Source organism: Bos javanicus, chromosome 24 (assembly GCF_032452875.1).
Source record: "Bos javanicus breed banteng chromosome 24, ARS-OSU_banteng_1.0, whole genome shotgun sequence".
Lineage (NCBI taxonomy): Eukaryota > Metazoa > Chordata > Mammalia > Artiodactyla > Bovidae > Bos > Bos javanicus.
Genome location: NC_083891.1, coordinates 2,196,492 through 2,268,254, shown reverse-complemented (window position 1 = coordinate 2,268,254; position 71,763 = coordinate 2,196,492). Strand labels below are relative to the sequence as shown.

The 71,763-nt window shown below is 46.1% G+C and overlaps 1 protein-coding gene across 1 annotated transcript; it reads left to right on the top strand.

Moving 5' to 3' along the window:
- Positions 1–13,071: 13,071 nt before the first annotated feature.
- On the top strand, positions 13,072–47,571 carry GALR1 (galanin receptor 1). Its single transcript, XM_061399487.1, has 3 exons — positions 13,072–33,869; positions 38,342–38,407; positions 44,000–47,571. The coding sequence occupies exons 1-3, from the start codon at positions 33,204–33,206 to the stop codon at positions 44,315–44,317; spliced, it is 1,050 nt and encodes a 349-aa protein (XP_061255471.1). The 5' UTR covers positions 13,072–33,203; the 3' UTR covers positions 44,318–47,571.
- Positions 47,572–71,763: the final 24,192 nt, after the last annotated feature.

Here is a 71,763-nt window from a genome sequence, read left to right as displayed (position 1 = left end):
CACTGGACCTGAGTCTGGGATTGTAGAAAATGAAATGAAACCATTTCCTGGGGGCATTCTTCTAGCTCCACCCCTAAAGTAATTTTGTTACCCAGGTAACAGGTTTTGAGTTTCTGGTTTCTTGTACTCTGCTGGTTTCATGCTTTGCAGATTCGTGCTTCATGCTTTAGCTGCACATTTCCTTTACAGCATATGAGGGTGATCATTACCAGAAGAGTTTTCTGAAGTCAGAACCTAGATGTTTTGCTGACCTCTCCATTACCAGATTTCCCTCTTTCTGGCCAGAGCAAAACACTTTAGTTTGTTGCATTGAGACTCTTCACACTTCTCCAGGCATAGGATATCAGGACAACACAAAATTCCGTCCCTGATGGTGAAAGCATGTTTATTTCATCCTGCCTTCGCCTGATCTCTTAATCCTCCTTTCCCCGGGAGCCTGGGAACAGACTGACTGTGGGCTGCTAATCAGCTTTGCCTCATTTTGGCAGGGCTCCTGGGGAAACTCATGAACCCAGATCTCACCCTTTACCACGAGGCACTCATTTGAATTCACTTATGAAAGTTTAATATGCGTGTGGGACCAGAGAAGGCAGGAGGGACAGTCTGGCTCTGCAACTTCAGACTTCAGAAATAAGCTGAATGCTGGGTTCCACACCTCGGCCACTTCTGGTCATCTTGGGTTAAAGATCATGTATTATTTTGGATCTGCATTTCCAAAGTGACCCTTAAATTTGGAAAGTAAATGAAATAAAAGAAAAATCTACTTGAGTTCTTTGCTCTAAGGGCACAAAATCAGGAAGAACAGATTTACTAATTCTGTGTCAATCTCTTTGAAATAGCAGATGAAGCCTGCAATAAGCAAGAGAATGTAAAGGGTTCCGTTCCTTCTGTTATTGAGAAACAAAAGGAACTCAAAAATGCCTTCAAAATAAAGGATTGAGCCAACATTTGAAAAAGAAAAATCCAAGTCTTAGCTATTTCGTATCCTAGAATGAGTGTGGAAAGGCTCCCAGAAGGAGCTGCATTTCAAGCAGAGCCAGGAGGGGTGGTAGGGTCTGCTCAAGGGTCAGGCAGGGGCATCCCGGGCCAACAGTAGCTCAGCCAAGGGCTCCCGGGCATGAGAATGTAGATGCAGGGAAATGTAAGCTCCTGGGGCTCCCTGGTGCACAGTGGGTCTGCAGACACCCAGAGCCTGGCAACAGACACATCCTGAGGCGGCCGTGCACTCACTTATCTGTCCAGCCACCCACTTCTTCAACAGGTATTTACTGATCACTGCCGGGGTGGAAATCTGGCCAAGTGCTGAGCACAAAAGGTGACCATGAGAGTGCGTGCAAGCCTGGCATCCTTCTAGGTGGGGGTGTTGGGGGAGAAGCACTAGCAAAGGGCCTGTCAACAAATACAAAATTGTGATCATGTCAGGATGGACAGGGATTATAGCCCCTAAGGGATTGGACATGCCCATCAGAGGCACTAGGAACTGGTGGAGGGTTTTATGCCATGAAATACACTGGGGAGGGGGGTCTAGGAACATCTTTTTGGCTGCTGTGTATAGGCTGGGTAGGACTGGAGGCAAGGTGACCAGGTCAGATCATGACAATATCCCCCCACATCTGCAGGTGATACGTTCCAAGGCCCCAGTGGGTGCCTGAAACCGTGGATGTTACTGGACCTTGTATACACATTTTTTCCCCTGTCCTAAAGCATGTCTACAGTCTGGATTAGCTGCACAAAGAGATGATTCATGTCCTGGGCAAGACAGAGGGGGACAGCTGGAGATTTCGTCATGCTCTTCAGAATGGCTGGCAATTTAAAGCTTATGAGTTGTTTATTTCTGGAATTTTCTATTTGATACTTTCAGATCTTGGTTGATCAAGGGTAACTGAAACAGAGGAAAGGGAAACCGTGGATAAGGGGGTCAGGAGGGCGCTACAGTATAACGTACTGGGCAGTGCCTATGTGAACCTGTTATGCAGCCCAGCACACAAGTGGAGAGGAGCAAGAAGATGCAACTACGGGGATTTGAGAGCACCCACCAAGGGCAGAGAGGAGCCAGGTGAGAGGCTGCAGGGAACAGAGATCCAAGCTCTCTTGTGGGTGTCTTTGATTTTGTGATTGCAGAAGGTGACTTGGTACCTGCAAGATCACAGCTCCCTGGCCTGCCAAGTGTCCTGGGTCATCTCTGGATTCTTTCTGGGCCTTGTATTCTGTACCACCTGCTAGAAAACCCACCAAGCCTTATTACATGCATGCATTTACACATTCATCTCCTAGAGAACGGAGTCCTGACCTCATTGACTTTGCACCCCTAATAAAGAGTGATGCATAGTAGGCAAGGGATAAATATTTAATAAATTAACTACTTGCTTAACAAACCCCTTCTGGATGAACTTTTGATACATTTTTTAGTTCCTTAGAAAGCTATGAATTTCTTTACAGCATAATCTTTTTACTTTGATAAACAACACATTGTTAGAACTGGATTTTTTTAACCCACCCTGACAATCTGATTTAATTGGTATAACTTAATGTGATTATTAATATAGTTGGATTACTATCCACCAGGTTTGTAACTGCTTTTATTCATCGCATTTTTCTTCTTTTCCCTGTCTCTTTTTCTATTCTCCCTTGTTTTCAGTTCAGTTCAGTTGCTCACTCAAGTCCAACTCTTAGTGACCACATGGACTGCAGCACGCAAGGCCTCCCTGTCCATCATCAGCTCCCAGAGTCTACTCAAACTCATGTCCATTGAGTCTCAGTGATGCCATCCAACCTTCTCATCCTCTGTCGTCCCCTTCTCTTCCTGCCTTCAATCTTTCCCAGCATCAGGGTCTTTTCCAGTGAGTCAGCTCTTTTCATCAGGTGGCCAAAGTATTGGAGTTTCAGCTTCAACATCAATCCCTCCAATGAATATTCAGGACTGATTTTCTTTAGGATGAACTGGTGGGATCTCCTTGCAGTCCAAGGGACTCTCAAGAGTCTTCTCCAACACCACAGTTCAAATGCATCAATTCTTCAGTGCTCAGCTTTCTTCACAGTCCAACTCTCACATCCATACATGACTAGTGGAAAAACCATAGCCTTGACTAGATGGACTTTTGTTGGCAAAATAATATCTCTGCTTTTTAATATGCTGTCTAGGTTGGTCATAGATTTTCTTCCAAGGAACAAGCGTCTTTTAATTTCATGGCTGCCATCTCCATCTGCAGTGATTTTGGACCCCCCCCAAAATAAAGTCAGCCACTGTTTCCACTGTTTCCCATCTATTTGTCATAAAGTGATGGGACCAGATGCCATTATCTTAATTTTCTGAATGTTGAGTTTCAAGACAACTTTTTCACTCTCCTCTTTCACTTTTATCAAGAGGCTCTTTAGTTCCTCTTCACTTTCTGCCATAAGGGTGGTATCATCTGCATATCTGAGGTTAATGATATTTCTCCCCACAATCTTGATTCCAGCTTGTGTTTCATTCCTTCATTCTTCCAGTCTGTGCTTGTGCTTCACCTGGCATTTTGCATGATGTACTCTGCATATAAGTTAAATAAGCAAGGTAACAATATACAGCCTTGAAGTATATTTGGATTTGGAACCAGTCTGTTGTTCTATGTCCAGTTCTAACTGTTTCTTCTTGATCTGCATACAGATTTCTTAGGAGGCAGGTAAGGTGGTCTGGTATTCCCATCATTTGAAGAATTTCCCACAGTTTGTTTTGATCCACACAGTCAAAGGCTTTGGTTTAGTCAATAAAGCAGAAGTAGTTGTTTTTCTTGAATTCTCTTGCTTTTTCAATGGTCCAGCGGATGATGGCAATTTGATCTCTGGTTCCTCTTCCTTTTCTAAATCCAGCTTGAACATCTGGAGGGTCATGGTTCACGTACTATTGAAGCCTGGCTTGGAGAATTTTGAGCATTACTTTACTAGCTTGTGAGATGAGTGCAATTGTACGGTAGTTTGAACATTCTTTGGCATTGCCTCTCTTTGGGATTGGAATGAAAACTGACCTTTTCCAGTCCTGTGGCGGCTGCTGAGTTTCCCAAATTTGCTGGCATATTGAATGCAGCACTTTCACAGCATCATTTTTAGGATTTGAAATAGCTCAACTGGAATTTCTTCACCTTCACTAGCTTTGTTCGTAGTGATGCTTCCTAAGTCCCAATTGACTTCACATTCCAGGATGTCTGGCTCTAGGGGAGTGATCACACCATCATGATTATCTGGATCATGAAGATCTTTTTTGTATAGTTCTTCTGTGTATTCTTGCTACCTCTTCTTAACATCTTCTGCTTCTGTTAGGTCCATACCATTTCTGTCCTTTATTGTGCCCATCTTTGCATGAAATATTCCCTTGGTATCTCTAATTTTCTTGAAGAGATCTCTAGTCTTTCCCATTCTATTGTTTTCCTCTATATTTTTGCATTGATCACTGAGGAAGACTTTCTTATCTTTCCTTGCTATTCTTTGGAACTCTGCATTTAAATGGGTATATCTTTCATTTTCTCCTCTGCCTTTCACTTCTTTTCACAGCTATTTGTAAGGCCTCCTCAGACAACCATCTTGCCTTTTTGCATTTCTTTTTCTTGGGGATGGTCTTGATCCCTGCCTCCTGTACAATGTCACGAACCTCCATCCATAGTTCATCAGGCACTCTATCAGATCTAATCCTTTGAATCTATTTCTCACTTCCACTGTATAATCGTAAAGGATTTGATTTAGGCCATACCTGAATGATCTAGTGGTTTTCCCTACTTTCTTCAATTTCTTCTTCAATTTTCTGAAATTGAAGAGTTCATGATCTGAGTCACAGTCAGCTCTCAGTCTTGTTTCTGCTGACTGTATAGAGCTTCTCCACGTTTGGCTGCAAAGAATATAATCAATCTGATTTTGGTATTGACCATCTGGTGATGTCTCTGCGTAGAGTCTTCTCTCATGTTGTTGGAAGAAGGTGTTTGCTCTGACCAGTGTGGTCTCTTGGCAAAATTCTGTTAGCCTTTTCCCTGTTTCATTTTGTACTCCAAGGCCAAACTTGCCTGTTACTCCAGGTATCTCTTGACTTCCTACTTTTGTATTCCGGTCCCCTATAATGAAAAGGACATCTTTTTTGGGTGTTAGTTCTAGAAGGTTTCTTTTAGGTCTTCATAGAACTGTTCAACTTCAGCTTCTTCAGCATTACTAGTTGGGGCATAGACTTGGATTACTGTGATATTGAATGGTTTGCCTTGGAAACAAACTGAGATCATTCTGTCGTTTTTGAGATTGCACCCAAGTACTGCACTTTGGACTCTTTTATTGACTATGAGGGTTACTCCATTTCTTCTAAGGGATTCTTGCCCACAGTAGTAGATATAATGGTCATCTGAGTTAAATTCACCCATTTCAGTCCATCTTAGTTCACTGATTCCTAAAATGTTGATGTTCACTCTTGCCATCTCCTGTTTGACCACTTCCAATTTGCCTTGATTCATGGACCTGACATTCCAGGTTCCTATGCAATATTGCTCTTTACAGCATTGGACCTTGCTTCTATCACCAGTCACATCCACAGCTGGGTGTTGTTTTCCCTTTGGTTTCGTGTCTTCGTTTTTTTGTGGAGTTATTGCTCTATCTTCTCCAGCAGCATATTGGGCACCTACCGACCTGGGGAGTTCATCTTTTAGTGTCCTATCTTTTTTCCTTTTCACACTGTTCATGGGGTTCTCAAGGCAAGGATACTGAAGTATGCACGTCAAGTACATGCCTTTAAAATTTTTTCTTTTACAGCTACTATCCTAAAGCTTGCGGTAATTTTAACTGCTCTAAGTCTACCTTCTAATAACAAGTGTCGTGCGTACTCTTCATGTCGGAATATTCTCAACTCTTCCTTCCCATCCCTGTGACATTGCTGTTGTTTATTTCACTTATCTATATATGGTAATCGCCCAACACAATGTTACTTTTATTATTTTAAACCAGCATTTAGCTTTTAAATCAACTAAGAATAGGGAAAATAAAAGATTTTGTCTTTTATCTTTCTCTGAAGCTCCACTTTTTTGTTTTTGTTTTGGATGTGTGTGTGTGTGTGTGTGTGTGTATTTCTGATCCATATCAGCTTCCTCCACCTGCAGAACTTCTTTTAACATTTCTTGCAGGACAGGTCTGCTGAAAACATGTTCCCTCCATTTTTCTTTTTTTCATTTGTCTGAGAAAGTCCTTATTTCTCCTTCATTTTGGGAGGATGCTTTTTCTGGATATAGAATTCTAGGGTTTTTTTTTCCCTTAAAGATTTAAAATATCTTATTCCACTCTCTTCTTGCACAGTTTATGACAAGAATTCTGCCATAATCTTTGTATTTTTTTCCTCTGTGCGTAAGACAGTGTTTCCTCTGACATTTTCCCCAACATTATCTGCTTTAAATATGACATACCTTTGTAGGGCTTTGTGTGTGTGTGTGTGTGTGTGACACGTGGTATTCTCTGTGCTCCCTGGATATGTGCTTTGGTGCCTGTAATTAATTTGGGGAACTTCATAAATGTGGAGTTATGATTTGAACAACTGTTGCTAATGAGCTGGTGCCAGCTGTAGCAGTCCACGGCCCTGAAAGTCCTCAGTTCTCATCTGTTCTTCCCTCCAACTACCCTCCTCCAACCTTGGGAACCACTAACCTCTTTACTCTGTCCACATTTTGGCTTTTCTGGAATATCATGTAGTTGAAATCACGTCATACGGAGGCTTCTCAGACTGGCTTCTCCTACTGAGTGACGTGCAACTTAGTCTCCTCCATGTGTCTTCCTGGCTAGATAGCTCATTATTTTTATCTCTGGATAACAGTCCATTCTCTGGATGGACCCTGTTTGTGTGTTCATTCAACTACTGAAGGGCATCTTGGTTGCTTCCAGTTTGGGGTGATTATTAGTAAAGCAGATTAAACAACCATTTATATAGCACTTTACAAAGAACCCCCATTCTTATTACCTTAGTAGTTACAAATTTACATTAGAAACATTAACCATGTAACTTTATTTCAGGAAAAACGAGAGTAATGGGGAAAGCTTGGAATAAACCAGGTCTCTGATTCCCCCAACCAAATTATAAAAATATAAAACAAAATTTGGGAGTGGGGTTATGCATCCATGATTATGTAGACATGATTCACAAGCAGAAAGATGGCTTAACTGAGATATTACTCTATAACTTTTAGCAGTTGAATTAATTCAGAAGATTAATTCCCCCCAGTTTTTACTTTCATTCCTGAACCAAATTTCTAGTCATCGTTTTCATTTGAAAATGTTTATTTTATAACTTTTAGTTCCTGAAATTTGAATTTCTCATTATAGGATATATTTTATTTTGCTTGAGCCGCAATGTTGATGCTGTCAGCACTGAACTTTTAAAGAAATGAGCCAGAGAGTTCAAGAGCTGTACTTGAAGGGATTCTGCAGGCTCCACGGGACTTGGGAGCTCCTCTCACCCTTGTTTACTGACTAAGGTGTGGGGCTTTTTGTGGATGGGCTGGGGTGTGGGGACCCCAGCAGATGGTGGAAACACGTGGTCGTGGTGTGAGGGTGCCTCCAGGGATCGTCAGTCAGGCTGACGTGCCCCAGTTAGGAGCACATCTCAGCGCCGTAGATTCTCCAGCCTTCTCCCGCTCTCTGCCTGTTCCACCAAGGGGATATTTTAAAGCACCGAGTCTGTGTTGGCACGTCCAACTGTGTGTGCAGCTCATTAGTCTGTTCAGGGCTTTAGGTATTACTCACCCAGAAAAGGAAGCAGATCATGGAGAATTAGTCATGCCATCTTAGCCTTTGCCTTTAATATGATTCAGAAACTGACAAAAATACATAGTGTCCATGGGAACAGGGGAGCAGTGCTTCTCTTTCCCCTTTGTTCCCTTTCTGTGTCATGCTTTTTTTCAGCCCACATATTACAGACTTGGCTTGAAGATTGTAGGTTTCAACCAGGTCTTCTTAACTGCGACAGTATTGATATCCGGGCTGGCTAATCCTCCGTGGGGCTGCAGGCGGAGTCTGTGCCCTCTGGGATGTTTCGTGTCACCTTGACTCTAGACATGACATGCTGTTAGCAACCTTTCCTCCACAGTGTCCCGTGAAGGACAAAACCAATTCCACTGGGCTCACCAGTTCTCAACTGGTTCTCATCTGTGAGAACCACTGGTCTATATATCTTCCCAGCAGTTTTGAAAAGAAAAATTAATCATCAGTTCTTCCCAACTAGGGCTTCCCTGGTAGCTCAGTTGGTAAAGAATCTGCCTGCAATGCAGATTTGATTCCTGGGTTGGGAAGGTACCCTGGAGAAGGGCACGGCAACCCACTCCAGTGTTCTTGCCTGGAGAGTCCCGTGGACAGAGGAGCCTGGTGGGCTGCCGTCCACGAGGTCGCGAGAGCTGGACCCACTGAGCGACTCAACCACCACCACGTGTTTCTCAAGATCAAGACATTTGGAGTCTCAGTCATGGGGATCTATTTTCTGTGTCACTCTATAGCTGATGCCATTTCTGGCCTGGTTAAGGTTTTCCTCTGCTTAAATCTTCTGAAAAATCTATTTCCTATGTTTTGCAAAACAAGAGAAGTTATTACATGAATGTGTTAAGAGTGGGTGGGGACCTATCTCCACCCTGTGTCTTACCCAACCACCAACCACACTCAGAATTCTGAGTCTTCCAAGGGTGCCTCTCTGCAGACACCCAAGTCTTCTTTTCTTGGTTATCATTTCTGCGCCCATTGTCTATCTTCATATTTTGTGATTTGCAAGTGTGGATATTCCTAGTTTTGTTAAAAGTGGAGTTTGGGTTTATTTTCTCGTTTTTATTTTATTGGAAAAATTTCTGAAAAGTCAGAAATGCGTTATTCTGCCAAACTTAAACTGGAAGAGTGTACTACATTTTTCCTGACAAAATCAAAGAATCAAACATGTGAAAGGTAACACAAGAATTATCACAAAACATGATCCCTTGAACCCAGAGTGCCTTTCAGCCAGCTAAGTACTCAGGCTTGTGCTTCCAAAAGAAGTGCTTATAATTTTAAAATGGAAATCTCAGCTTTTAATTAGTTAAACTTAATTTTTGTTTTCTTTCTCAAGTGGAAATCATGTAGTGAAATTCTTAGAGCGGTAAATATTGTTTGTTATTTTAAATTAAGATAGAGCTGATTTCCTGGTGGAAGGCATGGCAGCCCACTCCAGTGCCCTTGCCTGGAGAATCCCCATGGTCAGAGGAGCCTGGCGGGCTACAGTCCATGGGGTCGCAGTCAGACGTGACTGAAATGGCTTAGCACGCACACACGCGTGTAGCTGATTTACAATATTATATAAACCTCTTGTGCACAACCTAGTGATTCGCATTTTCAAAAGTCGTACTCCATTTATTGTCATTATAAAGCATTGTCTCGGTTCCCTGCGCTGTACCGTGTAAACACTGTTTCTTGATACCATTTGTCTGAGTCACAGAATCACAGTGTCAGGGTTTATTATATCTGGAAGAAAGGGTTTCCTGGCTAGCTAATGTGAGTTTTATTTGTGCCTGCAAGGTGCGAAATGCCAGGTCTGGGGCAGGGCTGGTCCACGTGAAGGTGACATCCTAGGGACGAGTGACCCACAGCTGTGAGGTTTGCTCAAGGCCTCTTGCTCTCGCTTCTTAAAACCAGGCCTGGGACTGCTCCCCCATTTCTACTCCTTGCGGGGGGCATTATCAGCATCCTGCCTTGGGGGACGTGTGGTCCTTCTTTACTGGAGGGAAGATGAGCCGATGCGGGGGAAAGTGGAGTCCAGGTGTGGGAATTATCTCACACAGGCTCTGGGAGGAAGCTCCGGAGCCCCCACCACTGCTGCGTCAGAATCCCCCCAGGCTGGGTGCGTGGTGACGTTTATCCATTTTGTCGTTATTCAGTCTCGACCCCATGGACTGCAGCACTCCAGGCCTCCCTGTCCTTCACCATCTCCAGCCTCCATCTTCACCATGTCCTTCACCATCTCCAGCCTCCATCCCTGTCCTTCACCATCTCCAGCCTCCATCTTCACCATGCTCAGCCTCATGTCCATCAAGCTGGTGATGCCATCCAACCATCTCATCTTCTGTCATCCCCTTCTCCTGCCTTCAATTTTTCCCAGCATGAGGGTCTTTTCCAGTGAGCAGCTCAGGTGGCCCAAGTATTGGAGCTTCAGCTTCAGCATCAGTCTTTCCAGTGAATATTTAGAGTTGATTTCCTTTAGGATGGACTGGTTTGATCTCCTTACTGTCCAAGGGACTCTCCCGAGTCTTCTCCAGCAGCACAGTTTGAAAGCATCCGTTTTTTGGTGTTTAGCCTTCTTTATGGTCCACCTCTTACATTCGTACGTGACTGCTGGTTTTGACCATAGCTTTGACTAGAGGGACCTTTTACCCCTGCTGGGCCCCAAGTGTGTCCTGACAAGCTTGCAACCTGTGCTCCAGCTGGGGGGTCTCCCTCTGCAGTGGTAAGGAGACATTCTCCCTGGAACCTGAATGTCTTGGCATTGAACAAAAGGAAGTGCATGCGCTCTTACTCACTGTGGGCTTTCATCTCCACGTCAGCATTTTTGGACTCAGGCCTGTGGTCCTTGGTATCTGGTCCCGTAACTGTTGACATTAGAACAAAAGAGACGTCCTGAGCCTAGGGTGGCCCTCCTCTGTCCTTGATCGTGGCGTTAGTGGGAACGGGGTCTCTATTGCTGGCCTGTGGGGGTGACTGCAAGACACAGCTATGAAGCAAACACAAAATCCATCCATTTCAATCTCCAACACACATGTGGGGGGTTCTGAACCCTGCTGTTCATTTTCCTTACTTGTACTCTGTCTCACAATCTAAGGAGTAGAAAATGCCTGTGATGATTAATTTTAAATATCAACGTGGCTGAGCCAAGGCATGGATGCCCAGACATTGGTTAAGGATTATCTCTGTGAGTGTGTGTGAGAAAGACGGTGTATCTGGAGAGCTTAGCATCTGAAATAGTGGACTGGGCACAGCAGGTGGCCCTCCCAGCATAGGTGGGCCTCACCGGGTCACGGAAAGCCCACCTCGGACAAAAGGTCAGAGGAGGGGGAACCTGCTTGGCCCACCTGGCTGAACTGGGGTGCTGGTCTCCTCCTGTCCTCGGGTCTCCAATTCCAGGCAACAAGCTCTGCCACCCGCTGTCCTGGGCCTCCAGCTCACGTAACAGTGTGAGGTGATGCCTTAAAATAAGACCCTTCATAAATACAAACACACATCTATTGGTTGTTTCTTTGAAAAACTCTAATACGATGGATGGTTAAACATAAAAAGCTTTATCCTCAGGCTAGAGGACTCCCCTGAGGATGGACTGTCCCTCCTGCTCAGAGAGGTCACTGTTCTTGGCCACAGCTGCATCTTCAAGGCTCTGTTCTTCCTTCAAGATTCCGTATTAAAGCTAAGGAAGAGATCAATATCCTGGGTGGCATGGCCACCAGGAGAATCTCAAGGAAGGATAACTTGAACTTTTCCAATAGGAAACTGCTTCGATACACGTCATCCCCAATCCACTCACCATCAGGTCAGGAGAATGCTGTGTATTGCAAACGAATTTTGCAAATGACATTTCAAAGATATAAAATTTAACTTAATTTAAGCACATTCTGTTGTGATTTTCTACATATGGCTTGTGAATAAAAATTCAATTATGGCAGCTAGACAAATGAGAGTTTTTCTGGATGCAGCCAGCAGTCTTTTTCTTCCTGGCTTCTTGAGGAAGAAATACCAAAGAGTGTTGCTTGATCTTTTAGAAAGCAGAGGTCAATATGTGTGATCATTTTGGAGGGTTTGAAATAATTTTCCTGTCCCTGTGAATTTCTGTTGAACCGTGTCTTGAGCCAGGAAACCGCCTCGGTAACAGCCAATTTGGACGTTGCTGTGTCCCTAACTGCCCCATAGGTTAACTATGTTGCCATCAAGTGGTGACAAGGAGACATAGTTAATCCATCTGGATTATTTAATTGAGTAAGGTGCTGTATGTTGGTGGCCCAGCAGCAGAGAATCTGCCTGCAATGCAGAAGATCCCAGAGACACGGGTTCAGTCCTTGGGTCGGTAAGAGGCCCTGGAGGAGGAAGGGGCAACCTGTTCAAGTATTCTTACCTAAAAATTTCCATGGACAGAGGAGCCTGGTGGGCTACAGCCCATGGGGTCTCAGAGTCGGACGCAACTGAGTGACTGAGCACACAGCACAATTTATCAAGAAACTCACGTTTATTTAAAATTTGAGCTGGCTATGTCACATCTTTCACATGTCAAATAAGAAATCAAACAAGAATAAATAGTCCCCATTTCAAGCCCGTTGAATCTGTATAGAAATCTGGCAAAAGCTGCATCTCCTCTGCTCGGTCTCAAAGCATGTTGGCTTGGGCCGTGTCTTCTTCCCTCGGGGACTCTATTTCTTTGCTTCCGGGTGTGTGCTTGGACCCAGCTCATTAATCCTCTGGCTGAGTGTTTTGCCCTGCTTGGGGGACATCTGCCTTGTTTGTCAGTATCTGTTTTAATCAGATTGGTACATTTTGGGGGTGGGATGGGGGGAGAGAAACCAGAAGGGAAGGTGCCCAGAGCTCAGGTTTAATTTATGTCAAAGACAAGGAGGCTGTTCTGGTTTTTTTCCCGTCTGCTTAAAACAGCAATCCTGTTTCCTCCTTTTTTTTTTTTTTTTCTGAAGTCTTTATTGAATTTGTTACAATATTGCTTGTTTCATGTTTTGGGTTTTTGGCCGTGAGGCACGTGGGGTCTTAGCTCCCTGATCAGGGATCGAACCCACACCCCTGCATTGGTAGGGGGAGTCTTAACCACTGGACTGCCAGGGAAGTCCCATGTTTCCTCCTTTCTTAACCTACCCTTAACCTACCTTCCAGAGATTCAGCGATCTGCCTTCAGCCGTGGATCACAGACGTGTGGACACGGGCAGGGCGGGGGAGCGAGGAGAGGACCGCTGACACAGAGGCACGGCCGTGTGTGGAGCAGACAGCTGCTGGGAAGCCGCTGCATGACACACGGAGCTCAGCTCGGCGCTCTGTGCAGACCTAGAGGGCGGGACTGGGGGTGGGAGGAAGGCTGAGGGGGGGGAACAGATGCATGTGTACTTAGGGCTGATTCATGCTGTTGTCCAGCAGAAACTAACACAACTTCGTAAAGCAATTATACTCCAATAATAAAATCATAAAAAATGATCTGCCTTCAAGCGATTTTCAAATTTGCCCTTCAAACGAACTGGAATTAGCATTATTAAGACAGTAGAAAATCAGACTGAGTTCTTAAACACTTAAAAAGAAGTTTCTCTTCTCTATTTAAATATTACAGTGTGTTAGTCATTCAGTTGTGTCCGACTCTTTGTGACCCCATGGACTGTAGAGCCCGCCAGGCATCTCTGTCCATGGATTTCTCTAGGCAAGGGTACTGGAGTAGGTTGCCATTCCCTTCTCCAGAGGATCTTCCTGACCCAGGGGTCGAACCCACGTCTCCTGCATTGGCAGGCAGATTCTTTACCATTTGAGCCACCAGGGAAGCCCATTTAAATATTAAAGTGTTATAGAAATAATCATAGTCATCGTGGAGCAAAGACCAGAAGCTTAAAGGCAAGAATGAACATTTTTGCCTCCCCTCCAGCCATTCTGTGTATGTTTCAAACATCTCCAGTCATACACAAAGATATTTATGCAGAATTTCTTCTAACCTAAACCTTCTAAACCTTTAGAAGAATTTCTTCTTCTAAACCTCCTTTTTTAAAGCTAAGACATCATATTATGTGCTCTTTTCTGCAACTGACTTCTTACCATATTTCTTGGAAAACTTGGCAAGCTGTTATCATTCTACTTCTAGACGTACTTGTTGTAGATCAGTGGACCACAAATGTAACGGTTTTTTTCTGGACTCTTAATTCTATTCCATTGATCTGGCTATTCTCATGTCATCATCATTCAATATATATTGGAGATATTCACATACGGGAATGGTAAAGAGCTCATTTCTCTTCTGTTGCTGGATAGCATGACCTGCAATTTCCTGAATGAGTATGATTTTAACTTGGCCCATTGTTCTCACTGACAATAAATTGTTCACAATCTTTTTGCTGAAATGATTATACATGCACCTTTTAAATTGTGGATGTGCCCATACGCCTCTAACATTGTAAGTAGAGTTACTTATCTAAATTAACAAATAGATTTGGTTTTCTAGAGAGCTGGTGTGGGCCTGTATGCCATCGTGCGAATTTGTCTCCAAGTGAGCAGATGAAAAAAATTGACTCTTTACTTCTCATCAAAGGAAAACATTTCTTCCTGGTCCCTGTGCAGCTTTCATGGTGGGGGCAGGCTGTGTGTCCGATGATCTGCCTAAATCCAAGTTATGCCTAATTTTTTCCCCTGGGCTTCTCTTAACGGACTGAAATATGTCCTTTTCCAGGAACCTAATTTGCTTTTTTGTCCCATAAGTGAATGAATGAAGTCCCAGACATATGGAAACTCCCAGGATTCTCCTCCAGGCTTTAGCGATTCGCCTGTGAGACGCTCAGTGGGGCTTACACCTCGCAGGTGACCCTCCGTGTCACCACCTTCCCTCTCATCCTGACATGCTGAATGCCTGACATGGTTTCTCTCCCTAGTCTCCTAACCACCCTCTAATTTTGGTGCTCTTCCCATCGCCAGCATACAGATGAGGACACAAAGGCTTGGTGATGTTCTGAGTGTGTCGAGAAGGCAAACGGGCAGATCCAGTTTGTGGGCTCCCAGAGGGCACACGTGGGCCAGTGCACTCAGGCCGGGGCCCCGAGCTGCTCTGCACCCTGCCGGCCTCGCCGGGACCACGGTCAGCCCATGTCACCCGGGCTCTGGGCCCATCCAGGGTGCTGTCTCATCTCCTCCTTCCATCACTCTGCACACTCACCTTCTCCATCTGCCCATCAAAGCACCATTTGTGACTACTCTGCAAGTTAAGTTAATTTCTCTTGAGAGAAATCTTGAAAACTCAGTTCATCTCAAATGCATCTGTAAGTCTCAGGCCCCTTTAGGTGCTGTCGGCGCCTCATGCAGCGTGTGAATTCACCGCACCGGTGGGATGGTTTTCCTCCTTTCTGCTCCTGCTTATTACCTTCAGCTCATTAGCCTAAAATTCACCCCGGCAATGTGCTGGCAGGAAGCAAAGAAAGTAAATTCTAATCTTAGTTCCCTCTTAACTCCTGGTCGAATATTATAAACTTCTTAAAGGAGTTACAGAAACCTGAAAGAATATCCTTCTGATTGTAGGAATTGCGTGGTGCTTTTTGAAATATTTTTCTGATAGAGATCTTAAAAGGAACAGTATCATCCAAGTCTCTGTACAGAACAGGATCGTGAGCCAAGGTGTGAGATAGAATCTGACTGGGACAAACGATACTGTGTACACAGAGCGAAATAGGAGAGATTTTGATTTGAAATTTAATGTACAAGATTTCTGAAATACCAAATAGCCTTCTTAAACTGGTGGGAAGAACACAGGCAGCAAAGTCAGTTTTGAGAAAAGAAAGAATTCTTCCATGACGGGGACCGGGTATGATAAGACGGTGTGGATTTAAGGCAGAGCAGATCACTTGAAGGGCTTCCCAGGTGGCGCTAGTGGTAAGGAACCCACCTACCAATGCAGGAGACGCAGGTTGGGTCCCTGGGTGTGGAAGATTCCCTGGAGAAGGGAATGGCAACCCACTCCAGTATTCTTGCCTGGAGAATCCCATGGATGGAGGAGCCTGGTGGACTTTAGTCTGTGGGGTCGTAAAGAGTCCAACACAACTGAGCACACACACAGATCACTTGAAAGTGTGTTAATGAAATGCATATAATCTGTGAATTTCAAACATGAAAGTGCCAATATTCTACCACCTTTGAATGAAAAAAATTTGCACTTTTATGTGATTTCATCTAACACTTCTTTACTGTCTGGTCCAAAAAGAGCCACATTAAAAAAGTAGTTTCTTGAGCCCCGACGACTTCAGTGATCAGAATGTCCACGTGTTTTTGTCCGCGAAGCGTCATTTGACCCTTAACTCTGACCCCTGCGCGCTCCACGGCCCACAGGAGTTAGCTGTGCTCCCGGAGGCTTCTTCCAGAGCTGGGGGCTGAGTGACCTGCCCAGGGCTGGCTGTGGTGTGGACAGCCACGCCTCTGCTATGACCTGGGTGTTAGTCTGTGTGACGCTGCCCTGACCCCTGCCCAGGCTCGGGCAGGGCTCCCTGCTGGACGCCCAGGGCCAATGCACTTTCATTTGCGGGAATGGACACACTTGAGCCTCCTTCCTGTAGCACACCAGCCCTTGGTCTGGAGAGCCTCCGGCCACTCGGGAGCTAAAACCACAGAACGCTGGCCCCAGGTAGCTGAGGTGCGTCTCAAAGGACTGATCTCAGGGAGCCCAGGCTCTTGCATCTTCCCATACAAAGAAGAACACGAAGTTCCTTAACTTGGGATGTCTGGTTTGCTTTAATTTACAATAGTCTTTTGATGTTCAGACTACCTGCCCTTTGTTGCAAAACTTCTATAGAACCTGGCTCCTTCCTGCATCTCCTAGAGCAGTTCTCTTAGGGCTACTTGAGACGCTGCCTCCTGGGCTTGAAGTCATAAAAATTTATTCCTGCCGAATAAAACCTAACTCTCGAAATAATTTTTAAGTGCACAGATCAGAGACGGTATGAAGATAAAGAGCTCTGGGGGCCTCCTTAGGAGTTTGAACTTCACCCTGAGGACAAGAGGATTAAATGCAAAGAAGGTTTCATATTTTCGTTTACAGAAATTGTCTTTTAGGAAAATTCCTCTTACCTCAGGGGAGCCATTAGATATTTTTGAAAAGGGATAAAACTGAAGCAAACACAGAAGGTTAGAGGCGTGTTTGGAAACAATGAATCTGCATTTCTTTGAAAATGATTTTCACGTAGTATTATCCCCTGATTCACGCTGGTTGCATCAACTGTGAAAATTTACCACGGACCCTGCATGACAGAGCTGTACCTCAGTCTGTGTAATTGCTGAGGCCAAACTGGACAGCTTTACCAGACACTCAGGTGTGAAGCGGGTCGAAGTGTCTCCCAGAGGCGGTCCGTGCTGTTGACAACTGCCTCTGGGAGGGGAAGTCTGCACACCCTTGCAATTACTTCTGGGTGAGACCAGCACCATTAAATGTACTCATCTTAGACAAAAATTAATCGTGGGCAAATTCTGAAGAAACAAACCTTAATTTGTCAGAAGTAGAAATGAAGAGCAAAACCAGGAAATTCCTATTCAATACCAGTTTGTTTGTTTGTTTGCTTTCTGAAAGCTGTTGTGGAAGTTTTAACTCTTCACTGAGAAGGCGTGCTGTAAGCACAGCGGATGGGTGGCTGGGTCTGGACTCAGCTGGTCGCTCAGCAAGAGCAGATGGCTCAGGGACGCCAGAGCAGCCTGAGTGCAGGGCCAAGTGGGTTTGATATTAGGAATATCACTTATTTTTAAATATTTATTTTTTTTAATTAAAGGATAATTGCTTCACAGTATTGTGTTGGTTTCTGCCAACATCAGTATGAATTAGTCATTTGTCCCCTCCCTCCCCAAAAGACCCTGAAAAGTTAAAAAAAAAGTTATACATTTTGACCTATCCCAGTACAAAAATTGAAATGTTTTTTTGGAAAACATTACCCTTGGGGAAGTCTTAAAGTTATAGAGTCTTATAAATCAGAATTAATCATTAATAGGTCTGTAGTCCTTTTTAAGATTTTGTGATAGCTAGCTTTAACAAACCAACTCAACTGTGTAAGCTTTAGCCAGATAGTCAGGTAGAAAAGAATGAGAGGAAATTGGAAGTGTTAGTTGCTCAGTTGTGACTCTTTTTGACCCAATGGACTGTAGCCCACCAGGCTCCTCTGTCCACAAGATTGTCTAGGCGAGAATACTGGAGTGGGCTGCCATTTCCTACTCCAGGGGATCTTCCTGATTCAGGGATTGAACTCGTGTCTCCTGCATTGCCGGTGTATTCTTTACTGTCTGAGCCAACAGGGAAACCCGAGAAGAGATGAACTCTCTTTAAAAAATAGTGAGATGAAGCAGACCAGCAGATGCGGGGACCTCTGACTGTATCCCTGGCTGGGCAGCATCACTCTCACCTGCCTGGAAACACAGAAACCTGGGGCCTTGCCTGCAGGCTGCTGGGTCAGGAAACCAGGGGTGTGCCCAGCCTGCTGGGCGGGACAAGCCCTCCAGGGGGCGCTGGTGCCCACCCACGGCTGGGCTGAGAGGCTCTCCTCTGTGTTTTGCAATTTCCCATTCTGTGTGGCCAACCTTACCTTTCAACCACCAATACTTACTTTCAGGTTGGTGCTATTGAACGAAGGTCCCTGTTCAGGGAGGACTGTGAGCCACTTCAAGCAAAGGTTCTGTGTTAGTTAAAGCTGAGAGGCATCAAGGAGAAGCTTAGGGCTTCAGTAAGTAGAATTGCAAAAATATATCCATTATTTATAAAAAGTATATTCAAGACTTGACCTTGTATTCAGCTGAGCTCACTGCTTCGGCTTTATTTTGCTAGGGAATGACTCCCTGAAAGGAAGTGGTGATATGATTAAATCACCGTGTCATTTGGAAGAGTGGCCCAAGGATGGCCTGGAAGTCGAGTCCACGAATAGTTTGAGCAAAGCTGCTTGCCTGTCTCTAGAGATTTCTCCAGGATGAACTCTAGGGGGCGCCACAGAACCACCATCGAGAAAGAGCAAGCTGATGGTGTTTGCGCTTTTGTGTGTAATGAGGCGTATTTTGGAAAATCAGAATTATCAGCTGGAGGCTTTATTGTGTCAGCTATGGTGCAGGGGGATTTTATCTGTTGAACTTGGTGAGTTGTCAGATTAGGCAAAAGTTACCAAGTAACAAAGGCGCCAATGAATAGCAATTGATTATGTGCGTACATAGAAAAATATTTTAAAATTACCGAATGACTGAAAATTTATCATTAAAAAATTACAAAATACCCACTCAATAAAATCACACAATGTATTAGTGAAAACTGGAACAACCCCTTTCACTCTTTCATCCTCTGGAGTTTGGTATGGGTTCTTTTTCATGACATAACTATATACATGTATTGTAGAGATATGTTCACACATCAAATGTTTAAAAAGACTGACAAGGCTATACCTATTGTTTTGTAACTTTATTTTTTTTACTCCGAAGTACGTTTCTTGCTGTGTTTCCTTGTTAGCGTAGGCTTAGATATGTATTCGGAATGCGTCAGTGCACTTCACAGACATGATTCTCCCCAGTGGATGGACAGAAGACCACAGAATGAATGGACTGTAAGGAATGCTCCAGCGTGGTTGGATAGGCGTTCAGATCATCTCCAGTTCTTTCACTATCGCATAACACAGCAGTGCCTCTCAGATGAGGGCAATGACGTGTAGTTATCTCTGTAGGAACGACCCCTAGAAGAGGCTCAGCCCACTTTCATCATCGCCGTCACTGCCATTAGTGATGTGGTTCATTCCAGAAACTGTCAGGGCTTTTCTTAGAGCTGGCTCTTCCAGACGGAGTTTGGAACCACCTTAGTCAAGTTTCCCACCATCCTTCTACAACTGAAATGAACTTTCGACTGAACGTGCATTGAAGTTATGGATTAATTTTGGGGGAAATTACTATAGAGTACTTAAGACATTGTCTGCATTGTCTGCTGTTTGCACCATGTGTCTGGATACTTTGCACATACGAAGAAGTGTGTCTTCTTTTTTGATTAATTCATGGGGAAGCTATGTTTTTCTATGTTAGTCTTACGTTGAGCTGCTTTATTTTTAATTGAAGTACAGTTAGTTTAAATATATTAGTTTCAGGTGTACAACATAGTGATTCAACATTTTTATAGATTATACTTCATTTAAAGTTATTACAGGAATGACTGTCTCCAAGCTGCACAGAAGACCCTTGCTGCTTATTCATCTGATATAGTGGCCTGTGCCTCCTCCACCCTGCCCCTCGCCCATCCCTCTCCCCCTGGTGACTGCTAGCTCGTGCTCTCTATCCACAAATCTATTTCTGTTTTACTAAATATATTCATTGGTTTCATTCTTCAGATTCCACATATAAGTGATAATGTTGAACTATCTTATTGAACTCTCAGTTTGAATGTTTATTTGTTTCTTTTTGATACTTAGACAATCACCCCATGTGTGAAAACGGGACAGTTTGATTCTCCTTCCCTGTGTTTCCAGGCTTTTATTTCTTTTCTTGCCGTGTTCCATGAGTGGCACATAGGATTAATGGTGTATCCCATTAATGGCAATGAGATTGTTTTATAGGTTCCTTTTTTGTGACAGATGTTGCTATTGCCTCTATGTCCAGAAGAAATATTTCAGAAAGTTCTGCTTTCTCTTTGCTCTGAAAGAGTTTAAATTACAAGAAAAAGACCTGAGCTCCTTGGGACCTTGATGGACTTCATCCAGTGCCCTAGTATTTTGTCCTTCGTGGATGTACACTATTTCATTTCCTCCTTGTCATTATTACACTGATCTATTAAATAACATAAAATGGCATGTACATTACTACTTAATATCCTTTCAAAACTAATACTTAAGTATCATTAAGATGGAGCATTTTAAAAGTCTTTACTGAACTTACTAGAATTCTATTTCTGTTTTATGCTTTAGTCTTTCAAGTGGCTTTGGGTTTTTTTTTCCTTTTGGCTGTGAGGCATGTGGGATCTTAGTTCCCTGACCGGGGATCAAACCTGTATCTCCTCATTGGAAGGCGAAGTCTTAACCACTGGATCACGAGGGAGGTATCACTAAGTACCATATTTCATAAATTATTTTAGTCTTATAGGAGAAGGCAATGGCACCCCACTCCAGTACTCTTGCCTGGAAAATCCCATGGATGGAGGAGCCTGGTAGGCTGCAGTCCACGGGGTCACTAAGAGTCGGACATGACTGAGCGACTTCACTTTCACTTTTCACTTTCATGCATTGGAGAAGGAAATGGCAACCCACTCCAGTGTTCTTGCCTGGAGAATCCCAGGGACGGGGGAGCTTGGTGGGCTGCCGTCTATGGGGTTGCACAGAGTCGGACATGACTGAAGTGACTTAGCAGCAGCAGCAGAGTTCAGTGAGAAAAAAATGGGCAAAAGTCTGGAAAATATAAAAAGCAGGAGAGACAAAGTTAAATCCTTTAATTAAAAAAAAATTACAATAAAGAATTAAAGAAAGAATGTTGGTAAATCTACACCTTAAGAAAAAAAAAAATGGTGCCTTAAAATGTTAAACTATGTATTCCAAATAAAATTTTATTTTGAGTGTCCAATAGTAAAACAAAATTTCAGTAACTTTCTCGAGATCTCTCAATACTGAAGGACAGAACTCGATTAGAATCTAAAAGGCGGGATCCCAGATCCCATGCTGTCACCTGCTGTAGGACCACATCAGGGCAAATAACTTACGGAGGCGACCGGCCTTTCTCTGCAGGCTCGTGTGGGGACAGCTGTGCGACTGCAAAGACAACGTCCCACGTGGCGACATCACATGCATTCCCCATGCAAGAAGTATGTTTCCATCGCCTGCTTAATATTCTGCCATGGTAGAAATTTAATTTTTCCCTGTGAATTTCTGGTTGCTCTTTTCTTTCTCACTGACAGGAGCAGCACAGGCCTCTAACTCACAGTCAAATGTATCCAGTGTCTTCTTTATACTATATTGCACTGTATCTTTTATTCCGAATAACATCCCTGTATAATGTCTTCAAGAAGTTATAAAAAAGACTACAGTTTCTGAGTTATTCCACACTCAAAAGCATCCTTGTTTAGCCTTATCTGTGACAGGGCTTCCCAGGTGGTAATAGTGGTAAAGAATCCGCCTACCAACGCAGGAGACATGAGACACAGGTTTGATCCCTGGGTCAGGAAGATCCCCTGGAGGAGGAATTGGCAACCCACTCCAGTATTCTTGCCTGGAGAATTCCTTGGACAGAAGAGCCTGCCGGGCTACAGCCTGTGGGGTCACAAAGAACTGGCTATGACTGAAGGGACTTCGCATGTGTGCACATGACCGATAATTTAGCCAGCAGTAGGGAGGCCTGGCGTGCTGCGATTCATGGGGTCACAAAGAGTCGGACACAGCTGAGCAACTGAACTGAACTGAGGGCAGGCAATGAGGGAGACCCGGGTTCAATCCCTGGGTCGGGAAGATCCCCTGGAGAGGGAAATGGCACCCCACTCCAGTACTCTTGCCTGGAGAATCCCACGGACGGAGGAGCCTGGTAGGCTACAGTCCATGGGGTCGCAAAGAGTTGGACACGACTGAGCAACTTCACTCTTTCTTTTCTTTAGGGCAGGCTCAGACCAGTCCGGCGTTTGCTGAGCAAAGTCAATGCCAGGCCCTGTCTTGGTCATCAGTGGTCAGCTTTCTCTGTGGAAGCTGCCACTTTCTCCTTCTAGTCTCAGAACATTCAGGCTGTGTCTACAGAGTAGTCTTTACAAAGTCGCCTTACTTGTCTCTGAGGGAATCCTTTTTGATGGGAAAAACTTTGCTCTTCTTCAGATGTGCTGGGCAGGGCTTCCCCATGGTTTCTTGGCAATTTCTTCACCTCTGTCGCTCCCTTCAAGGTCGCCAAGAGTCAGACCCGGGACGACAGAGGTTCTAGCTTTGTTTTCACATTTTATTTCTCTTCTTTCTTACTCTTTTATTCTCTGTTTCATGTTGGGGTACCTCCTAGACTCTACTTTGCAAGCCTGCTATACGTTAAAAAGTTATCAGCATATTTTAATGTCTAAAAGCCTTTTTCTTCTCTGGTTGTTCCACTTACTAGCACACGAGTTCATTTTGTGACTGAAATTTTGTCTGAAGGGGGCAACAGAGAATGAGGTGGTTGGATGGCATCACAGCATCAATGGATATGAGCTTGAGCAAACTCTGGGAGGTAGCGAAGGGCAGGCGTGCTGCAGTCCATGGGTTCACAAAGAGTTCAGACACAGCTTAGAGAGGGAACAACAATTTTGTCTTGAATCTCTTGGCATATTAATTAAGGTTAATTTTTTTTTTCTATTCCCTGAATAATCTCAGTCTTTTTCTCATGTTGGTGTGTACTGATCCTTCTCTCCTGGGTCACCCCTTTTCTTTACACTCCTGATGGTCTTGATGACCCATTTATATGGGATTTATTTTCTAGATTGTGTGAGTTTGATAGTGCCAAAGCCTCAACCTCATTATGCACTTTTTTCCTAAAACAAGTTGCGAGGCACCTAGCCAGTGGATGTGGCTGCCTTGGGGCCTGGTTCTCCATCACTTGGTGTGGTCATGTCTCCTTCCAGGTTTAACCAGCTGCCAGTCTGGACATGGAACAACAGACTGGTTCCAAACAGGAAAAAGGAGAAAATCAAGGCTGTATATTGTCACCCTGCTTATTTAACTTATATGCAGAGCACATCATGAGAAACACTGGGCTGGATGAAGCACAAGCTGGAATCAAGATTGCCGGGAGAAATATCAATAACCTTAAATATGCAGATAACACCACCTTTATAGCAGAAAGTGAAGAAGAACTAAGGAGCCTCTTGATGAAAGTGAAAGAAGAAAGCGAAAAAGTTGGCTTGAGGCTTAACATTCAGAAAACTAAGATCTTGGCATCTGGTCCCATCACTTCATGGCAAATAGATGGGGAAACAGTGGAAACATTGACAGACTTTATTTTTTTGGGCTCCAAAATCACTGCAGATGGTGATTGCAGCCATGAAATTAAAAGACGCTTACTCCTCGGAAGAAAAGTTATGACCAATCTAGAGAGCATATTAAAAAGCAGAGACATTACTTTGTCAAGGCTACAGTTTTCCAGTGGTCATGTATGGATGTGAGAGTTGGACTATAAAGAAAGCTGAGTGCCAAAGAATTGATGCTTTTGAACTGTGGTGTTGGAGAAGAGTCTTGAGCGTCCCTTGGACTGCAAGGAGATCCAACCAGTCCATCCTAAAGATCAGTCCTGAGTGTTCATCAGAAGGACTGATGCTGAAGATGAAGTTCCAATACTTTGGCCACCTAATGCCAAGGGCTGACTCCTTGGAAAAGACCCCGATGCTGGGAAAGATTGAAGGTGGGAGGAGAAGAGGACGACAGAGGATGAGATGGTTGGATGGCATCACTGACTCTATGGAAACGAGTTTGAGTAAACCTCAGGAGTTGGTGATGGACAGGGAGGCCTGGTGTGCTGGGGTCACAGAGTCGGACATGACTGAGCAACTGAACTGAACTGACTGAATTTGAGTCTGAATTGATCTTAGTTGTTTCCTGTGTGATTTGTGGAGATGCACTCTGACTCAGACAGTAAAGAATCTGCCTGCAATGCAGGAGACCTGGGTTCCATCCCTGAGTCAGGAAGGTCCCCTGGAAAAGAAAATGGCAACTCACTCCAGTATTCTTGCCTGGAAAATCCCATGGACAGAGGCGCCTAGCGGGCTACAGTCCAGAGCATCGCACATGACTGAGCGTGGGTGCATGCACTCTCCCTTTTCTAGCCTGGATTTCCGTGTCTTCATATCCTGAGTATCTGTGAAGATTCTGATGGTTAAAAACCCCGGGTTGCTTGTCCGTGAGTTACTTCAGACAATGGTGCTGACCCCCTGGCCTCTCTTTGAAGGCTACTCCTGTCCGTTTGTAACACCGCCCTCGTCTACGTTCTGCCTGCTCTTTACCCCGTTTCTTCCCCAGAGTTGGAAAGCCTGGAACCTCTGTGCCTGAACAGAGAGAGACGGGGTGATGGGTGGAGGTGGTGGTCAGAGCGGGTGTGTTGGGTGAAGCACAGCTCACACTTAGGGGACAGAGGACGCCCAGCCAGATCCCTAGTCTCTGCCACCCTGCTTCTTCGTTTGAAAACTGTTTTTACTTTGGCCACACCCACAGCACGTGGGATCCTGGTTCCCACCAGGGATCGAACCCATGCCCCTTGCACTAACTTCACAGAATGAAGTTTCTAGATATTTTGAATAATTTTATCTTTGAAATATCTTCTCCATCAAGTATTTGGAAAAATAAAGTTTGTTACAGAGTTCACCTGGTAAAAACATAGAGCTCTTAGGGGGTCTATATATGTAGCCCTTTGAAAGAGATCTTGTTTTTCCTGAGTTCTGTTTCTTTTATCAGCTCTGAAGTATTTGGGAGCCATTGATTATTTCCAGTGACTTAATCACTTAAAAAATGCACACATATTTTAATTGGTTAGATTCAATACTGGGTTAATGTTACCTTCGTCACTATTCGTGTTATAGTCATTTAAAAATTGTCTTGTTTGATGGAGCTTAAGAGAATATTATGGTGATTCAATGAAGCAGACGAGAAGGATGACTCAGAGCTACATTGTTCAAATAGACTATGATTAGATTTCAACGTATGCATGATGAAACGACATCCATTTGTTAAAATGTCTTAAAATTATATGATTGCTTATTCTAATTAACAGCAAGGGTACAGCAGGCAGAGTATAAGAAGCATAAAGTCGCCTGCACAGGTAGCGGCCAAGCTAAGACCAGACGCCAGCTTCCTGCATTCGCTTGGATATGAAACAGCTCAAAACGGACAGACCCAGCATGGGTCTCTGGCCCACTTCTCCAGCTTTGTGTATTAGCGCATCTCATTTTTACAGCGTCCTTTGAGTCAGGAATTACGGCCACTGCTGTCATAATCACCACCATCATCTGCAGTGGTCCAGCCAAGAACATCAGGGCACAAAAAGAATTAAGCTTATCTTTTTTTTACTTCTGTTTTTTTTTTTTTTAATTCAAGTGGAGTTGATCTATCATTTTTTATTATTTACAGGCATACAATATAGTAATTCAGTGTCTTTTCCTGATTGTACTCTATTGAAAGTTATTACTAGATAATGATTATAGTTGTGCTACCCAATTCATCCTTGTTGCTTATCAATTTTATACACAGCAGTCAGTTTTTCTTAATCCTCTACCCCAATTCACCACTCCCCCTTCCCTCTGCCATTTGGTAACCACTGGTTTGTTTTCTATGTCCCTGAGCCTGTTTCTATTTTTCATACACATTCGTTTGTATCATTTCTTAGATCCCACACATCAGTGATCTCATCCAGTGTTTGTCTCTGTCTGACGTGTTTCACTGGAGCATAATAATCTCTAGGTCCATCCACGTTGCTGAAAATTGCAGAATTTCATTCTTTTTTATGCCCATTGAGGTTTTTTTGTGTCTCTCTTCTCAAATGTCAACGTCATTCCACTGGGTATAAAAGATTATGCCTATTGGCCAAATTGCGATGAACTCTCTTAACAGCCCATGGTACTGAGTGGCAAAGCTGGAATTTGAACCTGGACCATTTCAATCCCATATTCATATTACTATGTTATATAGAGATTTACCACCAGGTGGCTCGGTAGTAAACAATCTGCCTGCCAATGCAGGAGATGCGGGTTCGATCCTTGGATTGGGAAGAGTCCCTGAAGAAGGAAATGGCAACCCACTGCAGTATTCTTGCCTGGAGATTCCCATGGACAGAAGAGCCTGGTGGGCTACAGTCCAAGGGGTGGCAAAGAGTCGGACATGGCTGAGCCACTGAGCCCACACACAGACACACAGATTTAAAGCTTTATGTTTAAGGTACTATTCACTGACCACTTTCAGTTGTGTGATTAGGAAGTTTTTCTTTTCAGAGTATTTCACATTATGCTCCATGATGAATATTATCAGACCTAGATTTCAAATATGACTGCACTTTTATCCTTATTGCCCTCTCCTGCGCAGCCAATAATCTGTGTGATGAAATTTTGATCAAGCGACTGATTTCTCATGTGGCTTATTTTAGGGGCGTCCTCTCCTAGAGGAATCAGAATAGTGACAGAAGCTTTATGACCCCCTCACTCCAAACTGCACTCATTTTCAGAGTGAATGTGTCACTGTTATTAGAAGAAGTCCTCGTCTTCCCTAGCCCAGTAAAAGGGGGTACTTTGACCGTGTCAGGATCATGTGTGTGGACTTCCTCGGGCATCTCTCAGGAAATCTCCTGGACTCTGGCTCTTCACTTCACAGAGTCGTTGACATCTTTGAGGAGTTAATAAGGCTAGGATGCTTGCTGCACATGGATTCTGAATAACATTTTAGGAGCTTCATGGATGCAAGACGCCCATCAATGAAGCCAATCTGGACCCCAGAGGACAATGAGTTACCTGGGTGCAGAGCTGACATCTAGGCTGGATGTTCCCTGAAGCTTTTGGCTCCTAGACTGTTAACCCTTCTGAGCCTGCAAACATGGCCTTGAGAGGGCTAGAGATTCTTACTCTATGTGGCTGGAAGCAAAGGCAGGGCCTCTGCTGTGTAAGACCCACCCCAGCTCTCCTCCTGCTGGGGCTGAGTGCTGCACGGCCCATCGGCCACATGCCGTCCTGACGTGAAAGGAAAGAGCTACCCCCAAGGAAGCTGTGTGGTTCGCCCAGAGGGCGCCGGTGGGAGAGGGCGCCACTTGGCGGGTAGGGTTCTGCAGCTGCCTGATTTGGATTCCATCCCCAGTTAGAGAACTAAGATCTTGGAAGCCTCTCTGGACAGCCAAATTAATTTTTAAAAAAGTGTACAATTTAGTGGCATTCGGCACATACACAGTGCTGCGCAGCGGTCCCCGCTCTGCAGTTTCAGAACTTCTGCAGCATCGCAAAGCGAAGGTCTGTACCAATCAGCTGCCCCACCCCCGGCCCCGCCACCCCTCCTCGGATGTACTTTCTGTCTCCAGGAATCTGCCTGTTTTAGGTAGCGTTCAATTTTATGCCTTTCAGTATGACTTGAATTGTCTATCTGCATGTGTTACTTTCATTTTTCACAAAATGTCAATATGGATTATGAAGGCAAAGGGTTATGGACCATTTGCAATTCTTACGGATGCCTTCCTGTTTTAAAATCATCCCAATAAATGTTCTTTTACATGATCTCACGGAGAATGAGATAATTGAATATACCTGGGTCAGACAGTGAACTAATGTACCATTGCTTTTACATAGAAAGAAGGTACTTGTTTCTGTGTAATTCCCAGGGATATTGTCACTTTATTAGGCAGGTTTCTGGGCACATCATAGCAAAGGATTATTAGTACATTAATATGCAACGATTAATTACGTTAAACTTCATTGTAATAAGCTGATTAGAACATTAGGTCGTGAAACGTGAGAAATTTGCTCCACAGCTTTCAGTGCAGTTGTTAAACTACCCTACGAAATTAAAAGATTTGATATATTAAATTAGCAGAAAATATTAGGTAATTTTGGATGGCATAATTGCCAGTGGTTCTAAGCACCACATATAATATCAAGCACACGTCTACATATTTAATCTGAAGGAGATAAGCCATCAGAGGAAATAATTTCTACAAGCACAAAAGTTCATTGTGACCTTGCTTTCCATATTTCATTATCATAAGCAAACTAAATATTTAACAATAGAAAAAGAACTAAGTAAACGTTTGTCTCTCCACTTGGTGGATTAAAAGCGAGAACTGACAAGAGCATAGCACAATGTCAGAAATTCTTTCAGGATCGAGCCAATAAAAGCCAGGGAATCCTTTTACAGGTGCTATGCTTGTCATTATTTCTTTTTTTAAATCCACGGAAACTGATCTTTGTTTAATCAATATTTAACTTCAATCCTCATTCCTCCTGTTGCAAATATTAATGATGCTGTCAACTGTCTGAACATCCAGGTTCTCCCCGCTCTGTCTCTTTCTCCTGTCCTCCTTCTCCTAGGTACAGGAAGATCCTTTCTCCAGTCACTTTTTGGTTTCTCAAATCCTTATTCCTTGAGTTTTAGGATTCCTCAAGCTTTGGCCACGTATCATTGTTTCTTGGCATTCTGCACACGCTCCGTGGTCTGACTTCTGCCAGGGATGTTAACCAGGGTAGGCTGCCTGCAGTAAGAAGCAGACCCTAATACATCAACCCCTCTATCAAGTAGAGATCTCTTTGAGACTCAGTATTCTGGGGCTTTGTTCAAGGCAGTGGGGCAGCTCTTCTCCTCAGGGTCTTCAGGGACCCAGGCCTCAGTTTCCTTGGAGGGTCAGAACACATTCCAATGGGTACTGTTTGAATAAAGCTGAATCTGTAGCTCAGGGCTCTGAGAAGTCAGACAGTGGAGCAGGGAGGAGGGAGGAGCTTGAGGGAAGGCAGAGTTAGAGTTTCTTCCAGGTCGTGGCATGTTTGCTGTGGCATGTTTGCAGACTGAGGAAACGGAGCCGAGCAGAGGTGGACCACTCCAGGACCAGGTGAGGGACTTGCTGGAGGAGGAGGCAGGAATTACTGGGACCAAGCATCAGGCCAGCTTGGGAGGAGGTGTGTGCTGACTGCTCTCACGGGACGTGGGAGCTCTTGGAAGTGCGGCGGACAGCATGGAGGGACTTGGTCTGCTTCACTGAGTCGTTTGCACCCAGAGCTTCATGGTTTGTGTCCTGAGCTGGGAGTGGCTTGTGGACTGGGTTAGGGACTCACGGCAGCCCCCAAGCACACCTCATCCATAAGCAGGTCCCCTATCCCGTGCTGAACCTGGAGTTCTGGTTTGACGACATTTTAAATGACTTCATTTGGATCATTTTGAGTGATTTTCTCGTAAAAGAGGAATTTCTACCTGTAGTTTTCAATTTATTGAGTCCTATGAGATGAAACAGTGACACTTTTTCTGTAAAGACTTGGAAAATGTCCTTCATTCTTTTAGACTAGAAAGTATATGTTTACTTCTCTTCTGAATATTTGAAAGTCTGGGTTTGAAATGAAGAACGTGGGAAAAGTAAAAACAGCTCAGAGCATCCAAAGGACAAACGTATAGCTCTTTCTCTCTCCTTTGTCAGGACTCCCTGGAACACCTGTCTCTGTCATAAGACTTATCATCCTGTAAGTAACATGTTTTTGTCTTTTTTCCTCGTGGGGCTATGTGTTCCTTGACATCACCCACGTTGTTAACCATCTGTCCTGGTGAGCCCAGCCCAGATGGGGAGGCACCAGCTCCTCGGAGCACTGAGATCTAGGAACAATGAGTATGCAGATGATGCAGGGATGCTGGGCTGAGTGTTTAGTCGTGTTTTGCGACCGTATGGACTCCAGGCTCCTCTGTCCATGGGATTCTCCAGGCAAGAACACTGGAGCAGGTTGCCATCTCCTCCTCCAGGGGATCTTCCTGACCCAGGGATTGATCCTGCGTCTCCTGCATCTCCTGTGTTGCACTTGAATTCTTTACCTGTTGAGTCAGATTGGCCTCCTGGGTCATACTTCTTTCCTGTTTAACAAATAAACACTGTGTGAGAGAAGGTTCTGGTCATGCATTTGCCGTCTGCAGGCTTCCTGCACCGCGTTCCCTCTGGGGCCCGTGCCTTCTGTTGTCTCGATGCTGGGTGCACGCAGGGTGATGACAGAGCCACACTGATGGATCCGAGCCCACCACCTCTGTCCTGACTCTGGTTTTTACCAGATTCCCCCAGCGTCTGCTTGGTCACCTGCCTGAGGCCGTGGCTGTCAGGTTTCTCCTCCTTAAACTTACTCTCCACCACCAGCCCGCAGTGTGGTCTTTGGAAAGAAGAATGTAAAAGGTACATTTTAGGGAAGGGAGTTGCATCCATCTCTTTTATGCATAATAAAAGATAAGATCCATGAAATAAGGAACCTGGCTTTGTTTTTTTTTTCCTTTCTGTTTTCAGAACCTAAAATAGTTTTGGGCAAGTAGCAGTCATTGAAGGGTAACGAGTAAAAGAATAAAAACAGACCACATTCTTTCTTCTTCCAATTAAAGGGGAAAAGCCACCTTCAAATGCAATCCTAAGTATGACAAAAAAGAGGAGGAAAAGAAGCACGGAAATAGAAAAAAAATAGGTAGTATAAAATAAAATGTTAAAACTTAGAGTTATAAAAATTATTATAACAATAAATGTGAACAGATTAAATTCACCAGGTAAAAAAAACTTGAGATTATTAAGTTGGATTTTAGAGTAACTCAGTTATGTGCTGTTTCCAAGAGATATCAGGGAATCACAGGGTATAGGGAGATTGAAAAAGGTTGAGCAGGCCAATGAAAAGCAACAATGTTGGTATATTTACAGTAATAACAAAGTACACATTAAGGGAAATATAACCCCAGCCATATAATATTAAAATAAGAGCAAAACTCCACAGAATAGTATTTGGGAACATATGCATATGCCATAAATGTATAAATAAATGATCAACAGATGATACACTTAGGTTATCTGGAGAGTTGGGGTGAGGGCGAAGGTTGTGATTGGGGAAGAATACAAATGTGCTTTCAATTTTATTGATAATTTCTTTTATGATTCCAAGCTGCTTGATGGGCACATTAGTACTGCATACAGTTTTATAATATCTGTTCCATGTTGAAAATAGTTCGTAATAATAAGAAAACCCTCCCCCAAATCTAATTACAAACAACTTCCCGGCAGCACAGGACACCGTCACCGTGACAGTGCAGGTCAGAGGGCCCCCTGGCCCTGAGGGTCATGGATAAGACAACTGAACAAGGCCCAGCCATCCTCTTAGGGAAGGCAAGGGTGTTCTTGCTTTACCAAGATACTTGGTAAGCTACTTAATCTCGTCCTCTGGGAAATGGGTGTGGACACAACAAGAAGGGAACTGCCAGCATTAAAGGAAGCAAAGGATGCAGGTAAGATGCCTGGTATACAGCAGGTGTTCGATGAACTGCATCAGAATCTTTCTGGAAATGAAGCAGAATACAACTATCCACGTAGAGTCAAAGAGAAATCAAATCCTACTTACTCCCTAAACTTCTGGTGCCAGGGCAGACCTGCCTCAAGGTGCGCACTTCCCTCATAGACCTGCCCCGGGGGACACTGTACCCTGTTCCCCACCGCATTCCCCGCCCCCTCAGCCACGGCGTCCAGCGCCTAGTGGACACTCGGGCGTCATCTGGAGAATGGTGGGAGGTATGGGGATACTTGAAAGGGAATATAGACAGATCGTGTAAACACTGCGAATTGAAGGGATCAATTTCAGCGCCTTAACTGCGAACCGGCAAGCATGTAACGCTTACTGACACTTCGAGACGTAAACACCTCTTTTGTTGTCGGCGGATCCACAGCAGCGAAGTGAAATCTGTTCTTTTCATTTTACAAATATTTCGCGCCTTCTGTGTATGTCACTCGGATGGGTAACATAAGGCAAAACTGATATAAAGTTGGACGATGTAAACAGGGCATCTTCCCCTTTCATCTTACCCACGTTTATCAAGAAAACTCAAACAGGCCACCCTAGTTCCCTCCCTAGCAGCTGGCAGGGTGGAGGTGGGGTCAGGGATTTTACAAAGCCCCAGGTAGCCGCAGGGCCAATCACTGGTTTCTGGGCTTCATTCCTGGGGCGGGGAGCGCGCTCCGCGACCGCCAGCCCTGGAGCGAAGGGATGAACGGTTTAGTTAGAGGAGGAGGCCTGCGCACCGCCCGTCTCCCCGCCCAGCACGCCCTGATCGCGCACAGCCTTGCTCGCTGGGGTCGCGGCGGGGGCTGCACCCTGGCGGCTGCTGCGGTCGCTGGACGCAGACAGGTCCGCAGTGCGCAGAGAAGAGCGCGCGACTGTTCTCGGAGAGGCGGTGGGCGGCGACCCACCCCATTAGGATTCGTCCAGTCCCTGCGCGAGCCTCGACTTCCGGGGGGCGGGGGGACCCCCGGGCAGCGCGGATTTCAGCCCGGCTGAGTCCTCGCTACATCTCAGCGGCACCCTGCGGACGACGGCGAAGGCGCAGACAGAGCGCTCGTCCGGTTGACCAAAAACTACGAGGGGAAAGCGGAGCCTGCCAGTTGCGGGGCGCGGCGAGCCCTCTCCACGAACCGCGCGCTGCTCTGCTGCGCGCCCGGCTGTGTCCCCGGAGCTCCGCGAGAAGGAAGCCGCGCGGAGCAACAGGTGCCGCCCGCAGCCTCTCGGGACGAGGAAAACGACCTGCAGGGGCGCGGAGCTGGTAAGGCGCAGAGAGAGCTCTCTCTTCCCGCAGGGCTGCGCCGGCCGGTCCCTCGTCCCCGGCTCGGTGGCCGATAAGCGGACGCCCGGAGCTCTTGGGACAGCCTTGTGAGTGCTGGAAGGTCCAGCTCCGGCTCCCGTCTGCGTCCTCTTCCAGGTGGCCCCGTCCGAAAAGACGGTGCCACTCGGCCCGGGCGCCTGGGTTCTGAGTGCCCTGAGCTGGGTCACCCGTAGCCCCTCCTTCCCCGGCAGGCGCCCATCGCCAGCGCAACCTAGGCTCCCCCTGCGCGCCATGGAGCTGGAGGTTGGGAACTTCAGCGAGGGGAACGCGAGCGGGCTTGAGCCCCCGACCCCGGACCCCAGGCCGCTCTTCGGCATCGGCGTGGAGAACTTCGTCACGCTGGTGGTGTTCGGCCTGATCTTCGCGCTCGGCGTGCTGGGCAACAGCCTGGTGATCACCGTGCTGGCGCGCAGCAAGCCGGGCAAGCCGCGCAGCACCACCAACCTGTTCATCCTCAACCTGAGCATCGCCGACCTGGCCTACCTGCTCTTCTGCATCCCCTTCCAGGCCACGGTGTACGCGCTGCCCACCTGGGTGCTGGGCGCCTTCATCTGCAAGTTCATCCACTACTTCTTCACCGTGTCCATGCTGGTCAGCATCTTCACGCTGGCCGCGATGTCGGTGGACCGCTACGTGGCCATCGTGCACTCGCGCCGCTCCTCCGCCCTGCGGGTGTCCCGCAACGCGCTGCTGGGCGTGGGCTTCATCTGGGCTCTGTCCATCGCCATGGCCTCGCCGGTGGCCTACCACCAGCGCCTCTTCCACCGGGATGTCAGCAACCAGACCTTCTGCTGGGAGCAGTGGCCCAACCAGCGCCACAAGAAGGCCTACGTGGTGTGCACCTTTGTCTTCGGCTACCTGCTGCCGCTCCTGCTCATCTGCTTCTGCTACGCCAAGGTGCGGGGCGCCGGGCGGGTCCGCGGGCCCGGGGCGGCTCCTCTGTCCCCGCACCCCTCCGGGGCCCCGCCCCCTTTCCCTCGTCCCCCGCGAGTTTTCTGCCCGAGCCATCGCCTCCTCCGGCCGCGGCTTGGGCTCACGGGTTTGATGCTGTGCGCAAGTTGCTTGGAGTTTGGGCGACACCGGGAAAGTTTGCAGATCCGGGCGTCCGTCCTGGCCCCCGCAAGCCCTGGGCCCTGAGGTTGTCCCCAAAGGAGGCGGAGTTCAACGCCCACTTCTCAGGAGGTTTTAGCCTTGTAGCCCGCTCAGCCTGCCTGATTGCTTGCGTGGCAGCAGCGTTATGCGAGTGCCAGGTCCTGCCGAGCGGGCCCCTTTGCTGGATGGAGGGCCCGCGCGCGCCCCTCCGCAGCCCTCAACTGGGGTCGGATAGGGGGATTTCCCTGCCCGCGGGGTGCACGGGGCTGGGGCGCCGGCCAGGACCGGCTTTGTGAAACCGCTGCTCCTGGCCACAGAGCTTTGAATTTTATTTCATAACACAAATTAGGCGTCATAAATCCAAATGGTCAGATGTATTTCCTCGCGGATTCTCCACAGAACGTTGGATGGATGGGTTTGCTGCTGCCGTTTCCTCATTTCAGTCCTTTTAGGAGGAGGTGAAGAATATTAAGTGGTTCAGGTGGCAGGTCTAAAGCCTCCGCTGGGAGACACAGAGCTGACACGCGTCTGGTCCCCCTACCCCGCATCTCCTTTCTCTCTGCAGTGCCCTTCCCCCCAGCTCAGCACAATCACGTTCTCTTTCATTAATAACACATGGTTTTGAAGATTTTGTACTGATCTAAAAGTCTTACACCTTTTACACAACTTGTTTGTGTGTGTTAGTCACTCAGTCATATCTGACTCTTTGCGACCCCATGGACGGTAGCTGGTCAAGCTCCTCCGTCCATGGAATTCTCCAGGCATGAATACTGGTGTGGGTAGCCATTCCCCCTTCCAGGGGATCTTCCCCACCTAGGGATCAAACATGGGTCTCCCACATTGTAGGCATATTATTTGCTGTCTGAGCCACCATATCTGCTTAGTAATCAGGAGATGCAGTGTATTGGGTGAGATCCCCTCTCCCTGACACACCCTCCCCAATACCATCGCCACTAGAGAAATACTTCTGTGACCGAATTCTGAGCTCTGCTGCATTTTATCTTCTCTCTCTCTCTGTTTCTCAGTTTCTTTCTGATAAGCCTGTGATTCTAGGTCTGTGAATAATCAGGTGAAGTAGAACAGCAATCAGTTCTTATGTTCCACTCATAGTTCCCCACCCCCCCCTCAGCAGAAATGTGGACTATGAGCCACCTGGTTTTGTTTGCCCTTCCCCCAGGTCATCTATCTAGAGCAGTGTCTATTTTGAATGGTAATGTTTTCGGATATGATCTGAAAGAATGTCCTGCACCAAAGGGTTATGCATAAAGAGATGCAGTAAAGGCAGGAAATTGGGAATCACTGTAGCTTAGCTCTTTGGTTTTTTTTGTTTTTTTTTAAATTTTTATTTATTTATTTATTTTATTTCTTTGATAAATGGCTGGTTTATTCCCTTTGCTTCTAGCAAAAGCAAATCAAAGCTTGGTCTGCACAGGGCAGAGGTCTCCAGTGTGCACTATGTCACTTGATCTGCAGGCGACCCAGTGGGTTGCAGCCACTGTGCATATTTTATTGATAAGGATAGAGGGTTTTGGAGGAGTGAAGCAGCTGACTGAGATTGTGAAGCTGGTAAAGCATTCAGGAAGGATTTCCATGCAGGGCTTCCTAGCCCCCTGGGGGAGGCGGGCCTGTGGGGCATGGGCCTTGAGACTAGAGAGATTCTTAAAGTGTTTGGCTTTTCATTCATCATTACATGGGTTATGCTTGAAGCATATTCTTCCTTTGTTTCCCAAAAGTCTTTGGTCTTTTGGAAATTCAGGTCTTTTTAATGGAAACAACAAGATAAACTTCTAGGAAGAAACCAGCCTACATTTCTGTCATTTGAGAATTTATAAAAGTCACACCTAAGGTGAAGTTTCTAAATTAAAAAATTCAGTAAATACATGATCATTGGGATTTTTTTTTTTTTAAATATGGAAATGGTTTGCCTTTAAGCATAACTGGAAATTTCTTTGAAAGTCAAAGTAATATTTGCATATTCATTTTAGGGCTTGAAAAAAGGTAAAGATTAAAGACTTCAGTTGCTTTCCTTTGATCAGTCACTACTTTGCATGGAAGGGTTTCACTACTTAAATGTTACATTCAAGATTGGTTGTTACCCCAAGGCCCAGATCAAAAGACATATAAAATCACAGTGTTTTTCTTGTTTTGTTTTTTTTGAAGTTAACAAAGGAATTGCATTCCAGAGCTGCCTTCTGTACTGACAGGAGTTTAGTGGAAGGTCCTTTGCACCTGCCCTCCCCGGAGACCCAGAGTGCGGGGCTGGAGGGTGAGTCTGGGGCGCCCGCTGCGGCTGTGGGGCTGGCTCACTCTGCCCTCGGGGGGGTGCTTCTCCTGGGCCCTCCTTGGCCTGACACCAGATGAACTCGTGACCTGCCCGGTTCCCGCACCTGTGCCAGGACGGGTGTGGGCCTCCTGCACACACTTCTGAAAGCACGAGTGACGGGGAAGTGCCCGCTTACCACGTCATCAGCTTCCCGAGAAACGCAGTCATACCCCTTCCTCCTTTGATGGCGAGACCTTCGTGGGGTCCGTCACACGTGTCAGTGTGGGTCCGTAGTGTGCACTCATGGAGTGGAACAGAGCCAGGAGAAACATGCTTGGGCTTTTCCTCCGTGGACCGCTCCACTGCGTTCCTTAGGCGTTTCGTAGTTATGAGATGTGACCCCCGAGTCTGTGGAAGGACTGAGTGGCCCCGGCCCGGTAACATAGCAGGTAACATCTCAGTTTTCCACGTGGGGCCCTCTCCAGGCAGCCCTCGCTGACACTGCCTTGCCATCTCTCCCTTTCTTTCAGTGACTGGAGTCCTCCTCTGGCGGTGGGGAGGCTGTCCCCAAGGAACCTGGCCCGGTTGGTCCTCGCCGGGAGGGGCCCTGTCCAGCCCGTTCCTCCCTCTTGAAAGTCCTCTTCGTTTGTTCCTGCACAAGCCTCCTTTCTGTCGTTCTCTTCCATTTGATTTTTAATACCCCAGTTGCTGATGGCAGGACAGTAGACGGACCCATTGTTGCTGTACTGAGAGTGACCCCAGATGTACCCATAGTAAGTGAGAGGCTTGTCTTGCGGAGGATGCTGAGCCCCTGTGGGAAGTGAGCAGTATTTCGGTAGGGCTGGGAGTTTGGAGTCAGAAATTCACACCCCATGACAGCTGCTTTTCGGGGGTAGGGAATCGTGAAAGTGAAGTGAAAGTGTTAGTCGCTCAGTCATGTCCGCCTCTGTGACTCCAGGGACTGTAGCCCACTAGGCTCCTCTGTCCATGGGATTCTCCAGGCAAGAATACTGAAGTGGGGTGCCATGGCCTTCTCCAGGGGATCTTCCCTACCCAGGCATCAAACCCAATGCAGGCAGATTCTTTACCATTTGAGCCGCCAGGGAAGCCCAGGGAATTGTGAAGTGGTGGATAAATCCCATGGCTTCTCGATCAGGGAGTGCCCAATGACTCCAGAGGGTTGCATCTGCCCAGACAGAGCAGCTTTCGTAATATGTTCAATTTGATTAAATTATTTCCATGCTGTGGTGCTCCCAGGGGACAGGGAGGTGGCTGGAACACTGTTTCCAGTGTTTGGAGGGACTCAACTGAGCAATTGACCGGCAGTCTCAAGCCCTTAGTCACCCTGAGCTGATTGTCCTTAGGTTCTTCACTCATAAGAATGAACTCAAGACCTGCCTGGAGTGTGTACCACCATCCCGACCCTGTTGTATGGCTTATGGTGCAAATTCTTGTGTGGAACCACAGTGTCTCACATCATTTCTCCTGAGTATGACGCTGGCGAGAGAAGACAAAACTAATTTCTCTAAGGAAGGAAACAAGTGTCTCCTTGGAAGCCTCCCTGATGGGCCATTAGTTGTAGAACCTTGCAGAAAGGTGGCCTGTCAGCTATCAGCGTGTTGGAAGGCAGTCTGTAGTTTTCCCACGCATCTAGGATTTAACATGTAGCAGGGACCTGGGATTGTGGAAATGTAGACTCTTAGGGGAAACCAGGTGGCAGGGAGGCCAGCGGGGATGCAGGTATGGGCAGCGGAGTGGGTCTTTCTGGAAGAAACCTTGGAGCTACCCGCACCAGAGCTCTGCCAACAGGTGCTCCGGACACAGGTGATTAGAAGACCAGATGTTCATGGCAATCCACAGTCGTCATTACTCCACCAGCTCATGTGAATTGCAGCTTGCGTGATTTTGTAAACCATGGTCTTCCCTTTGCAGAACATCAGGAAATGTCAATGCAAAGTGGACAATGAATTGTGCGGTCTGAGGCAAACCGATTTTATCAGTCTGTGTTTTGCAGGTCCTTAACCATTTGCATAAAAAGTTGAAGAACGTGTCAAAGAAGTCAGAGGCATCAAAGAAAAAGGTAAAACTCATGGGTTTACATTCTCTGTGCCGTTTCTGGAGCTTGGTTTAATGTATACTCTTAGCTCTCCTGCATCGTCCTGTGAAATTATGGTTCCTGGGTTCAGCGATTTGAAATGAACATCTTAGCCCTGGGCAGAGAGGAGACATGGAGAGTCAGCTGCTGAGGGTGGGCAGGTGACTGAGCTGCCTGAGAACTTGGGCGGAGGTCTGGGGAGGGGCCGAAAGGTGTGTCTTCTGGATTCTGAGCCTCTGGAGAAGGTGTGCTGTGGGTGACTGGGACAGGGTGTCAGGTGGCTGGACCCACAGTTTGCTTGAGCAGGTGGTGCTCGTGGTAAAGAACCCACCTGCAAGTGCAGGAGTCCCGAGTTCCATTCCTGGTTTGGGAGGATTCCCTCGAGGAGGGCACAGCAACCGCTCCAGTCCTCTTGCCTGGAGAACCCCATGGACAGAGGAGCCTGGCGGACTACAGTCCATGGGGTCGCAGAGACACGATTGAAGAGACTTAGCAGACACACTTCTTTTATTGTGTATTTACCGTCTCTGATGTGGAGCCAGGAGGCCCGTCTTAATTATCTTTCGAGCGAGTATTGCTGTATCCCTCCCTGAAGCCTCGCAGCAGTTGCTGTGCTCTGCTCTCTTCCTCCCAGTCGGGTGCTGGTTTGGCCCCCTGGGGGCAGAACTGAAGATGGGAGCGGCCTCAGGGGGGTCCAGCCCATCTTTAATTGTCTTTCTCATTCTCCCCTGAATCCCGATTCCCACAAGCTTCCCCTGAAGAGTTTGACAGCATCTAACACCCTGCAATTTATTATGTTTCAAACCCAGTTTGAGGGAAAGCTATTTTACAAATTGGGATTAATTTACCTCTTACTCAGATCATATCCTGGAGAAGGAAATGACAACCCACTCCAGTATTCTTGCCTGGAAAATCCCACGGAGAGAGGAGCCTGGTGGGCTGCAGTCCCTAGAGTCACAAAGAGTTGGACACGACTAAGCAACTGAACTGAACTGAAAGATTAGTGAGCATTTTAACATTTACATTGTTTGGTTTTATATGTATATGTGTACATTTGGGTGTGTGTGTGTGTGTATGAGGCATGTGTATTGTTGTTGTGTTAGTTGCTCAGTCATTCTGACTCTTTGTGACTTTGTGGACTGTTGCCCGCCAGGCTCCTCTGTCCATGGGATTCTCCAGACAAGAATACTGCAGTGGTTGCTCTGCCCTTCTCCAGGGCATCTTCCTGACCCAGGGATCAAACCTGGGTCTCCCACTTTGCAGGCTGCTTCTTTACAGTCTGAGTCACTAGGGAAGCACAAGACACTCACATGTGAGGGAATATATTATATGTGCTTAGGCGCTCAGTTGTGTCTGACTCTTTGCAACCATGGACCATAGTTCACCAGGCTCCTCTGTCCATGGGGATTCTTTAGGCCAGAAAACTGGAGTGGGTATCCATGCCCTCCTCCAGGGGATCTTCCCATCACAGGGATCAAACCCAGGTCTCCTGCACTGCAGGCAAATTCTTTACCATCTGAGCCACCAGGGAAGCCCAAGAATACTGGAATGGGTAGCCTTTCCCTTTCCGGGGGATCTTCCTGACCCAGGAATTGAATCAGGGTCTCCTGCACTGCAGGCAGATTCTTTACTGGCTGAGCCACCAGGGAACGTATATGTAAATGCAATTCTTCCCACGGGAGAAGTTCTCAACATTTGGAGGAGGGAAGATTTCCTCTTCTATTCTCACAACCTCTGACCCTTAATAACCACTGAACAGATGTCAGATTTCTTTTGATGTATTTAATTACTTCCTTGTTTGCATAGAATAAATAGTTTGTGTATGTGCATGTACCTGGGTCTAGGCAAAGGCTAGCAGACATGTGTAGGGAGTAGGGTAGGAAGAGGGAACGGGGAGACGGAGGGGAGGGCCCAGGGTGGAGAGCCAGCGTGTCTCCGCCTGGAGGCGGAGGTTGGGTCGGCTCCGCTGATGCTGCTCTGGGTCCAGGCAGAGAAGAGTGTTCCTGGGTGTGTACACACTCAGTTTCTGATGGATCATGGAGTGATGTGAGAAGATCTTGGAGGTTTATTCATTTCAGCTGTACCCATTTCTGGCTCCCCGCCTCAGTGGCTGCATAGGGCCCCTTCCCCTGTGCTGTGTCCATCCATAAGGGCTCCACTTCGTTTGAAGGCTGGTAGCACTCTTGGGGTGGAGGGTTAGGTTCAACACAAACTTGCTCAACAGCTCTCCTGCCTGTTTGGAGGAAAATAGAGAAGAAGAGTGTGCTTTTCTTTGCCAAAATAGTACTGACCACAGTACAGAGCCCGGCCTTGATTAACACTAGGCTCGGCTGGACCTAGAGAAACGTTTTCTGGCACAAGGCTGATCAGATAGGAAAATAAGATTCTTAACAATTTCTGGAAGACTTCCCAGTCGGGTAGACTTCCCCAGGATGGTTCCTGGTAATAGGGAGGTATGTGTGAGACCCTCGTGGTACCTTCTTAACCATGAGGTTCTTTTAACAGCTGCTCTTTTCCCCCATCTGGCTTGGAGTAACAAGCTTTTGGGCTGTCATTTGTACAATTTACAAAATGTTTCTCATCAGTCTCATCATTTAGTCACTTTTTCCTTCCCTGCCAAGTTCCATTAGATGGATTATGAGCAAAATTCTTTGAAGGAAAAAAAATTCAGATGTCTCAGATGGCTTGAAAAAGAGCATCTCACAGGAAGAGGAGAAATTACTATTTTTCAGATACTTTCAGTGCAAGAAGTAAAAAGAAGGCAGGCTAATAAAAGGCCCAACCTTAGGTATAAGAATTCATGCAGAGACTTGGCACATAACCTTCAACGAGGGCTTCTTCCCTATCCAACGGTGATGCTGTGGTCCTGCACGCTACATGGACAGACGGGAACGTAGGCGATGCATTGGGTGTAAACCCATTTGTGATTCAGGCAAATGATACTGTAAGAAATGAAAATAGCCCTCATCCCCACAGAGGGCCTCGTCTCCTCACTGACTTTTCTAAGGGGAAGAGCAGAAGCAGGTTTGGAACCTTTCCGAGGAGGCGGTGTGGGTCAGCCCGGGTGCGGTCAGCACCGAGGAAGCTCCTCAGCCTTCTCCTCGAGGTGGGAGAGGTCGCTTGCTTTTGTTGTGGCTTCTGCGGAATTCTTCACTGATTCTTCAAGCACTCATGAGCTATGTAGGAAGGCAGGTTCCTGGGTGGGTACGTCATCCGCACGACCTGTGGAAGCAGCGCTGTGGGCCGTGAGACCCCGATACTTGAATTTTCATGAAGTGCTGCATAACGATGGCTCGCTGACCTGCTGCAAACCCAGGTCTGCGGTTGTTGTACAGTTGCTCAGTCGTGTCCGACTCTGCGACCCCATGGACTGCAGCAACCAGGCTTCCCTGTTTCTCACCAAACTCGTGCCCATTGAGCTGGTGATGCCATCCAGTCATCTCATCCTCTGTTGACTCCTCCTCCTCCCGTCTTCAATCTTTCCCAGCATCAGGGTCTTTTCCAATGAGTCAGTTCTTCGCATCAGGTGGCCAAAGTACTGGAGCTTCAGCTTCAACATCAGAACACCCAGGACTGATCTCCTTTAGGATGGACTGGTTGGATCTCCTTGCAGTCCCAGGGACTCTCAAGAGTCTTCTCCAGCACCACAGTTCAAAATCATCGATTCTTCGGTGCTCAGCCATTATTTTGTTAGTACAGTGGGTTATTTTGACCAGATCTTGACCTTGAGGTGGTGTGTTCCAGGCGCATGTTTTCTGAGTTGGGCGTGGGTGAGGGCACTGTTCTGTGGGTGGATGTCTTTCTGCATCCCTCCCACGTCTTCCCAGTTTCGTGGTCCTGGTCCTCTGATGTGAGAGAGACAGAGGAGGGAGCCATGCGTGTCTCTCCCTGGACACCTTGATGTGCTGGCATTGTGTGAAGCTGTGGCTGGTATGGAGGCCACTCCTGTACCAGCTCGGATGGGCTGAGATGCCTATGAAATAGGCAGAAAATAAATAGTGAACCTTTGTCGACACATAGCTGGGAGCACAAACATTGTATTAAACAAGCATTCTGTTAAAGTCTTTTGGGAGCATCATTTGATAAAAGATAAAGTTTATGTAAGTACCCATTGATATTCTTTCCTGATTTATAGTGCAATCTTAAGTCACTCACATTTCAAAGCTATAGGCAGACCAAGGAAAGGAACCTTGCTCATGGTTCTGAAAAGACCAGTAGACCTGCTAAAAATAAAAGGCAGGTTTTGAATGACCTTGGGTAGACATACACAGAAACAAACCCTCCATAGAAAAGCCACCCTGCTGACAGTTGCCCTACAGGGATACAGATACAGTGTGGCTCTTATCTGTAAGCTGTTGGGGTGTAGTTCTGCCCTCAGCTTGTTACTTAGTGAAAACCTCCTGAAAGGAGCAGTGAAACAGAATATCCAGAGAGCATGCATTTTGTGCTGCACAGAAATGACCTTCCTGTCTTAGGAAGGACAGTGGGTGTGCTCCTTGCTATTTGTAGGTGTAATTGTGTCTAGGTGGTTACTGAATCATCAGGAACACATCCCATACACTAATGGGTAAACGGACGGACAGCAGATGATCCTTGATGTCCGGGAGCGGGGTGCTGGTCTGCTCTGCGTGTTGTGTGTGCGGCAGCCTCAGTCTGGAAACCTGCCGCCCTGGAAACCCTGCGGTCAGCTTTGTACCTGGACTGTTTGAAGGTGTTAAGTGGGCCAGGTCCAGTCAGAGAATCATCACATTGGGTCACCCCAGTCACAGGCCAGGAGGCTGAGGCCCAGGGAGGTGGCCTCAGTTTTCAAAGGTCATCAAACTCTTGGCTTTTGCATGGCCCGTGGCACCTTCTGACCATCGCGTGGTCAGAGTAAACATGAGTGTAACTCCCGTCTCTGGCGCCCTGACCGCCCTTGCTCTGACCTCGTCCTGAAGTCCGAGCATCTCCTCTCCCGTCTCTGCCGGGTTCCCTGGCTTCCAGCCTGCCTCTTGGACAAACTTCCTCTCCGAGTCAGTCAGCTACCCTGCGTCTCTTCTGGAAGACTTGTTATCTTAAGCCTCATGTTCTAGGCACTGTGGGCTGTGACAGTCAGGTTCTAACTCACAGGAAGTAAGAGCAAAGTCATGGCATAACATAAGAACATTCCTGCAGGGTGGAGGTCCAAGCTTGTCCTGTGAAAGGACCTGTGGGTCCACAGCGGTTTCCTGGTCAGGGAGTCCCTGCTCCATGGTTGTGAGGCTGGAGGGAAAATAAGCACCTTCCTTCTCTCTCTCCTTCCCCTCCACCCTGCCTCCCTGAATTCATGGATGCCAGTGGGATTGCTTCTCTCCAGGGGCAGAGTGGACAGGGGACCACCGGGCCACGCTTATAGCTCCTTTAGGGGTGTGACTGCCACGTGAAGGTCAGCACCCAGAGCAGGTTTAGGATGCACTTGATTCTGTGGAAATGTACAGGAAATTCCCTCTGTCAGTGCATGAGCTAGAACGCTGTTCCTGTCTGTTGTGATCAGCGTCTCTGCTTTCTTCCCTTCTCCTCTGTTGTAATCAGCGCCTCTGCTTCCTTCCCTTCTCCTAGACGGCGCAGACGGTGCTGGTGGTGGTGGTGGTCTTCGGAGTCTCCTGGCTGCCCCACCACGTCATCCATCTCTGGGCTGAGTTTGGGGTGTTCCCGCTGACCCCCGCCTCCTTCTTCTTCAGGATCACGGCCCACTGCCTGGCCTACAGCAACTCCTCCGTGAACCCCATCATTTACGCCTTTCTCTCCGAAAACTTCAGGAAGGCTTATAAGCAAGTGTTCAAGTGCCACGCCCGCAAGGAGTCACCTCTTAATGACACTAAAGAAAATAAAAGTCGACTAGACACCCCACCATCAACCAATTGTACTCACGTGTGAAAAAAAGAGTATTATTTCAAAATGTGGTATTTGCATGCATGTGGACCAGACAGAGAAATACACTGCAGTGTTAAGCAAGGCAGTAACTTGCTATCTTAACAACAATTCATATTATATTGATTGAATTCCACTTGTGTTTAAAAAGTACTTTGGTCTACCTGGAAAATCCCTAGGTCTAGTGAAGGCCATTTCTAAATTTTATTTTATTTCTAAATTCTATTCCATAAGCAAAAAAAGAATAATATAGTTTTATACATCTTAAGAAATGAAGGTTTCTCAAGAAACTTTATTTAAAGACTGTAGAGAGTCTATAATAGGACTGTCTAGATTTGTATTCTTTGCAGGACAAGGAAGAAGGGCCTGTCAAGGTGGTCAGGAATGTTTGTGATCTACGTATTTTGGAAACAAATGTAATTAGAAAACACACGCTTTAGTTCTTCAATTTTAAGATCAGTGGTAATGTTGAAACTATATGTGTCTCAGATACGATTATGGACACTTGATCCTGAGTTTTATTTTTGGGGCCGTTTGTATTAAGACATATCCATCTGATGGAAATAAGCTTATTTGCACATTTGCTGCATCTGCTCCGAGCTGTAAGCAGTGCATGCGGCTTCTGCAACGTGCTGTGTCCATCTGCAGTCATGAGGTCTCTTAAGCTCATCTCAGGCAGTCAGCAGCAAGACCCTGGGTTGTCAGCCATCAGGATGTCAGTGAAAAGCTATGCTGTGAACTTAGTCTTCGTTGAGATGACCAAAAAAATCAGGGAAAACCACCACCTGCAACTATCCTCATGGTGGAAGCTGTGAATGAGTTTCTGAGAATGAAACTGGACATTAAAAATTTACATATTGACACACACATATGTATATTTTAAGGTATTAGCTATGCCTTGAGTGGAATCTACTCAAAAGGAGAATTTTTAAAATGTCAGTGAAAATGATGTACAGAAAATAATTTCTATGAATTCAGAATAATGTCTATGAATTATAAGCCACATGAGATAATGGTCATGCCATGTAAGGCAAGTTAGTAAGCGTAGTAAAATGTCTGGTTCAGATAAACTTTGAAAAAACAGTCTAATGGTTGGATATAGCTGGGCATATCATGTCGAAACAAATGCTTTTTTCATCAAATTTGTAATGATGTCTAATGCATATTTATCCCAAATATTGCTCCCTCTAGAAATGTTAATTTGGGGTTTAAATCATCATAACTTAGTTTCAAATGTAGTTTTTGTGACAGTTTTATATTTAATAATGAGAAAATGGTATGAAAAGATGAAATGATTCTATATTAGTAAATAATTTTCAGACTGCAAGACTGATACATTTTAGGATGACACAAAAGCAAGAAAAAAAATTTTAAAAAGGATTTTGTGTAATGCATACCTGAGTCATATGAGGACTTCATGTGAAATATCAAATTTTGGATCAAAAAGATCTACTCAATGTAAGTCTTTGCATGTTAGCTTCTCTAGTTTGTGAATTTATTTTACTAACTATATTCCTCCAGCTAACAGTATTTACATTTGCCACATTATAAATAGTTCTCTGGATAGAAGAGGAGAAAATTGTCAGAGGATGGGAAATCATGACTTTTCATGTTTGATGGCCAGGGGAAAAATTGTACATACACCTATGTGAGTATTTTTAAGAACAATGTAATTCCTTTGCACGGAAAAATTTTTGCACTTTATTCAAATATGGCAGCAGAAACATTTTACTCTGATGACGGTACCGCACGAGTTTTGTGAAACTTGAAGCTGCCGTTGCACACGCCAGGCCGTCTTCTGTGTGTGTGGATTCACGCAGCTGCACAAAGAGGCATGTCCTGCTTGGACTTGCTTGGCTGGCAGTGGCTCCCCGCACTGTGGCCGCTCTCTTCCGATTCCCACGCACACAAAGGAAGCCTTGGAACAAACGCAGGAGCCACTGCTGCCCTATTCGGGCAAGTGCTGACATGGGTTTGGACATGATGTACTTACCCTTGTCATGCCTTGGTCACTTCCAGATGCTGTCATCTCCGATTTGCAGAGCCCAGAGCGCCGGGTATAAATGCGCATTGCTTCATTTCACAGGCCGGTGGGCTCTTCTGTCCAGCGTCATTCTAATCAATTCCTCTTGTTTAGAGTTTACATTGTCTCCTCCTCAAATGAGTTTCGGTGGTAACGGAGGTCTGCAAAGATGTAAAACTGCATACAGTTTCCTGAGTGAGGGGTTCCAGAAGAACTTGTATCTGCAGACCAAGTACTTCCTGGGGCACCCTTGTAATCATGTGTAATTAATGGGGACCCATTCAGAGGCCCCACCCCTTCTTCACTGAGTAACCCAGACCCCCCCTTCTCTTTCCCCCCAGTACTAGCAGCCAGGCTAAAGGAGATACACCCGCTGCACCTCCCCACCCCCGGTGCGCCTTTAAAGTCCGGATGCTGGGTAAACCTTGTTTTTCTGCAAACTTCAAAGAAAAATGATGCTTTCTCCTTAGACTTGGCTGCCCTAGTGGCCCAAGGCAGCTGTTATCTTTCTGGGCCTTTTGCTTTCTCATGCGGAGATGGCTCTGGAATATTTAAATAGCGGGCATACTGGCTGTTTCATATGCATAAAGCACGATTTCGGTTCCTTGCTGATGAATATGGGGACACGGTTGAGGAGCTGGTCTTGTCCTGTCTCCTCAGGAGTTGCTGAGACAGAGTCTCTCTGCTGCTCCGACCATGTATGTGCTCAGCAATGTGGGGGCTGAGCCCATTTCTGAGTATCTTAGGGAAATCCTTTTGCTGTAAATGGAACTATTTTACTCCATACACTGGGGATCAAACCGTCGTCCCCGTCTCCTCTGCATCTCCAAGCCCTGTGTGCTCACGTCCTACCTTGCTCCGATCCAGAGTTCCTCACTCTGACATAAGCCACAGTAAAATTCCTCCATCGCCCCAGGCGTATCTGTGGAGAGATGTCTGAACTGCGTGACTCATGCAAGGCTAAAAGCTTCTTGTGACTCAACTTCAAATTGTGATCCTGAGGATAATTGCATTTGCTCGATGTCTCAGATACATTGAGATGGTGCAGAAATAATTCCTAGACGTTAACTGATACCCAAGGTCAGGTTCTGGGCAGTAGAGGATCCCTTCTCTCTCCACAGATGCCGTACGATCCCCAGTGCTTATGCTTGAAGCAGCCTTACATCAAGGAAAGCAATGTATTATATACCTTTGTCATGTTCTTGCTGAATAATTTATTAAATGTGTATAAGAACCACATAGTTATGTAAATTGAATCAAGAGATCAAAATGGCTGCTTCTGGAAACTTACCTAAAATCTGTCAATTTCCAGCTGCACTGATTGCAAATATCTTCCTGACTTTATATTTTTAAGTGATTTTCTCTGTGAGCTAGTCATGTTGTTCTGGGTCATCAAAAAATGTTGCATATTAAGTTATTTGTCAAGCAGATGTCAATGACTCGTTTATCTAAGGATGTGCTGATTTTAAAAGTTTCCACATAGCTAGAGCAGGTAGCCTAAACTGCTGATGGTGACTTGTTATCTTGGAAGGAAAAAAACTGCAAAAGGGATTCAATTTATGCTGTATTTTAACATTTTTCTTTTTAAAAGTGGAAAATTGAGCCTCCAGAATCACGTAAAAAGCTTCAGCGTCCCTGGTGTGGGCTGGGCGTACCTCAGGCAGCTGTGTGCAGGGGAGCGTGCCGGGTGCTGTCTGCGTAGCTCAGGGGCCTCTGTTTGTTTTCCCGTGAGAGCACCGCATGGCTCTGATGCTGGTTTCTTCTCTGTGGGTGTGAGTGGCCGGTGCACGCACTCCACCCTCTGAACCTGGGACTCGGCCGTGGGCAGGTCTGCTTGTGTGGTGAGGTCTCCAGGAATGGCAGCAGGCCTGGGCGCAGCCCCTCTGCTGGGTCCTGTGCTCACGGTCAGGGCCCTCCCACAGCTGTTTTCAGGCCTTGGAGATCGGGGTTCTGTCCTGGGGGCATCAGGAGTGGTGGGGACACCTCAGCGATGGGGAGTGGAGGGGGAAGGTGGCGGGTGACGTCTCTTCCTTTGGTCAAACTTTCCCTCCGGGTCTGTGAATGTTGGCTAAGTTTGCTGTGTTCACACAATTGTGTGAAGAGCCAGTTTTGTAGCTAAATGTTTTTGTGTCACTTTGGGGTAGAAAGCCTCATCCTTTTTGGTCTCTTTTAAATTGAAGTGTAGTTGATTTACAATATTGTGTTAGTTTCTGGTGTACAGCGAAGTGACTCAGTTATACGTATATAATACAGATTCTTTTTCAGATTCTTTTCCATTATGGTTTATTATAACATATTGAATAGAATTCCCTGTGCTGTACAGCAGGCCCTTGTTGGCTACTATTTTATATATTGTGTGTGTATCTGTTAATCCCAAACTCCCAATTTATCCCTTCTGCCCCTTCTCTTTTGGTAACCGTAGTTTTTTTGTTTTTTTTTTTTAATTGGAGGACAATTTCTCTACAATATTGTGTTGGCTTCTGCCACACAATAAGTTTGTTTTATATGTCTATGAGTCTGTTTCTGCTTTGTAAGTTCATTTGAATCATTTCCTTTTAGATTTTGCATATAAGGGCTGTCATATAATATTTCTCCTTCTCTGACTTCACTCAGTATGACAATCTCCAGATCTTTGCATATGGCTGCAAATGGCATTTTTTCATCCTTCTTTTTTTTTTTTTTAAATGACTGAGCAGTATTCCATTGTATGTGTGTACCACATCATCTTTATCCATTCATCTGTTGGAGGACATTTAGGTTTCTTTCATGTCCTGGCTGTTCTGAATAATGGTGCTGTGAACACTGGAGTGCGTGGATCTTTTTGAATTACGAGTTTTCTCTGGATTTACACTTGGAGTGGGATTGCTGACTTGTATGCAAGTCCCATTCTTTTTTGCTGGGGAATAGTTTTCTGAGAACCTCAAGAAATGGGGGCCTGTGCCCCCAGTTCTCAACATTTTAGAGAAGCCACCAGCCGCTGGCTGCTAGAATCGATGGGAACTGGAATCTGCCACTTAGACTCTTAGACTCTTAGGTAGTGGGATCAGCAAGGCGACCCGGGGTTTGGGGGGAGCTGTGCAGTCTGCTGTTGGTTTTCTTTGGGACATCGTGTTCTGCAGAACCTTATTTCAGAAGATGGGGTGTTTCCTATTGAAATGAGAACTCTTTATGTGTTCTGAAGACCACTGTGGATCCATTAGGCTTGTTTTCTCCCTTCAGCTGGCTTGTTTGGGGCTGTCATGCTAACCTGCCTTGAGGTGCGTGGAAATGTGGGAGTCTGGGCGCTGGTGCTGGTGGAGAGGGAGCTCAGCCGTCTTTGAGCGTGTCCTTCACGCCTTTCAGCGTCAGAGCCAATGGAGGGCCGACCTCTGGCCCGCGGGGCTGACCAGCAAAGGAGGCCCGGCTCGTCATGCCTGGCTGTAAGCTGCAGACTCCAGGAAAGTGTGCCGCGTCCCTGTTTCTGTGTGGGGTGAGTGGAGCAGGGGGAGCGTTGGGATGGAGCAGGCCGTGCCAGGCCCTGGAGGAGCACGGGACTGGTGAGGAGATCCCGCGGAGCCCGCTCTTCCAGCCCTGGGGAGTCCACTGGCTCCTTCAGGGCCCTGGCCTGGACTGGTGAGGAGATCCCATGGAGCCCGCTCCTCCAGCCCTGGGGAGTCCACTGGCTCCTTCAGGGCCCTGGCCTGGACTGGTGAGGAGAACCCGCGGAGCCCGCTCCTCCAGCCCTGGGGAGTCCACTGGCTCCTTCAGGGCCCTGGCCTGGACTGGTGAGGAGATCCCGCGGAGCCCGCTCCTCCAGCCCTGGGGAGTCCACTGGCTCCTTCAGGGCCCTGGCCTGGACTGGTGAGGAGAACCCGCGGAGCCCGCTCCTCCAGCCCTGAGGAGTCCGCCGGCTTTCAGGGCCCTGACGGAGCGCGGGAGTCGGGGGGCGCCTGGGGAGCAGCCCCCGGCCCCCCTCCCAGTTCGGCTGGAGGGTCTCTGCTTTCGTCTGCCTTCTGCTCTCCACACAAAACTTGCCTGGTAACTAGAGAACTCTCACGCAAGGCCCGTCCCACCTGCTGGCTAGGTTGACTGTCTGACTCTCTGTTGTTCCCTGCTTCTGCGACTCAGACGTGTCCTTTCTTGTTCTCCCTGCTGTTTCCTTAGAGTCACCCATCATTTCTATGCTCAGGATCTTCTGAATTCGGTCATCTCTGAGGGGTTCATGTATGGCCTGGGCCCCACCCCTATCTTCACTTTTTTTTTTGCTGGTCTGATGACTCTTTCCTGGTTCCCTGGCCAACAGTCCTCCCTTTAACAGTGAACTGTCAGAAATGCAAACAGGGAGAGCACATCACTTTTCTAGGGAGCACGCGTGAGCAATTTCTGCATAGAACCAAAGGCAGGGGAGCCGGTCTTTGGGCATGGTCCGCCTGTGGGCCCTCTTGGGGGGCTGCCCATAAATAAGTTCATCCCCTGGGAGTGGCCCTGGTCACCTCTGGGAGGCTCTGACTCAATGGATGGTGGGAGGACTCCTGCTGTCTGCCTGAGGCTGCAGCGGGTCCCCTGCACTTGCTCTATCAGGCTCCTCCCCGACCCGCTGCAGCGGCCAAGTGCATCCATCTGTCTAAGGATATCCCACCATCCTTGGACTTGAACTTCCCAGTCTGTTGGGAGTGAAGATGAAACATCGCTGGGACTTCGGGACACAGAATGACCAGAATGTAAACAGATGTCTTGTCCTTCAGCGTTGTAGGCTGCTGTTGTTGGGCTTAGTCACTCAGTCATGTCAGACTCTTTGTGACCCCCGTGGACTGTAGCTCACCAGGCTCCCCTGTCCATAGGATTTCCCAGGCAAGAATACTGGAGTGGGTTGCCATTTCCTTCTCCAGGGTCTCTTCCTGACCCAGGGATCAAGCCCATGTCACCGGTGTCTTCTGCATTGCAGGCAGATTCTTTGTCCTCTGAGTCATCAGGGAAGCTCTGTTAAACAAGATCTCCACTTAGAAACAACAGAGATCCAAGAAAGAAGTGGATGGGGATCATGTTGATTTCCAGTGGGAATCTCATCTTGTTGAAGGGGAAGAAGAATAAGGATGCGGTTTGGGTACATTTTGTCAGGGTCACCTATCAGGGTCACCTTTGACTATGAGAAAATATTGTTCTAAATGGAAAGTGTGTCATTTTTCTTCTAAAGAGACCATAGCTGGTATGTGGATGTAGCTAAAAATCAATGTCAGTGAACATGAAATGAGACCAGGGGTGTCGTAGGCATCCTGCACTGTTATCTTCAGAGCCTTGGGGCCTCATAGAGACACTGGCACTAGGAGACACTTAGTGAGTGAGCACACTCCTGGGTTTTTGATGTTTTCAAAATAGGTCTGAAAGTGAAAGCGAAGTTGCTCAGTCATTTCCAACTCTTTGCTACACCAGGCCTCTCTGTCCCTGGGATTTTCTACGCAAGAGTACTGGAGTGGGTGGCCATTTCCTTCTCCAGGGGATCTTCTTGACCCAGAGGTCAAACCTAGGTCTCCTGCATTGTAGGCAGATGCTTTACCATCTGAGCCACCAGGGAAGTCAAATAGGTCTACCGTGGATAAAGAGTGAAACTTCATGCTTCTCTCAAAGTAAAACCTGATTATAATTTAGGAATATTTATGAGCCGGGAAGGGATACATCAGTGTTACTTTTCATATGTTGGTTTTCCAAGAATCATGGTTTACTGCCATGTAACGACTGAAGATCTGACAATGGGGGTAGAGATGCAAAGATCCCTTGAATATCAGTGACCACATGTTTCACTCTCTCACCTGACCTCTGCCCAAGTCAAGAAGAGAGTTGTGAAGTGTTCTAAAAAAGATGATGGACGTTAGGGGACTTGAGATTTGGTTGAATTCTGCTGGTAAATTGCTGTCTGCTGGGAAACGCTGTCTTTGGTGCCCTCACATCAAAGAATTTGGTTGAATGAGTCCCAGATCTTCCCTGGTGGTTCAGAGGGTAAAGAATCTGCCTGCAATGCAGGAAACGTGGGTTTGATCCCTGGGTCAGGAAGATCCCCTGAAGAAGGGAATGGCTACCCTCTCCAGTATTCTTGCCTGGAGAATCCCATGGACAGAGGAACCTGGCAGGCTACAGACCATGGGGTCACAAAGAGCTGGACACGCTATAGCTATGAATGCTGAATAAAACCCCAGACTGACGGCATATTTGAGTGAGTGGGGGAGATCCAGAGAATCCTGATATTCTGCCCTCAGCTTTGAGCAGCCGTTCTCAAATGTCACTGAGCATCCGATTGCCTGGAGTTTCTTAAAACTTAGCTTATGTGGCTTCCCCTCCACGTCGGATTCAGTAGATTCAGGGTGGGGTCCCCAGTTTACACGTCTACAAAGCTTGTTGCTAACATTGATGCTGCTGGTCTAGCCACATTTTCAGAACTACCATCTGATTTGATGGTTTTAGAGGTGGAGCCTAGGCATTTTTTTTAAAACTCCCAGGTGTCCAAAGGTGTGGTGAGCCATCAGGTTGATACACGTCTAAATTTCTGTGGTTCTGTGAAAACAAAACAAAACAAAACAAAAAACTGCTTCTGTGGGACCTAAATCATTTAAATTTTATTGCGTACATTGAACAAGTTCATAAAATATCTGTTCAACTCTTACATGACCCCAGCTACAGAAATGTGTCAACTTTCAGGAGCATGAAGGAGTTTATTAACTTACGTGTAGGAGTTTCAGAGGTTATCATTTTTCTTCTAGAGAATAAAATAAAATAACTTGGTGGAAAGGAGCACTTGTACTTTTGTGTTGTTCCCCTATACTACAGACAGATAAATACAGGGTTCAAAACTCACTACATGTGACTTTTTGAACTCACTCTTTAAATGTGTGCATGTTTGTGTGGTTGTTAATTTTTAACTACATTATTATCTCTAAGAGATAAATGTAACTGATACTGTGCTTCAAGTTTTTCAATTAAATATCACCTGATAATAATATGGATGAGGAAGGAAATCTATGTATATTGTCTTTTTACTTTACCAATGCAATTGTTTAAACTCTGCTATGTAAATAATGCTGACCAAGGATCTTCTTATACCGGATGTTGTTACAACTCTTCTCTAAAGTTTGTTTCTCTAACATTTGTGTCACCATCTATAAATTTAGCATGACTATTATATATACACATAGTATGAATAAAGTTGCAAAGCCAACCACCCCAAGTTAAGAGGTGATGTTCACTTACTTTGTAGCAAATGTAGTCACTCTGAATCACCCTACTTTTGTGTTCTGCATGAAATCTAGCTGGAATCTAGGATTTGGATCACTTTTCTTAAAATGAAAATAAAATTTGTTCCTCAAAGTGTTCTTATCTATGAGTATGCTGGTTTCAATAAAGCATAGTTGCAGCGTTTTGTAAAGTGTTCATCTACATATAGGAACACGGTGCCAAGTTATTGCATTAAATTAGCTTCATTCGCGTTGGGAGCTATTGTGTGAAATGTGAATGGATCACAACGGCGAAAAGTTGGTACCTGTATTCACAGAGGTTTCCCTTCCTCATCCCTTCCCTTCCTCCTTCTCCTCCTGCTTCCTTTCCTCTTTCTCTATTTTAAAAAAGAATACATGTCTACTGTTTTTATAAAAATGTCACAAAATTACAGAAATTAGAAGAAAGAAAGCATTCATCCAAAGTTTTATTATCAAAAAAGAGCCATTGCCAACATCTGATTATCAGTCTACACCTCTCTCCAAAGAATATAATTAAATATAGACAAAAGGGATGGAGGGAGGGAGAAGGAATTTTAGAAAAATTGGATTGTACTATGAATATTATTTGTGAATTCCCCAGTGGCTCAGCAGTAAAGAATCTGCCTGCAATGCAGGAGACAGAGTCGGCATGAGTCTGATCTCTGGGTCAGGAAGATACCCTGGAGTAGGAAATGGCACCTCACTCCGGTGAGTTGCTGGAAAATTCCATGGACGGAGGAGCCAGGTGGGTTACAGTCATGGGGCCACAAAGAGTCAGACACGACTGAGTGACTGAACAAGTATAGGTGATGTTCAATGATACAGTAAAAAAAAAAATCACTTAAAAATGTAAAAAATCTCCAGTACTAAAGATAGCTGGTAGATACATAAGCAGCTGTCTTCTTGCTGCGCCTTCACATGGCACCGGGGAGAAACTCTCTGGAACCTCCTTTATAAGATGCTGATCCCTGAAAGCTCTGCTGTCACGACCTGATCACCGCCCACCTCCAAGCACCATCACACTGTGGATTAGGTTTCAACAAATTAATCTGGCGGTAGGGGCAGCATCCCCCTTGGTGATCAGAGTCTCTCCTCCCAGTTTCACACTCTCGCCTTTGCAGTCGCCCCTGATGCAGTCTGCCTGCCCATCCACCCTATGTCCCCAGGCTTGAGGGCCAGTGCGGCGCCCAGGGGAGTTCAGAACCATCTCTTGCTCACCAGCACACTCAGGTATGTCGATGGGATGAGGGAGAAGGAAATCTCTGCCTGCAGACCTACCCTTAACATCTACGGCCTCTCTTGTGTTGTTGGTAGGTTTTGGATGGATTTGGGGTGATGATGCCCCTTTCTTTCTTCCTGGCCCATCAGTAAGCATGACCATGGGGCGCCCAGAGGCGGTGAGGAGGATATGGCGTTTCTGAGGCCTTTTCGGCCCGAGTGCCTCCCTGTTGTTCAGAAATGTGGTGTGTCTACCAAATGAAGTGCATCTCTGAGACTCGTGATCCCACCTTTGTGAGGGACAGGCCGGAGGTGCCGTGTTCACAGATAATCCTGTGGGGGTGCTTACCTTCTGCCACTGGGAGTATAGTGAAGGTGTGAAAGTGTGAGTCACTTAGTCGTGTCCCACTCTTTATGACCATGTGGACTGTGGCCCACCAGGCTCCTCTGTCCGTGGGATTCTCCAGGCATGAATGCTGGGGAGTACGATGCCATGCCCTCCTCCAGGGGATTGTCCTGATTCATGGGTCGAATCCAGGTCTCCTGCACTGCAGGCAGATTCTTTACCGTCTGAACTACCAGGGGAGCCCTGAGGATTACAGTACCGAGTTGTAAAATTCCCATTTAAGAGACTTAAACCAGCGCACTTGAAGCTGCTCCCTGTCTTTGATGCTGTTATATGGAATTCGGTTTGAGCATATTTGACTGTTTGGGGCTAGCTGTGAGAAGAGATGCTTGTACGCTCTTGAAATCAGGGCATTCGCACACAACAAAGGCCTCTCTACTCTCTGAAACCTAACCTAATCACAGCATGCAGATCATAGTCTCTTGCTGCTGCTGCTGCTGCTGCTAAGTCACTTCAGTCGTGTCCGACTCTGTGCGACCCCATAGACAGCAGCCCACCAGACTTCCCCGTCCCTGGGATTCTCCAGGCAAGAATACTGGAGTTGCCATTTCCTTCTCCAATGCATGAAAGTGAAAAGTGAAAGTGAAGTCATTCAGTCGTGTCCAACTCTTAGGGACCCCATGGACTGCAGCCTACCAGGCTCCTCCGTCCATGGACTTCCCAGGCATAATTCTTGAAGAGTGTCTCTTAAGAAATGACCTCATTCAGAGAAGTGGAAAGAAAATGGATAAAATTCTAAGAATTTGTTTCTAGAGAGACCACACTGTAATATAGAATATTGGCAGATGAAGGATCATAGTCTTAAGTTACACTATTTGAATAACTGCAAAACAAAAGAATATGCTGCAGTGATTCATATGAATGTATAATGTATTGTCGTTTGTCTCTTTTACTAGAAAGTATTTCTTAATCATGAATTCAGAAAGATTGTATTACCTTAATCAATCATAGTTTGTGGTCCAAACGCAGATATTGGTCTTCTTTCTCATTCAGTTAACGCACAAACGGTTTTGAACAGCATTTGTGTCTAACTCACCGTGTTGTTGTTGTCACTCAGTTGTTCAGTGGCGTCCCAACTCTTTGCGACCCCGTGGACTGCCAGTCTTCCCTGTCCTTCACTATCTCCCAGAGTTTGCTCAAACTCATGTCCATTGAGTTGATGATGTCATCCATCCATCTCGTCTTCTGTCGCCCCCTTTTCCTCCTGCCCTCAATCTTTCCCAGCATCGGGGTCTTTTCCAATGAGTCAGCTCTTCACATCAGGTGGCCAAAGTATTGGCGTTTCAGCTTCAGCATCAGTCCTTCCAATGAATATCCAAGGTTTATTTCCTTTAGGATTGAATGGTTTGGGGTACTCTTCCTTCCCCCTTCTGATGTCTATGTCAGAAGCTTTCTCTATACCTTTTATACTTTAATAAAACTCCATCACACACACACACACACACACGTACACACACAGGATTGAATGGTTTGGTCTTCTTTCAGTCCAATAGTTCATTTGGGGGATGCTGAAGGCATGATGGTGTGATGAGGGAAACACATACAAGCAGGGGATTTCCAGGCTTCATGAACAGCTCGAATGTACTGACAGATAACTGGACCACTAGCAGCCTGAAATGCATCAGGGCAGTGTGGACGTGCCCTTGAGCGGGTGGGTCTCTGACCTCCATGAGTTCCCAGAGAGCTTTTCATTCTGTGGATTGTATCCGTCCATGTTTATGGCATTGGAAATTAAAACAGAAAAATTTAAATATCTATATCAGTTTATTAAAATAATAGTAATTAACTCATTGCATGTTTTAACCCAGATAACCACATTTGTAAAAAAATGCATGTACAGATAGGTATACTGTCGTGAGGGGAGTGGGCTTGCGTTACAATCCTTTTCCCTCCCAGTGGGGCTGGATGTCATGGGCATTACTGGTGCTCGAGCCTGTGGTTTCACCTGCCATCCTGGTGTTCCATCAGCACAAACATCAGCACACTGAAAAAGGCAGATTCCGCCCTGGTATTAGTGTGAAAGTGCTTCTGATCCCTGCAGGCTGCCTGCCGACCAGCACAGGCCTGGAGTTCAGGGGGAGGGTCTGGGTAGGGACCTGGACTCAGGAGTCATCACTGGCGGGTTTGACGAGATACCCAGAAGATCAGGGATAAACATCCGCGAGGCCACCCTGCGGAGGGCAGGCCAGGAGGAGGTGGCCCCGCGGGACCTTTGTACAGGAGGGCCAGGCCATGAGGAGGATCAGAGGAAAAGGTCACAGATGAAACAGTTTCTAAAAGGTGGAGAGAAAACCTCCACTTGTGATGCAAAAGAAGTTACATAAAACCCAGCTCTCGAAGTGGCTCTCGGGTTTTCCACTAAGGACCGTGTCAGCGGGATTAGTCAGAGTAGCTTCAGCGGAGAGTGAAAAAATCCAACTTCAGAAAAAGAATAGAAGATGACAACGTGACACTGTTAATATATTTCTCAGTGAAGCTGAGTTATAATTTATCATATTACTGTTTCCAAGTTCAGCTTTCAAAATGCCTCAGTTTTCTGGGTCCCGTGTTCACTGCATTTGAGGAGACAAACACCGTTCCCAACCCTCCGCACCTCCTTTCTATTTGCTAGAAACAACGATGGCAGCCTACACACATGCGTGTATTGGAATTCACTTGCTGATATGTCACATTTTCAAGTACTTAGCAGCTTGAGCAATATAGATATATTATTATCTTACTGTTCTGTAGGTCAGAAACCCTACACAGCTTTCCCTGGACTAAAATCAAAGTGTCAGTGGGGCGGCATTTCTCTCTGAAGCTTCTCAAAGAGAATCCATCTTCTTGCTTTTTCCGAATTCTAGAGGTGTGACACTATTAATTTTGATCATTCTTTCTAAAAGAGGTTCAGTGTGTTGCTGACCAAACTTGGGTCCCAACAGCAGAGCCAGTCTAGTGACACCAGGTTGTTATTAAGAAAAGTACAGTATTTATTGGGCTTCCCAGGTGGCACTGGCGGTAAAGAACTCACCTGTCAGTGGAGGAGACTTAAGAGACTCGGGTTCCATTCCTGGGTTGGGAAGATCCCCTGGAGGAGGGCATGGCAACCCTCTCCAGTATTCTTGCCTGGAGAATCCCATGGTCAGAGGAGCCTGGTGGGCTACCATCCACAGGGTCGCAAAGAGCCGGACACGACTGAAGTGACTTAGCACCCACACATGGTATTTATTACAAGCCACCAAGCAAGAAAAATATGTTCAAAAGATCTGAACTCCCTGATGGCCTTGACTGAAGGGTTCTAAAGGCAAAGTGAGGGTGGATGGTTCCAGAGTGACTGAGCAGCTCACACATGATTCCCTGATTGATGGGGAGGTAACAGGGTAGTGTGTCCAGAATCAATCCTCTGGTTCCAGCCGCTCTGGGGTCCACGTGCTAGTGGTCAGCAGGCAGTTATTTTTTCCACCTGCTGTGGGTTTGACTGTCTACAAAACAGCTCAAGGACATGGCTCAGGATAATGTCCACAGCCCTTGAGGAGGAACTGAAGTCCCTTGGCTTTGTTTTCGGGCTAAACTGTTATTACTTTATCTTGCTTGGCTGCTTTCCTTTGTGTCTGTATTTTCTTACTTGATTACATTTGCTCTTTGGAACTCAGGGAAGGCCTCAGATACTAAGGCTTTTCTACAAACAAGAGGAGGGGGACAGGATCGGGTCTCAGCAGGCGTGGGTGGAACACGGAGGGGGAAGTGGCAAGAGTGGATGCTCTGAGCCGGGGATTCACAGGGAGGAGCTGATGGGGAAGAGCTGGCCCTGTGGGTGCCCAGCGTCAAGCCAGAAAGAGGTGGACAGCTCTGCCGCCCGGAAGCATGGGTAGGCACATGACCCCGGCAGGGACTAAGGACAGGTGGACGCTGTCCTTAGAGTAACACCCGTTTTCCACCCCAACAAAGCCCTGCACTTTGCAAACAGGGTCTTTCTGCCTGAGAAGATCTTAAAATGCAATTTCCTGTGAAGGACATTCTGCAGGGAAAGACCATAGAAACTCGTCTGGTATTTTGTTTGCTTAATGTTCTTTTTCTTGTTCTGTTCTTTCCTTGATTGTCACTAGACATTTTTAGCTATTTTTGAAAAAATGATTTCAAAACAAGTCAGAAGGCTTGCACACTTAGTTCATAACATTTCATTGTGCCAAGCGCACATTCAAGGTCTCCTCTGTCTCTGACTTTATTCTGATGTTCACCCGTGGTCACATTTAATACCTGCACAGTCAGAGCAGAGCGTGAGGCTGGGCTGGCCTTCAGTCCTGCTGACCTGGACGTTGCAACGTGCACAGCGTCCACTTGACCCTCTTCTGCAGGACAGGCAGCACAGCGCGATGCCGACGGTGGCCACAAGGCCCTTCTCTGGGGGAGGCCATGAGGCTCACAGGAGCCAGAGGACATCACAGGGCACGTTGCCAGTGACGAACGCCTCGAATGTTAGCTACTGTCCCTGTCAACATCATCACAGCTGTGGTGAAGTCTATACACCCTGAAGTAGGAAACCTGCAATTCACGTCTGAATTCTTTTAGGATACAAACCTGTCTTCTTGATCTTTGCAATTTCATGGGGCTCAGTAAGTGTTTATAGGGGCAACACACTTCCTCTCACTGCCCAGCTCTGCATGCTTCAATCTCATACCACACACATACACCACACACACCCCACACACACCCCATACACACACACACACACACACACACACACACACCACACACACACACACACACACACACCCACACACACACCCCACACACACACCACACACACCCCACACACACCACCCACACACACACCCCCACACACACACCACACACCCCACACACACCACACCACACACACCACACACACCCCACACACACACACACACCCCACACACACACACATACACCACACACACACAACACACACCCCCACACACACCACACACACATCACACACACCCCACACACACCACCACACACCACACCACCACACACACCCCCACACACCACCACACACACACCACACACACCCCACACACACACACACACCCCACACATACACCACACACACACACCACACATACCCCACACACACAACACACACACCCCACACACACACCCCACACTGTATATATGCCCAGGAGTGGGATTGTTGGAGCTTGTTTTTAGTTTTCTGAAGAAACTCCATACTGTTTTCCACATTGAGATCGCTATACTCTACTGTGTACAATCAGGTCATACTGTTTGGAGGATGAAAGTTTGGATGAACAGAAAAATGTTATGAAATTCTGATTAGTCAGGGTAAGGAACAAATCTAGGGACCCTGCCTCTTTGTCAAACGTCTCCTGTGATTTCATTTCAACTGTGTCCCCCTTGTTGGGACTTCAGTCTCATGGAGGGAATGCCATGTTAGGCATTTACAAACAGTTTTGAATTCCAGTTAACCTTTTGTATGCATTTGTTCGACTTCACCAACTTTCCAAATACTTAATCATTTGTGTCTTTTCCTCTCAGTGGCCTCCCTGGAGGTAAGGAGTTTTATAGAAGGAATCCTTGAGAACAGACAGAAATGATTGGGAACCTGAATGTGATCCCTGACTATGTGCTGTGACTGTGACACACCTGGGATATTCCAGCCCACGGGGCACCTCTTCAACCGGCGAGTATCTTTTTAGCTGTCATGCCCACCAGAGTCCTCTGGGCCCTCAGGAGAATGTCACAGCTGCAATTCTGTTTCTTTGCAACAAGAAAAACATTCTTGGCACAACATCTATGTCATTTCCTCTGTAGAGTTTTCTAATACTTTCCCTTCATTTATCTGTTCAACAGTGTTTTGGACACTGTGTGTGCCAGAAGCAGTGATGGGCATGAAAGAGATGATGGGAAGTAGAACACCCAGGTGTATATCCTTGTGATAGAAACTGACATGTGAGCAAACACAGCCAGCGCCCTCCCAGGAGCAGGTGGGTGCTGCTGGGGGTCTGGCAAGCGTCTGGACAATCTCACCATGTCTACGCACAGCCCTAAGAATTCATTGAAATGAAGTCATTTGCTTCTGGTCTACTTTGGCTCTTGAGGGTGCTTTTTTGTGAGGTTAATTGAATTTTCTAATTCCAAGTAGAGTGTTTGGAAAGATTTTTTAAATTAGATCGGCAAATGTTTGAATTTGTGTGAATTTGTGTGAATTTTCCCTCTCCCAGTTGTTGTGTGTGTTACTCGCTCAGTCGTATCTGACTCACTGTGACCCAATGCACTGTAGCCCACTCAACTCCTCTGTCCATGGAATTCTCCAGGCAAGAGTACTGGAGTGGGTAGCCATTCCCTTCTCCAAGAGATCTTCCCAACCCCAGGATTGAACCTAGGTCTCCCACATTGCAGGCAGTTTTTTTTTTTAACTGTCTGAGCCACCACGGAAGGCTTGAGTGATGACCTGCAAAGTAATTTTTGAAAACTTTAAAGTTTTGGGGAGCTTATTCAATGCTGTGTATGATGCTAGCTGAAGATGTATTTCTGAAAAATAGGGACAAGTGACTGCTCTCCCATCATCACTTCCCGTGTGATAAGTTGACCTGGTCTAGCTCAGCGACGTGCAGAGCTGGAGCATCCGTGCCCTCCAAGAGGCAAGCCTGATCGTTGCAGCTCCCTGACCTGGTGAAGGACCCTGGGGGGACAGCTGTCGCCAGGAGCCAGTTTCCCTTGAAATTGCTCCAGCGATGTCCAAACAGCATCGCTTTTGGTGAAACTGAAAGCCTCCATCCAAACCTTTCAATCAAAAACTTTTTCTGAAATATAAAAATGTTCCCTGGCATGGTTTTCATGACAACAGACGTGAGACCCTTTCTATTTTTACATCAGATAACGCTCATTGTAGATACTCGATTCCCTTGAAGAAATAAAAAAATGATAAAATATTGGGAAAAATCATGAAAGATTAAATAAGATAAGACTTCAGGGATCATCCTGCTAAAGCCTTTCTTGTTTTAAGATAAAGGAAATTGAGCTCAGAAGTTAAGAAAATTGTCTAGGTATACATAGGCTTACAACTATGGACAGAACAATGGTTGCTCTGTTCTGCCTGGTTTTTCCATAGAACTTTTGTGGGTGAAAGTCAGTTTACCAGAGTCTACTGCTGCTGTTGCTGTTTAGTGGCTCAGTCATGTCCAACTGTTTTGGACTGTAGCCTGCCAGGCTCCTCTGTCCATGGGATTCTCTAGGCAAGAATACTGGAGTGGGATGTTCATCACAGCGCTATTTATAATAGCCAGCACACGGAAGCAACCTAGATGTCCATCAGCAGATAAATGGATTAGAAAGCTGTGGTACATTTACACAATGGAGTATTACTCAGCCATTAAGAAGAATACATTTGAATCAGTTCTAATGAGGTGGATGAACCTGGAGCCTATTATACAGAGTGAAGTAAGCCAGAAAGAAAAATACCAATACAGTATGCTAACGCATATGTATGCAATTTAGAAAGATGGTAACAATAACACTGTATGTGAGACAGCAAAAGAGACACAGATATATAGAACAGTCTTTTGGACTCTGTGGGAGAGGGAGAGGGTGGGATGATTTGGGAGAATGGCATTGAAACATGTATAATATCATATATGAAACGGATTGCCAGTCCAAGTTCGATGCATGATACAGGATGCTTGGGGCTGGTGCACTGGGACGACCCAGAGGGATGGTACGGGGAGGGAGGTGGGAGGGGGGTTCAGGATGGGGAATACATGTACACCCGTGGCGGATTCATGTTGATGTATGGCAAAACCAATACAATATTGTAAAGTAATTAACCTCCAATTAAAATAAATAAATTTATATTAAAAAAAAAAAGAATACTGGAGTGGGGTTGCCATTCCATTCTCCAGAGGATCTTCCTGACCCAGGGATCCAACTAGTGGAAGGAAAAATGACTTCCCAAATTGATAACATATTCACCTTCAATTAATTCTTCATTCTTGCAATATTGGCTATCCTTTTCATGTAACCAAAACCATGAATAGAGCTGGGATGTCATTTAAACCTCTTCAACTAGGTAATCTTAGTTTTTGGATGACTTATTTAAGTATTTTCAGTTATCTACAGTGTAGTATATTGCATTAAATCAAGTAAATTGGACAACTTAGAAAGGAGAATTCCTGGGTTGAGAGTTCATTCTGGTAGCAATTTCCTCATTTTTCCTGTAAATAACTAGCTTCACAGAAAAAGCTGGAATTTTGAAATTCTGCCAAAAGCTAATAGGCATCTGATGTCCCTCCAGTTTCTGAGGAACACTTACCATCTAAAAACAGCTGTATTGATGAGCAGTGTAATGTCTGCAGGCTTTCATTCATTGCAGCATCCAGATTTTGCCTTGTGAAACAGAGACCATCTGATGGAAGGGATGGAGGCATGTTGCCATCCTCCGTGGTCTCCATAGAGACCCAGGGCTGCGTCACCTGGGAAGATGTGTAATATCAAGCATCAGGGTTCTCTTGTCTTCAACTGAAATTCTGAAGCCACCTGTACCCTTTCAGAAGGCTTGTTGTTCAGTCTCTCAGTCATGTCTGACTCTTTGCAACCCAATGGCCTGCAGCACACCAGGCTTCCCTGTCCATCACCAACTCCCAGAGTTTGCTCAAACTCATGTCCATTGAGTCGATGATCCCACCCGACATCTCATCCTCTGTCACCCCATTCTCCTCCTGCCATCAATCTTTCCCAGCATCGGGTCTTTCCCAGTGAGTTGGTTCTTCACATCAGGTGGCCAAAGTAATGGAGTTTCAGCTTCAGCATCAGTCCTTCCAGTGAATATTCAGGGTTGATTTCCTTTAGGATTGACTGACTTGATCTCTTTGCTGTCCAAGGGACTCTCAAGAGTCTTCTCCAACACCCCCAGTTCAGGAGCATCAGTTCTTAGGTGCTCTCTCCCTCCTTCTTTTCGTTCTTTCCTCCCTGCCTGGTCTCTACCCTTCCCTCCCTCTTTCCTTCCCTCCCTCTCCCTTTCCCTCCCTTCTTTTCTTCCCTTTCTGATTTTCTAACTAGGTTTCCTTCACCACCTAGTCCTGGGAACTTTACGCAGGTAGTCTTAAACGCTCCAGAATCTGCTTGTGTTGCAATGAGCCCCGCAAGGCAGCTGGCTGATGGGATGCCTTCTGTCTCTGACCAGACAGGTCCGCAGCTCCGGCTCTCCACCCATGGCCTCGCCCAGGGCATGTGCATGGGGTGTCCTGGCAGTGAGAACTACAATTCCCTGGAACCGCACGGCAGGACAAACGGCTGACTGTAGAGAGACACAGAGAGGGACGGGGACAGAGTGAGCGGGAGGACCTCCTCCCTCCTCCCCATCTGCAGGGGCAGCACAACCAGTTTTGCTCAACTCAAGTCATTTTACTGCTCAAGAACCCAGTTCTCTGTCAGAGGCTTCACCAAGTATTGTTTAGAAAATCCTGATGGGCAGATGGTTCTGTAAGAGCTTCCTGTGTCTGGAACCTGTTGCTGGGTCACAGCTAAAGTGCCCTCTTGTCCCTGGGGAGTCCAGAGAAGCCGCTGCTCTCGCGGAGTTGGTCCTCCCTGGGATCCGGATGAAAGGAGAGTGCTGGGCAGCAGGAAGGCAGGGCTGTTGGCCCCTCCTGTGGCCGGCTCCCCTGCGATGGGGCTGGACATAGGGCAGCTGTGGGCTTCACTTAAAGAAGGGGATTATTCCCAAGCTTCTCTCCAGCTTCAACACTGGGGGCTTCGTGGCAACGGCACCGTAATTCTCAGAATAGGAGTGCCCTGAGTATTGCTGTATTATTTCTGAAAAAAATACTCTAATGTTTAATTTTGCTTTAATAACATGTAATCTTTTTTAAAATTAGTTAATTATTGTTATATTTGGCTGTGGTGAGTCTTTGAGGGCTCTTCTTCAAGTTGGGGCGAGCAGGGGCAGCTCTCTAGTTGTGACCCAAGGGCTTCTCAGTGCTGTGACCTCTTGTGTGCTGGAGCACAGCCTCTCGGGAGTGCAGGCTTCAGGGGCTGAGGTTGAGGCCCATGGGCTCTAGAGCACAGGCTCAGCAGTTGGGGTGCATGGGCTTAGTTGCTCTAAGGCATGTGGCATCTTCCAGGACCAGGGATAAACCCATGTCTCCTACATTGGCAGGCGGATTCTTTACGACTGAAACACCAGGAAAGCCCCAATAACAAGTAATCTTTATTTGATGGTCCAAGACACAAGGAAAGACCTGATTTCTACCAAGGCAATGAGCTGTACTTGGGCTTCCAAATGGCCTCCTTGTGGCACTCAGGGTTATTAGATTTTGTTGTTTTGTTAATTTAATACCATCTCTGGCAAGTATCTGTATTTTTAAAATCATTCCCTTACTCATTTAAGAACTTATTGCTTGTACCCATAAGGCACACACCCACCTGATTACTTTATGAGCAAAAACTAAGTAAAAATGCAAACAGACGGTGGCCAACCCCTCTTGGACATGTTAGTTTGCATAATTGTGAAATTCTAATATTGTTTACAGATTCTTTTTTTCCATTTGAAGTTTTCACAGTTGCTTTGGGTATTACTTTCCTGTGTCCATTATTCCTCAGGATTTTTGCCTGTTATCACATATCAGCTCTGTTTTATGGACAATAATGCAATAACCCAAGTGAAACCCAATTATAAAAGTATTTGTGAGCAAAGTATCAATTTTTCCCCAGCAGATTTTTAGAGTGTTTTAATTTTCTGGGATTTTTTTTTTTTTAATCACTTGTGTCCTTACTGAATGTCTTCTTGGCAGTAGGCGCAGAATACTGCTCTCTAGTCCTGTGCCTCTGTGGCTCTTGAGAGTCCACTTTCTAAAAATAAGTGGTGATATGTAAGAAATATCATTCTCTCTCTGAAAATGCTGCTTTTCATTTTTCACTTCAACCTCAGGAAATAAATATCAAGACCTTAGGAAGTTGAACAAATACATTCATGAAACACTGTAAGGCAGGGGGGAGTTTGGAAACCACCCCAAACATCATGTCTGGACCAGAAGCGTCCTGTCCAGGCAGGAGATGAGCTACAGCGTGCAGATGAACGCCTGGGCTGGTCGTCACTGACTGTGTATCTGTGAAGTAAAGTGAACACAAAACAAAGATAAAGAGGCCCGTATGCTCTGAGGTATGTATGGATGTGAGAGTTGGACCATAAAGAAGGTTGAGTGCCAAAGAATTGATTCATTCCCATTTGTCACAAAAGAATCTTCTTCTGGCTAGGTGTTCTGGCAGAGGATGAGACGGTTGGATGACATCTTCGACTCCATGGGCATGAGTTTGAGCAAGATGGTGAAGGACAGGGAAGCCTGGCGTGCTGCAGTCCATGGGACCGCAGAGTCTGACATGATTGAATGACTGAACAATAACAACTGCTCTGAGTGCAGCTCTGACTATCTCATGTACATAGGAATGGGAGAGGTTTATTTGGCAAAGTTGCCCACTGTTGGCAGATATCATTTATGAAAATTGAAGGCAGTCAGAAAGGTGCCCCTGTAATCGGTGTTCCCTGAGTTGCATAAAGCAGGCTGTGGTCTCAGTCCCCCTCAGAGGAAAGGCCATCCAACAGGCAGCTGCTGTGAGCTCAGGGAGACTTTGGCCACGTCCGCAGTCCTCGGGGGAATTGCGTATTTCCTAATCTCCTACCCAGAACACTTCACCAGAAGAACCTTTTGTGACGCAAGGGAATGATATGAAATCCAAGTCTCAGTGTCCCTAAGCCAGTGTGACTGGGCCCGGGGCCTGTGCCTCTTGTGTAGTGCCTCGGGGCCACGCGGCAGGGTTGAGCCATGTCACAGAGAGCTGGGCCCTACGAAGCCTGGACTGTGCTCTGTTTGACTCTCTGCAGAAAATGCTTGCTGACTCCTGGTGTGGATGAATGCCCATGAAGTGCTCAGGTACCAGGCCTACACGAAGGGAGGGTTGTGAAGCAGGTGTGAGTGGGGGCTCCCCTGTGGTGCCCACCAGTGGCGTGGGGACTCTGGGAGAACAGGCTTCGTCCGAGCCAAAACCACATCTCTGGGTGTGATCACAGGTTTTCCTCAGCTTCCTCGCCAAGGTCCTGGGCTCAGGTCCAGCTGGGGAGCTCGATACAGGGCTGCCTTGCTCTAGGTGCTCTTACATTGCTTGCATCAGGCTTGTGGATGCAATGATGGGAGGCTGGGGACGTGGAGCTTGTAATGCCCGGAAAGCCACTTATTGTGGTCAACTTGCCAGAAACTCTTGCATTTTCAGAAGCCTCTGCTGTTTGTTTAGGGCTGAGTTTGCCAAAGCAGGTTTGCCAGGATGCTGACTGTGAGAGTTATACCTTGAAAAATGGGTCCAGGCTAAAAAAAATGGGTCCAGGATTAAAAACAAAAGACAAAACAAAAATCAAGCAAATCCTAAAAGCTTTGGGCCCACCTGAAATTGGCACCCTCTCTCCTGGAGATGCAGGCTGTGTTATTAATCTGTTCGCATCCTCAGACACTATTGTAAACTGAGTGTGATTCCGTGTCTTCCAGCCATGCAACCACAGAACCCTCCTCCTACGCCCAGCACAAACAGGTCTTACCATTTTGGGTAACTAGCCCCTAGCAAGGCCTCATTGGTAAACGATGCTTTGGACTGACCTCTGCTTATTCCTGAGAGTAAAGGATTCTTCCATGTCTAAAGATATGTCACTTTCAGATTAGATGCAATATCGCTTTGTTTGTTCCCAGGAGTATTTTCAGCTTAGAGACCGTATTTGGAAATATAAGTCTTATTACATCAAAATAGCATTCAATGTAAATGACTTTCACTATCAAAGATTTCAATAGTTGGATGAATAAGAAAATATGCAATTCAAATAGAGTTCATTCTATTCTATGTGCTGAGAACTCTATCATATTATTTTCTCCCGTGATTATTTCTGGTGACAATAAAATATATCAATGACTTTCACGTGATTATAGGAGTAAGACTATTATGGGCAGGAATGCTTAAGGAAAATTAAAAACTGCTTAATTGTAGTATCAGGTGGCACTGGTAGTAAAGAATCCACCTGCCAGTGCAGGAGACTCAGGAGACTTGGGTTTGATCCCTGGGTTGAAGAGATTCCCTGAAGGAGGGTATGGCAACCCACTCCAGCATTCTTGCCTGGAGAATCCCATGGACAGAGGAGCCTGGCAGGCTACAGTCTATGGGGTCACAAAGAGTCGGACATGACTGGATTGACTTAGCATGTACGCACTGTAATTAATGCAACCAATTGTCTCGTAACTAGATTTCTTTTCTTTCTTAAATAAAAACACAGTGAAGTGCTCTAAAACTAAAACTTTGACCAAAATTTTTTACTTTATGATAAATATAGAAGCAATAGGGCCTATATTTATGCATATTAAAATTTTATGCTTTTTTTCTTTTTATATTTGCTTCTGTACTTTATTAGTTGATATTAATTATGTTAATGTCAGATCAATAGCCTGCTGTTTTTAGAACTTAAGACTGTGGAGATTTCTCTCCCTTTGTGTTTTTGTTATAAATTCTTGATCTTGCTGCAGTGTGGCTAGGAAAACATAGCTTATACAATTTCTCATCTTTGGAGTTTGTTGAGATTTTCTGTAGCCTGAGAGATGGTTTCTGATATTAATGTTCAAAATTCCTTCCTATTGGTTTGCACTTAGTGGTTTACCTTGCCTCTTTCAGTTTTAAACTCCCTATGTCTTTTACTTCGGTTTTGTGAGTTGTTTTTTTTTTTTTAAATTGAGGTTTGGTTGATTGACAATATTGTATTAGCTTCAGGTGTACAGCATAGTGAGTCATCATTTTATAGACTATTCTCTTTTTATAGTAACTATAAAATACTGGCTGTACTAGCTATGTGTTTTGAGTGCCCTGGATACATATATTTTGTGGAATTTCTACATGTTTGCTTTTCATTGAATATTGTTTTTGTTGTACCGAGATTTTTAATTCAAAATGTAGTATAACTAATTCATATCGATTTGCAATCAACAGACCATCTTTTCTATTTTGTTTTGCTTGTACCTCACGGTAGTTTCTTTGATTTTTAAATTTCTTTTGCAATACGGATTGTGATTTCCTTGGTTATTTTTCTCCGGAATCTTGAGGGGCATCTTCTGAGCATCTCAGACAAAGCAGGGTGACTGCTTCCTCAGGGCTGCTCTGCACGTTCTGTGAGCCGCCCGACTGCACGCTCTTCGTGTTAACCAGGCTGGGCAGTTGTCACCTTGGGGCTGACCCCGGTGGCTGACTTGAAAGACTGGCTGAATGATCGAGCTTTCCCTTCCTCGAACTTGAAGGAGGGATTTTAACTAAGAAACTGGGAGAGGGGCTGCAGCACCCCCAGACAGAGCTGTGGTGGGGAAGACCCTTGCCAGCCCGTCACTCACTCTCTCCCTGGTCTGTTCTTTGTCCCTGTGGTTCTGCCCTTCAGGGTGTGCGGTCCTCCAGACCTCTTTCAGCTGGTGTGACAGGCAGAGGCTTGGCCATGTGTGGTTCACCCCTGCTGCCCAGGAGGTGCCGGTTCTGGGGAACCACGCCCCAGAATACGTCTCTCTTCCCCAAGCGAAGAGCATGAGACTCTTTCCAGTGCTTGGAAATTGTGGAATTGTAAACATTCATGTCTAGGTGTTTGCGTGAGCACTTGTTTTTACTTCATGTGTGTAAACGCCTTCACAAGGGACTCCTGGGTGTGACGAGTGTGTCTAACGTGTAAGGAATTGCTGGCTGCTCAACACAGAGGCTGTGGCAGGCCACATCCTTGGCAGCAGTGTATGAGAAGCCCGGTTCAGCATCCTCTCCAGGCCTGGACCTGTCAGCGTTTTTTCTTTCTTAGCAGCTGATCAGTGGTGTCTCATAGTTTTGATATGTATTTGCCTATGGATTACTGATGTTGGAGGCCTTCCCAGGGGGTACTAGTGGTAAAGAACCTGCCTGTCAATGCAGGAGATGCAAGAGATGCAGATTCAATTCCTTGGGTCAGGAAGATCCCCTGGAGGAGGGCGTGGCAACCCACTCCAGTGTTCTTGCCTGGAGAATCCCATGGACAGAGGAGCCTGGTGGGCTACAGTCCATGGGACCGCACAGAGTCAGACACGTCTGAAGCGACTTAGCATGCTTGATGTTGGCATCTTCTCATTTTATCTTTTTGGTCATCCATGTATCTTCCTTGGTGAAATGTCCATTCAAATCTTTTGACCATTTTTAAATACTGGGTTCAGCCATATGTGAACTGTGAACTTCCAGCTGTTCAAGCTGGTTTTGGAAAAGGCAGAGGAACCAGAGATCAAATTGCCAACATCTGCTGGATCATTGAGAAAGCAAGAGAGTTCCAGAAAAACACCTATTTCTTGCTTTATTGACTACACCAAAGCCTTTGACTATGTGGATCACAATAAACTGTGGAAAATTCTGAAAGAGATGGGAATACCAGACCACCTGACCTGCCTCTTGAGAAACCTTTATGCAGGTCAGGAAGCAACAGTTAGAACTGGACATGGAACAACAGACTGGTTCCAAATTGGGAAAGGAGTATGTCAAGGCTGTATATTGTCACCCTGCTTATTTAACTTCTATGCAGAGTACATCATGGGAAACGCTGGGCTGGAGGAAGCATAGGCTGGAATCAAGATTGCCAGGAGAAATATCAATAACCTCAGATATGCAGATGACACCACCCTTATGGCAGAAAGTGAAGAGGAACTCAAAAGCCTCTTGAAAGTGAAAGTGGAGAGTGAAAAAGTTGGCTTAAAGCTCAACATTCAGAAAACGAAGATCATGGCATCCGGTCCCATCACTTCATGGGAAATAGAGGGGAAACAGTGGAAACAGTGGCAGACTTTATTTTGGGGGGCTCCAAAATCACTGCAGATGGTGATTGCAGCCATGAAATTAAAAGACGCTTACTCCTTGGAGGGAAAGTTATGACCAATCTAGATAGCATATTCAAAAGCAGAGACATTACTTTGCCAACAAAGGTCCATCTAGTCAAGGCTATGGTTTTTCCAGTAGTCATGTATGGATGTGAGAGTTGGACTGTGAAGAAAGCTGAGTGCCGAAGAATTGATGCTTTTGAACTGTGGTGTTGGAGAAGACTCTTGAGAGTCCCTTGGACTGCAAGGAGATCCCACCAGTCCATCTTAAAGGAGATCAGTCCTGTGTTTTCTTTGGAAGGACTGATGCTGAAGCTGAAACTCCAATACTTTGGCCACCTCATGCGAAGAGTTGGCTCAGTGGAAAAGACCCTGATGCTGGGAGGGATTGGGGGCAGGAGGAAAAGGGGACGACAGAGGATGAGATGGCTGGATGGCATCGCTGACTTGATGGACGTGAGTTTGGGTAAACTCCGAGAGTTGGTGATGGACAGGGAGGCCTGGAGTGCTGCGATTCACGGGGTCGGCAAGAGTCGGACAAAACTGAGCGACTGAACTGAAATACTGGGTTGCTGTTTTTCACGTTATTAACTTAGACGTTTCTTTCTTTTTTCTGGAAATAAGTTCTCTTCAGATATTTGACTTTAGAGATTTTCTCTCGGTCTGGCTCTTATCTCTTCTTTTTTTTCTAAGTGTCTCTGGAAGAGTAACATGGTTTAATT

What these genes read in the sequence shown, in the direction of transcription:
- GALR1 (XM_061399487.1), top strand. Translation starts at nt 33,204, where the DNA reads ATGGAGCTGGAGGTTGGGAACTTCAGCGAGGGGAACGCGAGCGGGCTT. An exon ending in TCTGCTTCTGCTACGCCAAG is followed by an intron (nt 33,870 to 38,341) that starts GTGCGGGGCGCC and finishes TGTGTTTTGCAG; the next exon opens with GTCCTTAACCATTTGCATAA. An exon ending in CAGAGGCATCAAAGAAAAAG is followed by an intron (nt 38,408 to 43,999) that starts GTAAAACTCATG and finishes CCCTTCTCCTAG; the next exon opens with ACGGCGCAGACGGTGCTGGT.